Here is a 70,661-nt window from a genome sequence, read left to right as displayed (position 1 = left end):
AGGCTCATTTACCAGGTTTATTTGCGCGCATGGTGCGCTATATTTTGTTTTGTATTGTTTTCCTTCATTGCCAGGTTAGATTCTGCTTCTGTATAGTAAGTAGGAGTATTGGAAGCAAGGTTTCAATTAGGGTTTTTGTAATTCTTTTTGGAATGGCCAGTTTCAAAAGCTATGGTGAATATGCCTCTGCTAATTAAATCAATCAATCAGCTTTGAGAGATTTGGTTCTTTCCCTCTCTTTTAGTACTAATGGAGCAATTTATTTATTTGATAATTGGGTCAAATAAGTAAATTAAATTAATACAGTATTAATGAAAAAATATTGAACATATGGTTTAAACTTAAAACCTCTTTCACATGTATGAGATTTTGTTTGATAGTGCAAAGGCAGGGGGGAGGGACCAGTTTGCCTTTGTGTTTTGACAGTTCATGGTAAAATGACAGTAGTTTTACTTTTTCTCATCACTTGATATATTTTTGTTAAAAGACTGAAGCTGGCAAAGCCGACAAAAAATATGGACTGTAATTTTGTCTTTTGCATTAAGAAACCAACAGAAGTCAGGGCTAAAAAAGGGGAAAAAATCATGGGATTTTAAAGTTATCCAAGCAGATGGTGAAACATCCTTATCATGTTACCAGTAAAAAAGATTTTTGTTTTGCTTCAATTTCAATTTCAATTTCAATTTCAAACTTCTGAAAGAAAGTGTCCTTTCTTTTTTGGTTTCTTCAATGAAACATAAAAATCAACCCTGGCATTGCATGTTTCTCTCATTATGACAAGTCTGAAAGTTGCAGAGGACGTATTATCGGGAAAGTAAATGTTTTTATGGGTGCTTCGACACAAGTGAAGGTAATGGAGATGGTTGGGTTTGATGTTACCTCTGTAACATAACTTCGATGATGATCAAAGGTACATTTGTTTTTTTGTTTTCTACTGGCCTGGTTTTAAACATCTATGTTTTGTTTTTGTGAAAAACTTGGCCTTCTCATAAATTTCAGTGTAGGGTTAACTACCCCCTATTACCTGATGAATGGATCAAAGCCACTTACCAACAGTCGCCTGTTTGTTTTCATCTCAATGCCATATCCGTATGTTCCCAACGCTATGGACGGCACGGTGAATTGTGGAGTCTAGGGTTCACATGTAATATATGTTGAAACTTCATTTTTATTAAATTGGTGAATTGTGGAGTCTAGGGTTCACATGTAATATATGTTGAAACTTCATTTTTATTAAATTATCTCAGTTTGCAGTATATATGAAGATTCCTAATCCTCCTGTATTTTGATCTCGTGCTGATGAAGGGTAAACTAGTCCTTATACTTCAAATGAAACGGGTTAAGTAGTCATTTCATTAAAATTTCCTTCCATTTTTGTCACTAAGGTGTGATATGCCATTTTCATTTTCTTTTTGGTGTAAATGAGGTGGAAATGACTGATGATTAGGATAAAAACAAATATTTTATACCCAATTGGGTAAATGGATAATGAGTAAGTGGGTAACGAATTTAATAAATAATTTATAAACAATTTTTTGTGCTAATCATAATTTATCATAATTACACCAAAAATGTATATATCAAAATGCCACATCAACACTTAAGGGGTAAAGATTGATTAAATTTTTAACGGATCATTTAGTCCATTTTTTCAGTAGAGGACCAAAATGCAAACATAAGCTAAAGTCCAGAATAACAGAACGAAACTGATCACTCTGAAAAAAAAGTGAACAGGTTTTACCTGTCCACGAATGCACTGAATTCTGCATTTTTTTGGCAGAGTTCATGACACAATTTAGGATTAAGATGAAACGTGAAACGACCTGAGACATCAGAAATGAGGGTAATAGTAAGTTAGGATTATATTACTATTATTTTCTGTGGCCTTTACACTGTCGGAAAATTACTCGTCCTCCAAATAGGGACACGAGACTGCTTCTAAAATACAACTGGTGGGACCATTTTTTGCAGATTGCCAGCTCCATTACCTTTTTCCTAGGGCTTCCTCATCTTGGACCTTGCATACCTATAAAATCAGTAAGATGTGTAAATCCGATGTAAAGAACTGAATTTGCGGGGACTAATTGTATTTAAAACTAGTAAGGGCAGTTATATGTACTCTATGTGCATGCCGCCTCGGTCTGATGAAGGCAAAAGGCTGCTCTGAAGATCCGTCATCACTTTCGTGGCTTGTTCTACTTGCTGTCCGGGAGAAAGTGAGCTTAATGAGACCATGTACTAAAAAAACATTACATCTAATAAAATGTTCAAATGGTGACGATAGAACTTAAATATTGCATTCAATGAAAACAGCCAATTATCAATAAGTGATCAAACCACTAAACTCGCATGGAAAGAATTCAGGATGCTTAGAATGCAGTTAGCAAAGCCAGTTGTATGACAATGAATAACCCATCTTGAAATTCAAGAGGAAAATATTCGATACAAATGGTTTAAATGGTGAGAGATACTAACCGTTTGTTGGTTGCTTGCTTAAATACGTTTCAGTATCAAATTATACAAGCATGCCTACTTATCACCTATTTCGATTTCTTCTTTTCTACTTAAAATCTCAAAACACTCCTGGTGTATAACTTTGCAAAAAAAAAAAGAGGTGTATCCTGCATTCGATGTTTTATAATCCTTCCAAATTTCTATTTTGGTCCAAAATTTAAGTTCTAGAAAAACATCTTTGATTGATTTAATTAAGGTATATCATCCGGAACTTCAAATTGTGTGACTACAAGAGATGAGGATTACATATTCCCCAATCAGCACAGGTTAAGAAAGAATCTTATAGGAGAAAATACACACAATAAGAAAAAAACAATGATTTTAATTCTCCTAAAGTTAAATATGATTCATCAGAGTCAACGACATATGGTATTATAATGAAAGGGTTAGCTAAGAATCAGGATTATTGGTTATTTAAAAATTTTAACAGACTGTAAATTGCAGCATTAAGTTTGGATACCTCAAAATCAGCAAATGCAACTGGCATTCCTCCTTTAGCCCGAATCTTGAGCATATTGAATCCAGGATACCTGGGGCCAAAAAGAAAAAGAAAATTTGAAGTCAATTACTCTTATCTCCGCATAGTAAAGAAACATCAGACACAATGGTACGGTTATATTTAGAAGGAAAAAAAATTATAAAATCCGGAATTTGGTTCTAACAGAAAACATTTTCAACAAAATATATTAGTAGTATCTAATGATTAAAACTGCAGCTTACTTGGATAGAACTTGCTTCAGTTCATATTCAGTGCAATTTGGACCTAGATTTGCTATGAATAAAGTAGAGCAAGCTTGAGCACCTTCATCAATAGTCCTTTCCAACTGTTCCTGCAATAGCAATCAAATTAAGTTCGAATTTTTTCTTAAAAACCATATGATCTCTTGGTGAACTTCATCCTATGTGATAAAATTCTTAATCCAGACTCTCACTCATTCTTTCTTGGATAAGCCTTGTATGTCTTTTAGAAAAGAGCTTCAAATGCTTATATGACAATGAAACCAGATTTAAGTGGTTATGATCTCTAGGTGAACTTCATCCTATGTGATAAAATTCTTAATCCAGACTCTCACTATTCTTTCTTGGATAAGCCTTGTATGTCTTTTAGAAAAGAGCTTCAAATGCTTATATGACAATGAAACCAGATTTAAGTGGTTACGATCTCTTGGTGAACTTCATCCTATGTGATAAAATTCTTAATCCAGACTCTCACTCATTCTTTCTAGGATAAGCCTTGTATGTCTTTTAGAAAAGAGCTTCAAATGATTATATGATAATGAAACCAGATTTAAGTGGTTTTTATGTTTTACTTACATTTGCAGCTGGTACAGAGTTTTCTGGATCCTGTACTGTATCACTGCACATGACCACACGATAAGCTAAACTTAGAAATGCAATAAAAAATCCACATGATTAATTAAAAAGGAGCTTCTTCATTATCACTAGTGATATGAAGCTTTTCACACTGCTCATGCTAGACATGGTTCTCCATAAAGCTTTCAACCTCTTTACGGTTTTCAGTTCATCCTTGTTTGAAGCATCAGCATCCTCAGCTCCAGATGGTTCTTCAGTGTCACTGTCTCCTGAAGGTGGAAAATCATGCTAACATGAGTAGGTGATGAAGATCACGGTGAGGGTACAGAGGCCCCCACATGTAGAGTTAAATATATGCACTTCTTTTCCCCCTTTTCAAACCAAAATGAAAAAGGGCAAAGGTCGGGAGGAATTGTATGAGTTTACCATCATCACTTGATGTTTCCTGGGTATTAGCTGAGCCCTTGGTTCTATTATCAATAACAACATATGGACCACTACCTGAGCAAGGAAGTCAAGCATCCTTAACAGTTTTGGAGATGAATACCATTAAAGTTTCAACCACATGAACAACTTAAGACGTTATCTACCTGGTTTACGTTTTCTCCTTGAGTTTGATCTGGCTAGTTCAATATGCAAAACAGATCCCGCTTGAGGATCAAACTTTACCCCCTTAACATGGACAACCAAAATAAACATAATAAAAGGTCATAGAAACCTCCAGAAGCTTAAATAATTCTTGTAAATACTCACATTTAATGCATGCATTGCTGCGATTGCAGATTGATGATTGAGAAAGGTAGCAAATGCAACAACCTGTACCACAAGATGCAGCTCTCTATTATACTACTTTTCTGAATATTATTCGTCTTAAAAAATGCCAACAACAAACTTCTTAACAATGCACAAGTGTCGATGTATATATAAGAGAGGAACCTGGATTTAGTCCAGTTAGTTCATGAGGTGGCATCCAATGGGGCTAGGTTTGAACCTCAGCTCCCGACATAGGCAACCTTTCCCCTATATCCCCAATTCCCCATGTTGGGGCCTCCTTAGAACAAGAAAACAAACGAGCATATAAAGGGGGCAAGCGGGAAGCAACACAAAATTTCCCCCTTCTTTTTTATTTTTGTTTTCAAGCAGTGTTCATGCACATATCAAAACTGGCCGATAGTATCATTCGATAGCAATAATTTTCTTTCCTCAAAAATAGCTAAAAATAAAGAGCAAATAGTTTAAATGAAACATAAATTCAAACATAACAGTTCCACAAAGAGTAAAATTTCAGGAAAAAAAGAAAGTAGAAAATTAGCTAGAAATGGTAGGCTTAATCTTCATATTGCTTATCAAATTTCTACAAAAATAACTCTAAAATTTCAACTGTTTCAAAATTCAAACCATCTTCATAATTGCTTGAAATGATAAATAAAAAGAGTACAATATGCTCCGGGCCTTCATTGCAATGTGTTGTTACGAAGGAATAAATTTCTCGGAAAACAAAAAGAAAGTAAAAGGATTCGCGAAAAAAGGATAAATGTTTTATGACCTGGTTGCCACGGCCAGTATACTTGAGCTGGCAATAGTCGAAACCTGCGCGTCGTCGAAACAGGTTGTGAATCTCACGCGCCTTGACGTCGTCGGGGAGTCCAGAAACGAAGAGCGTGTTGATCAAGTTACGGTCTTGGTCAGGTTGAAGGTAATAGGGGTCGTATTCGTACGGTGGCCGTGCCATCAGATTCTTATTGTGGAGACCTCTTACGATGGATTGTGAACGTCAGTGATTAACTAATAGCGCGGTGGCGGACGGTGGAGACGGTTAGGTTAGAAGTGTTTCAGGGGTTTAGAGTTTAAACATTAGAGAGGAGAGTGGCGAACGGAAAGCCTAATTTCTATTTTCTTCACATTTTCTTAAATTTTGATTTGAATTTCCTAAAATATAAAGGTTTGTTTTTATAAAGGTTAGCATGGATTTTGGATTTTAGTTTAATGCATAATAAAAATTAATTTTATTTTTTTATAATTTTATACATAAAAAATTTATTTGATTTAATTTCCATGAATTATGGATTAAAGTTTTTCTTTTGTGTACTTTTGAGATTATGCTTTTTTAAGCTAAATATTTTTTTGTTATTTTTAAGGCAAATTAAACCTAATGTTACTCTAAAATAAGGTTTGTCCTATTTTGGTCACTCTAAATTTTTTTCTCAATTTAATTACTTTAGTTAAGATAATCGTTCAAATTAATCACTAACATAAAAAAATTCATTAATCCATTAACGGATTGTTGATGTGACACATTATCCAATTGAATGACGAAACGTATTTTAACTAAAGCTTAAAAACCTCTATGTCATTATTCCAAAACCTTTTTATTCTTTCTCTTCTCTCTGTTGTCTTCAAGCCTCTCCTTCACGGTATCCACAATTAGGGAAACCAATTGGTGGCAGCGATGATAGCGCTAGTGAGGATCATCCACAAAATGCTAATACTTGCCTGTGAGTAAGCGTCGTCACCGAGTGACAACGAGAGGACATCGACGCTATCTTTGATGGCGCATTCCATACCGATATGGAACACATTTGAGGAGAAATTTTTAGTATATCGAAGAAATAGGTAACTTATGAAGTCATTTACCTTATCAAAACCATCAATATCAGAGGCTTCTAGTGTTATTCTGTTTGCGCTTTGCAGAGAATCCTCATTGACGCCATCATTGCTATCACCAGCTGGTTTTCCTTATGGTGGATCATGAAGGAGAAGTTTGATGACAACAGCGAGAAGACAAAAAATTGAAATAATTACAGAGATGTCCCTAGGATTTAGTTAAAAGTCAAGGAAAAATGCTACGTGTTGTCAGTTAATTGGCTAATGTGTCACATCAACAATATGTTAATGGATTATCAATTTTTTAACTGCAATGACTCGTTCGAATAATTATTTTAATTAGAGTGATTAAATTGAGAAAAAAAATTAAAGTGACCAAAATAGGACAAACCCTATTTTAGAGTGACTTTAGGTGTAGTTTACCTCATTTTTTAATAGGGATGTTTTAGGATTATTTATCAAAATTATGTTTTTTTTAAGATCGTACTTTTTTTTAGAAAAAAAATCTTATTTTCATTTTTCTTAATTGATACATGACATTACTATGGCCTTGAGATCCATTAATCTCAAGATCTTTTTTCTTTATCAGAGATAGCTAAAGGAATCTCGTACAAATTGATCTTGACCTTACACTCATAAGTATTGATGTAACACCCCTTACCTGTGTTCCTTGCCGGAACAAAGTATGAGGTATTACTAGAATTCAAACACTTGTAATTGTTCTAATTGTGATACATTGTCACTAAATATTTTTTCTTTTTCTTTTCTTTTTTTTTTTATAAATTTCAGCAGCATTTCTGCTTATTTTTACATAAAACCCCTGCAAATTTTCAAAACACAATTTCAAACGATTTCAATATTTCAACCAAATACAGTTATATGTTCAGACATAATTTATCCAATAATAAACACCAACATTTTAAATCGAACAATATTTTATATACATATTTATACTACATTACATTAAGTCATCTATACATGCCATGTTTCAAAAGTGTTTGTTGCAAAACACCCAAAAGATGATGATAGTGTGGATGATGTTATTATTTCGTCCAATTTCCGAGCTGATTGATGTCACTATAATTAAGGGAAAATAAAGAAGAGTAAGCATATAGCTTAGTAAGTAAACATATGACAAATAAATAAATTTCTCACATGATTACATAGTAACATAATTTTAATCACACATAAATTTCATTGTTTGTTCAATTTCTAGCAAGCTGTTTTTCTGCGTCATGGTCACTAATTTATTTTTATCTGGAGCTAAAGGGCTCCAAATTAAGTTCCGTAAATTTTCCCTAAAACTAGACTCATATACATTCCTACCATAAAATTTCAGAATTTTTAGTTCAGCAAATTAGTATATTTTATTCTCTAAATATTCCCTTGTTTCACTGCCCGACAGTTCTGACCTCTCCTTACTAAAATTTACTTAACTCTCTGTACAAAATTAAAAAAATGTTCTTGTTTGCTTCTCTTGAAAATAGACTCATTAAGAAATTCAAGCATGTAAATTTCAAGCCATAATTATTTTTTACAATTTTTGGTGATTTTATAAAGTTGGAACAGGAGATTTCGAAATCAATTCAACCCTGTCTTATTAAAATTCAAATATCCCAAAATATATAACTATTTTGCTTGACCTATTTATTTCATGTGAAAATAGACTAATTCAGCTTCAATTTCATATATTATTCAACCTATAATTCAATTTCCACCATTTATGGTGATTTTTCGAAGTTGCCTAACTGTTGTTGTTCAAAACTGTATTATATCTAAATTTACTCTTTTGTAGTTTTTATATTTCCTTCCATCTTACACTTGGGTTGATTAAGTACCAAACCCAATATTTCTCACATAATCTTGTCCATTTTATATATATATACACCTTTCCAATTTCCCTGTTGAACACTCGAAATGTTACTCGTTACTTGGTGGATTCAGCACTTAGCAACCACTAGTGATTCGGGGAATTAGCACTTAGCAACCCCTTTCACATTCAAAGATAGGGTGGAATTAGCACTTAGCAACCACCAATGATTCGGGGAATCAGCACTTAGCAACCGCCAATGATTCGGAGAATCAGCACTTAGCAACCCATTTCACATTCAAGTTACGGTGGAATCAGCACTTAGCAACCACCAATGATTCGGGGAATCAGCACTTAGCAACCCCTTGAGGGAATCAGCACTAGCAACCCCCTTTATATTCAGTGTATTCCGGCTTATTCCGAGTGTTCAACTGGAAACCTTGTTTTTCAACATTTTACCACCTTTCCCAACTTAACCACAGTTTTTTAGGATCTATACCAAGTATTTATTCTATGTTCAATTAAATCTCAACATATATTAAATAATATCAAAATAATGCATTAATTCACATGTTTACTTACCTCGGTGCAAAATATTGAAATTTTGCAATTTACTCTACAATCTTCTCTTTTCCCCGATTGAGGTTGTCTCATCATCTTTCTTGATCTATAATAGCAAATTTAGCTTATTTAATATTCATATTTATTAAAACAATCCTCGACTCAAATTTTTACAAAATTACGATTTTTTCCCCAAACTTTTGCATATTTACACTTTTGTTCCCAAGCTCGAAAATTAAATTTCATTCCTTATTCTTATGTTTTGGAACATGCTGAACACTTTTCCCTTCTATGGCAACATCAAATTCTCACTCTAACACATATTTTTGAACATTAATTATTTTTACCGATTATGTCAATTTACTCGTTTTCGCTTAAAATCGCTTAGCAAAAGTTGTTTAACATAATTTCTAGCTTCATATTCTATCATAAAACAAAAAAATAAACACACTTCACCTATGGGTATTTTTCCAAATATGAACCCTAACATGAATTAATGGTAGAATAAGATAAACCGAGCTACAAGGATCTCAAAAATGCGAAGAACATTAAAAACGGGGCTAGGATGCACTTACTATGAGCTTGAAAAAGTGAAGAAACCCTAGATATGGTGTCTTCCAAAATTTGGCAGCAACTATGGAGAAGATGAGCCTATTTTGCCATCTTTTTCCCATTTAATTCTATTTATTTTCCAAATGACTAAAATGCCCTTACTTTAAAAAAAATCTATTTCACTAATTCTATGCCCATTTTGTCCATCAATTAATTAATGGTCTAATTACCACATAAGGACCTCTAATTTAAAATTTCATAACAATTAGACACTTCTAATATGTAAAACTCAACTTTTTCATTTTTTACAATTTAGTCATTTTGACTAAATTGAGTGCCCAAACGTCGAAATTTTCGAACGAAATTTTTACGAAATTTTTCCGTGAAATTTTAGACCATAAAAATATAATGATAATAATATTTTCCTTCGTCAAATTTGTGGTCTCGAAACCACTGTTTCGACTAGGCCCAGAATCGGGCTGTTACAATTGAGGTTAGATTCGAAAACCCTAACCTCCCTTTCCCCAACCCTACCCTTTTATTTAATATCATTGTACATTTCTACTTAACTCTAATTTCAATCAAACCTGACTCAATCCTTGTTGGAACTATCTTTTAGTTAATATCATTGTACATTTGTACTTGACTCTAATTTCAACTAAACCGAACACAATCCTTGTTGGAATTAGGGAATGTATAAATTGTAGATGATTAGGTTAATATTCAAACATGGTATTTATGGATAATCTAGAATTTTGTACCCAATAATGTTTAGTACTTATAGAAAACCATGCTTGTACATGAATCTAACCATCTATGATTTGTACTTCTCTAATTCTTACAATGCAAGGTCAAGTTGGTGTTGGTCAAAGTTAGAGTTAGGTAGAAATGTCATTTAATGTAATTTAAATGTTCTGTTAATTGAAAGGATAATGTATTGGTTAGTGGACTAATGTAATGTGATGTTTTAATCTATGTTAGTATACTAATTAAGATGATGTTACAATTTGTTGTTTGTAAAGTCTAATGAAACTTTTTAAACATTATTTATCAAAATGTGTTTTTTAAATATCAAAATTATCTTTCAGATATCCTTGATAGAATCTAAATCCCATAACTAATAATGATGACATGGCATTATTTTGAACTTAAGGCAATGTCAAGATCAAACTTCTTAATAAAAGATTCTTAACAAAACCTCTTACAAATCAATTCTGACCTTATATTGAGCATCTCATTGGGGTTGTATGGATCTTGAATGACAATTTGTGTAATGGTCCAAAACATTCAAGATCAACTCTCAATGAGCATTGGATCAATAATGCTTGCTCTTTCATGCAAGTTAATCCTATGAAGCTTCATCGACTCCCTTAGAATGTTTTGGACCAACTTGAACTACATTAAAACCTAATCAAGTCAACTTCACTTGATATGAAAGCATATAAGTTCCATGCACACACTCTACACATTAGCATTCTTGTGTGCTTCTAGCAATAGAATGATAATGATCACATCATTTAGGAGTGACATCCACACAACCTATAAAAATTTAAGTTCATTTACGATAAAAATTATATTAATTAAATATTACCAACAAATTCCCCATTCATATGCGTATTGGTATATTTGCAACAAATTTAAGTAAAATCCATTGTATAATTGGTATGATCCAAACGGCTATTCCATATGTTCAAATTTTAAATGCAAGTATTATCATAAAAAATTATAATGTAATATGTTTTTATAACATAATGGAAACTATGCTTATCTTTTTCTCTTTTTGTAAAAGTATGATTATAATTTTACCTTGTAATAGAATAAATGGTTATTGTCAATAAACTAGATTGCCAGACTTGTCTAACATCAACCTTCTTCTTCTGATCAGCCGGAGCACGTAAGCTTTAATCTGTTGGTCAATCTCAACCCAATTGCATTAATAGGGAGATTTTCGAATTGCCTCTGAGATCATGTAAATTCCACTCGCATCCCATTGAAATCTCTTTCGTCCTAGGAAACACGCCTAAATGCAATGAATGCTTTTTGCATCGAGAATGAACTCTGTCGTCACTGTCTGGATAACTCGTCAATAGCATTATATCTTCCAGTGTTACTATACACTAGTTGCATGAAAAATGGAAGGCGTGATCTTAGGCCTTAATCATTCAACTATGGCGAAAATAAATTCCAATACATACAAAAACCTATCAAATTTAATATTTGTATTATATACACAAATGAACCCTTTACAATTGTGAGATGATTCAAGAGTTTAGCACACTTGAAGTCATATCTTGTTAGGTTCGAACAATTCGATCGTTAATGATTACGACAAGAATTAATATTAGTTTATTACACCTTAAAAATAATTAATAACAACAAAAATTCATAGCAACAAACTAAATTTCCCTTTGAAGTGAGATATACATTAGTCTTACTGACTTGCTGCCAAACGTGGTGGTAGTTTCAGTACATTTCGGCACTTAGGAGGCTTGTTTTCTAGTCATTTTATATTTAATTATTGTATTTTCAGTTTTTGCAGTCTAGGTTTAATTATTTGCAAAATAAGTGTTTTTATAAAATAGTTTATGTTAGTTGACCTATTACGCCAATTAGTGCCTTAGATAGTTCTAATATGTTTAATTGAGTGTGTAGGATGTGTATTTAGTAGCCTGACAGCCTTAGGGATGACACCCGACTGTGGCATAAGTTTCCCAAGACGCAACACGTGAAATCGGACATCCTAGCTAGGAAAATTGGTGTTGTGTCACAATACACCTTGGTTGTGTCACGACACAGGTCTGAACGTGGGGCATAAGACTCGACAAGAATAAAATCATTCTCACAATCAATATTTTTTGGGATTAGGGCTAATAGACCTAATTATGGTTTCTAAACATCATATAAATAGAAAGGTTATTACTAATATGTAGGCAAAGCTTTAAGAGCCGTAGTTAGTAGATTTAGGTTTTAGTTCGTTTTATTTTCCGTTTCAAAATTCTTTTTCTTCTTTCGACTAGGTTTGATTTGAACCTAAGTCTTTTCTATTGAAGTATTCAACATTTTATGTTTCTTTTGCAAACATCGAAGCTCAGTTAATTGTCAAGAGATTACGTGACTTTGAGCACATTTGATTCAACCGATTGAGCAATTTCTTACCTTTCTCTTATCTTAATTTACTTGTGTTCTTTTGCATGTTTAAATTAAACCTAATAGTTATGACATCTTGATCTATGAGAGGCTTAGTCTCTAGGAAGATTAATGAGTGGATGTGGGAGTAGTTAAGGGAGGAATGTAGGTTTCTGTAGGAATGAATTGGTTTTAAACTATGTGTGCCTAAGCCCTAGGATTGATGACCCTATGAAGTAATCAGGGTTAAATGAGGTTGAGAGATAAGTTTGCCGAGTAAATCGTAGTTTATCCTGGTGGGAAAAGTGAAGACAAAAGTAAGTGAGTATGTAACAACCCTAACTCGTATCTATTGCCGAAACAGAGTTACAAAGCATTGCCGAAGTTTACGGATCAATCAGACAGAAATTTCAAACATTTCTTTACATATCAATACTCATAATAAAATCAATCAAAATCATATATGTTGTCCCTTAAACGAGCCCTCAAGACCCGAAATACATATTAGAAACAAAATGAGACTAAATTAGAAACTTAGATAATTTTTCAGAAATATTTAAAATTTTAACATTGTAGGGGTCACACGGCCGTGTGGGCATTTGAAATAAGGACACACGGCTGTGTCCAACCCGTGTCCTAACTCGTGTAACTCTCTGACTTGGGTTACACGGCCAAGTCACATGCCCGTGTGCTAGGCCGTGTGAGCATACTGACTTGCATTCGTAAAAGATACAAGGGACACATGGCCATGTGTTACACATGGTTGAGACACACACCCGTGTCTCTACTCGTGTGGACAAAAATAGGTCATTTTCTAAGCCACATTTCTCACCCAAATTGACACCAACCTAGCCTCAACAAATTGCACATCAACAAGTCATAACAAGGCCTTCAACACATGCTTAAATTTATGACTTAAACATGTATTATCACCACATACAACCAATATACCCTTAGGCACCTCATATGACAACTTAAAACATGTCAACCAAGTATCCAAACTTACCTAATTAACCTATCTAACCAAGTTAACAAAGTTCACTTTAACTCAATTATATACATACATATATCACTTATACTAACATCACACTCATACCTTAATTTCATATCAATATGTATGTTGGTTATATAAACAAAATATTATTCATAATATTTACATAAGCTAAATTTTGACCAAAATCCAACAAAAGCCTATACATGCCATATAAATTGTATTTAATATTTCAAAAACTACCGAGATAAGCTAGATAGTATGACTTGAGTGCTAATCCGATCATCCAACCTTCTGAAAACCTACAAAGACATTAAACAATACAAATAAAATTAATAAAGCTTAGTAAGTTCGGCGGGTTAAACAAAAATCTTACCGAGCCTACTATAACAATTCAAATAAATAAAATCATTCATGTCAATTCCCTGTCATTCACAACTTCATCTAATAAATACATGTGTATTCAAATCAATACAAAAATAAATAACAGGTATTTCAAATTCATTAAATAAATCACTTTACCGAAATCTTTCCATTTGGAGAATGACTTACGGATAAGAGTACATCGTCAACAGAAGCTCATAAGAGTTGGTCCTCCCGAATATGCCAACTGAAGCTTATAAGAGTTGAACAGAAGCTCGTAAGAGCTGAACAAAAGCTCATAAGAGATGATTCACCCAATTACACCAAACAGAAAGTAAAACACGAGAGTTCGCAACAAATGTTGAACCCCGATTTACTTGAGAAAAATGTCGTTGTCTCCTTCCAATACCATCATACCCAAATTATAAATGTACTCAAATTTCAAGTTCCATTCAAACCAAATATCCAATTTAATATTATAATTCCAACAATGACTCATTTCCAACAATAGAATAAATGCATAATGTCATTCATCAAATTTATACAAATATAAAATTTTAACCGTACAAACTTACCTGGATTGAATTGTAGTAATTGTAGAAGTTCAGGGACTATTATGCTAATTTTCCTTTTTCATGAATATCTTGATCTAAAATATAAAATTATTCACTTATTAGCATATATTCCATTTCCAATTCATTTTATAACTAATACCCTTTTATTTTTTAAATTTACACAATTACCCCACACTTTTACAATTTTTACAATTTAATCCCTTAATTAGTTAATCTATCAAATTAACTAATTTTATCAATATTTTAGGCCTTCATACAGCCCCTAATAAACCCAAAGTTCACTATCAAACCCTAATATTTTAATATTTTCATAATTTAACCCTAAAATCAATATTTAACAAAATCACTTTATAAAATCATCATACAAAATAATCAAAACTCTAAATCCATGTTATTCATCAAAAACATCTAATATTTATCAATGGAAACTTCCAAAATTTTTAATAAAATCAAAAGCAAAGGTATGGCTTAATTGGACCTATTTGTAACAATCTCAAAAACATAAAAATTACAAGAAACAGGTAAGAATTGAACTCACATAAAGAAAAATTATGAAAAACCAGTTTAAAGAGCTCTCTCTTATGTCGGTTTAAGCTGAATTTGGAAGATGAATTGAAAGAAAACTTTACAATTCAATTTGTATGTTTTAATTTCATGTAAATTACCATTTTGCCATCCATTCACTTTATTTTATTCTTCATATGCCACCCCACTATTTTAGTTTAGGTATAATTGTTTCTTAAGTCCTCTTTCACTTATAATTCAAGCCATTTAATCACTTAAATATTATAATTAAAAGTTTTGTACTTTTTTCAATTTAGTCCCTTTTAATTAATTAACTATCGAAACATTAAAATTTTCAACGAAACTTTACTACTACCTTAATGACACTCCATAAATATTTATAAAAATATTTACTGCTCGGTTTATAGAAACGAGCTCCTGATACCTTACTTTCTAAAACCACTTGACCTGATAAACCATTATAAAACACAAATTATCAATTGAAAAACCTTTTTAAAACCATATTTGACTTGTAAATATTAAATAATAATATTTATAAACTTATTCATCAGATTTGGTGGCCTCGAACCACTGTTTCTAACACCACTAAAAAATCAGGTTGCTATAGAGTACCTGTCGGTTAGTTAATTAGTAGAGGACAGAAGGTACTAGTTAATTCCATTTAAACCCAAATTCTAATGTTAACTACGACCACTGAAACGAGTTAATCTTCTATCTGTTAACCTGATTTAGTTGTCTGCCTATTTTTTGTTTATTTACTTTAATTTATGCTTGTAATCTATTTTATTGCTTGTGGTAATATAGATTTTAATTATTACTATCTAGACTTATTATTGTAAAAATAGATTTCGAATTTAATTTGTCCTCCCTTGGGTACGATCCTCAAAATACTTCTCTGTATTGTGTTGTAACACTTTACTATATTATAATTTGACCCGTATACTTGCAGACACCGTTGTTTTATTTCTATATCTTTTGCTGTAATATTTTCTTTCCAAACGTTTGCACGTTTGGCAGTGTTCACTTACCATATCAATAAAACCATTTTAAGATTTGGAAACTCAGGTTAAATTAGGGTTTACAATTTGGTAAGAGAATTTATGGATAAAATGTTGAAAAAAATCTAATTCGAAAATAGTTTTCTTGCACAGCGGAAAATAAAATTTTAAAAATTGAACTGATTTGTGATATTTATAGTAATAAACTTTACCAAAAATCGCACCTGTATTTTCGGCTAGACGGATCCTTTTCATTCTCAGCTTTCAACCGAACAACCTTCTCTTTTATTCTCATACAGCGAACTGCTTCAAGTGTGGGCTCAAATGAATTCAAATCAAACACAAGCAAAAATTATTTACTTTACTTTCAACGGGAAAACAAAAATCTCTTCAATAGAAACCGATAGAATTGTTATTTCGGAAAATAGATTTTATACTTAGAAAATAAATTCTAACTGTTTTCGGGTAGAATAACAATATCTCAAAGTTGTATATTTAGCCCTACCGACGTTATCTATTTATAGGGAGAAGAAATGAAAACATTCTTGAATTAGTAGAAGTTTATTTCAATAGAAAAACAAAATCCTAGTCCAACTAGGAGAGAGAGGGGCAACAATCCTAGTTAAATATACTAGGGTTTGTTGTCCCATATATTAACATGAGGTGCTTTTGGGCCTCTCCCGTATCGGGTCTAATTATAAATGCTTTATGGATTTTTAACCCAACACTTTATAATTCAATATAATCTAGTGCATGTTTTTCTTTTTCTCAAAATAGACATTCAATCTAACCCAGTGCATGTTTCTCTATTTATCAAAATAGACATTATTTATTAAATTAATTTTTCAATTAAATAATTTTCTCAATCCGATTTTGATTCCGATAAAATCATGACAATTTTACCGTAAAAGAATCTATGAGAAAATATATTCAAGTTTTCTACATTTAATGGATTCACTATAACCAATTAATTTAATCTCATTTTTGAACTCCAATCAATCAATTAATTAATAATTTGAAAAATCATAAATTAATTCTTAGGTCATTTCTATACTTAGTGAGAAAACCACATTCATTTCCGAATGTTTCTCATTTCTCTAACTTTACCATTTCCATCCTTTTTTGTTCATTTGATTCAGCATGCAATTCATTTACAGTTTCAATGAGCTAACGGAGGGACCGATTGAACATATGTGATTAGAGCTCAAATAATTTATCTTTCCATATATAATAATAACAACCATAATTGGAAAGTAGATTATTTACTAAATTATTTCTCCATAACGACTTTTTGTCTAGAATTTCAGTACAACAATCAAACTTACTGTAGAATTGATTTGCAAATATTATTTTAACACTGTATGACAACTTTTCACCTATAACAATAAATGAAATAAAAATCATAAATTTTAATTAAAATATTCTTTCAAATTTCAAATAAAAATTATGTTAGCCATATTTTGTTAAATGAAATTATCTTTAATAAGTAAAATTACATTTGTAAATTTTATTGTAGATATCAATTTAATAAACAATTTAAGTTTGTACATTTAGCATCCTACTAAAAATAAAAACATAAAGAAACTCATAAATTGTAACTAAAAATTGATTAATTGAACTAGGTGAATTTTTTAACTTGAAATATGAGAAATATGGATGTGAAATTGCAAACTTTTTGTATGTATTTATACGTTCGTGTACCACTCTATCCTTCCACAGATTTCACCTTACATTTTTATTTTCCATTTCTTCATCATTATTCATGTCATATGCGATCTAAACGTTAAAAATATTTAATTAGAAACAAGAAAAAAACACTTACAACCAAATGATATCTAATATCAAATATCATTATAAATATATAACAACTATCGCTTTATAACAATCAAAATACTAACAAATAAATAATGAAGAGTCCTAAATTTAATTTAAATGATACATATAATCACTTTTAATAAATTTAAGTTCTGTTAAGTAAGATACCTTTGCTTGTATATATGTGTAACTAAATTTACATGTTGATGAATAGTTGATGGTGAAGAACATCGATAAGCATTAGCAAAATCAACAGCCAAATGTATGGAAACATTGAGATCATCCCAAACATTTAATGACAAACTATTTGTTGACATAACAAGATTTGGCTCTGTATGTATGTATGAGTTCAAAGCTCAAATCACATGCCAATTGCCAAAAGCCTTCAATCTTTCATTACAACAAGTTGTCCCCTTGTTTTGTTTTTGTTGATTACTCACCATTAGAATTGTTTATGGGTTAGAATATCACCTGACTCAACCTGAAAATTCATTCGAAAAGTGAGAGGATTTTGACAAAAATATAGACCTAAAAAATGAACTTGGATCTTGAGTAAACTTTTTTTTAGCTCGGGCCCGGCCAAATTTATAAAAAAAAACTACTACTATTTTTTTTATTGTTTTGCTATTATTTCCCTATTATATTACTACTATTTTATTATTATTATTTACATATTGTATGACTTTTATTTTATTATTTATTTTGCTACTATTTTAGAGGTATTTACTTGCAAAGTTATACTTATCTTAGTGTTAGTTAAGTATACATATTTTTAATTTTTTTCCATCTGTTGGGAAATATTTATTTTAATATTTTAATGTATTTGATGTATTACATTTTTAAAGTTATTTTTATTTAAAAAATTTAATACGGGTAGGCCGAACCAAACTCGAATTTTAGTATTTTTATCCGAACTGGATTTAAACAAAAATTTAAACTAATTTTTCAGGCGGACTTAAAAACAACTGAAGATTACCAAAATCCAACTGAAGATCTGTTAGTGTTGGTTATACATATACCCGAAACGAAGATCTTCAAATGTAACAAAACTAGCCAAGTTCATTTCCTTAAAATAACCTCCAAAGAGAAAAGCCAAGCGAGCCAAAGAAGTAATAAGACTGAAACTTAAGAGTGAAGCTGAAAGTGAAAGACCATATTGTAACCAAGTTAGAAAAGGAAAATTCCGATTCAACCATCCAAAACCATAATCAGACTGTTTCAATAAACAGTTTGCTGAGCCAAAGATCATCAAGTGCTCACTCAAACAATGGTTAGCCTTGTATTTTCGGTTCTTTGAATGAATGAAATTATCCAGAAAAAAAAAATGAAAACAACGTTGGATCAACCTCTTGCAGAAATCCCATTCAATGCATGATTCAGAGGATAAAACCACATCATCTTTGATTTGGCACTTAACAATGTTAAACTAAACAACACTTGGAAACAGACAACTAAAGGAAAAAAAAGGTCAATACCACACTGAAAGCAATATATGACTCACTTTAAACCCCACACGAATGATAAGTGAAAAAGAAACCCAGAATTATGAGGACGAAGAAGGTCCAGACACCAAGCCAGTAGATTCTTCATCATACAAATCGTCAGTCCTCCTCAACGAAGCGTGCACCAAAACAACCACTGCACCAATCATAACTGACACTAAGATATTGCTGGTGGCATCAGTCAACAGCAAGAACACAAAGGTCGAAACGCCCAACACGACCAGCACTACACGGTCATCGATCGTGCGGTTGAAAATAGCCAATGGCTCATCCCGTAGGAAGTACAAGAACAACCAAAGGGCCATCATGATAATGAGGACTACGAGGGAGATGGGGTGCCATAATAGGCTGAGGAAAAGGATTAGAAGCACGATTATGGCATAATTCATGCGGAAGTAAGCTAAGTTAGCTCTAAACCTGGAAATGGCTTCAGAGAAGGTTCGAGGGCAGTTGAGGGAGTGGATGTTGAACATGAGTTTCCATGGATGTCGAGCTCCGAGGCCATCTTTGATACGTTCTTTGGCTCGAGATAGGTATTCAAGGTTGGCCGAAGGGAGTGTGGAAGCTGGGATCGTGCCGTAGGTTGTCATGGCCAAGAAAAAAGTTGCGGAGGTTTGAACTTTCAAAGGATTTGGTTTCGGGGAAGAAGAAAGGGTAGCAACAATTTGAAGAATGTTGGGAGCTTTAAATCATTTATGATGGGGCGGGACAAGTGAAGTTTTGATCTTTTAAATATATGTTTTAGAGATGCTTATAATTGCATGATAATAAAACATTATCACACCCACAAATTATATAATAGATTTATTAAACATTCTGATGAAAATCAAAAGTTAGAAAGCAAATGCATTTATTTTTTAGATTTTATATAAAAATATAAAAGGATAAAATTGTCTGTCACTGTTCCACAAAATAGTTAGTGAAACAATGTTTTTAAAGAAATTTAATTATAAAAATTTATAATTTTTTGAGTAGTTATTTTTGGGAACACGAATATAAAAATAGGCAGTTCTTTTTAATTTCTAAAATTATGTATGAATTTTGATTTTACTTTAGCACAATTATACAAATAGAAACTTTGAATTTGATTAAATTGTAAAAGTAAAGTTAGAAGAAAAATACTTTAAACATTTTTCTTTTAAAAGGTAAGAAGTACAAATCCAAGTTCAAATAACCACAAGTATCAAATTATTATAAACGAGGAGTTTGAGTAATAGAATCAAACCATTATACATTACAAACAAACTAAAAATTAATACAATCTAAACTAAAGCCAACAAATTAACTAAACTAACTGGATTAAAAACCACTCATGACAACTACACGAGAGGATTCGGAAACCATGCATAAAATTGCACATAGTAAATCTCGAATACCCAGGGCTTTGGCGGAGCCAATGATTAAAGAAGGTTTAGGTCTCATTTCTTTTAACTAAAATTTTCATACTTCATACCTAAAAACTAGACTTTAATTTCCTAAACTTTAAGTAACAGTAATATTTTATTTTTATTACATCATTAAAATCTGATGGCGTTCAGAGTCCAAACTACCCTTCCCCTCAAAGAAGGATAAGTTTAGAGATAAGACCACACTAAAACGTTGTAGGGACGGCTACATTGATGAGATTCAAAACAGAAAGACGTGGGCATGGCAAAGGGGCAATGGCATGTGAAGCAAAGATTTTGAATATCAAAATCATGCAATGCAAGAGGCTGTAATAATAACTTTTGTGTATGTCAGTTTGTTTTTGACAATGTTATTTTTCTATGTTTTGTAATTTAGAGGCTTGGCTTTTCATAGAATAATCAGAATTATTTAGGCCTACTTTTCTATCATGCATGCAAGCTAATAATGTAGGTGAACTGAACTCCAATGATTTAAGGCCAAAAAAGAAGAAAAATAAAAGAAACTGTTTTTTGTCTGTTGAGGATATCCCTATAAACCCTTTTGTTATTGACTCAAGATTAATAAGGCTAAAAAACATTTTAAGGCAATGTTGGCTTTAACTGAAACAAGTTTATATTGGTTGATCAATGATCATACCAGGGTTTTGCAATCAAATCCTGCCATTACTAGAGAGCAGGAGACCTGAAAATGAGAAGGTCATAGAAAGAGATGGATGATATTGTTTAGCCTATGACTTACAATCCCTGATTTTGTGTCGGTGGCTTGGAACTTCAGCCTGGCAAACCTAACATACTTAGGGTGGCTTCCTAGCAGGTCTAAGTCAGCCTATAAACACTTGTCACGAGACCAAGAGAATATGGTCTTGTGACACGTGCACGGCCCCCGGAAAATGCAACAATGTTCCATGCATCACCTTTAAGATTGAAATGCTTATATACCAATGAATTCACACACATTCAGAAAGAAGGATTTCTTTTTTCACCTTCTTCCTCGTTTGTCTAGAGCATATGTAACTTTACCTCATTCATCATATTTCCTCAACATCATGTATATGCATACATGATCTTTCTTCACCATTTCGTGTGATGCATACCAGGTACCAATCTGCAACATTAAAATTACAAAATTAGGAAGAATCTAGAGATTGAAATATATATTTTCATCCTAAGGAAAGTTGTTCAAAAAAAAAATGCAAGAATCTTTTTTAGGAGTGCGGTAAACAAGTAACAAATTTTATTTAACCACCAAAATTATCTAAAGGAAGCTACAATCATTTATTAACTGGTATAAAAGAAGTTGCAAGCAATGCAGCAGAAGAATTACATCCACTCTGGCCTCCACTTCTACAATCACATAGGAATCATATTAACATGAGATCATAATTAACAATTTCAGGCAAGCCACAAGTCCACTCTTTTCTTCAGAACTGCTGGTATCGTCTTCATATACCTTCAATTACATGAAGGAAAGCCTTAAGAAGCAACTAGGCAACTCTAGTAATGTTCATCCAACTGCCTATGTTCAAGTACTAATTTACGTAGGACAAATAGCACTATTTTTCTTCAAATTGTTAGCATGATACAGGAAACGATAATCCTGAAAATGAGGAAACTATTTTCCAATGAGTCTGCATATAGTCAGAAATTTCATTTCAAATCAGCTTCATCCAGCCAATTCTGCCTTTCACAACTTTGCACATAGAAAACAGTTACTTTCTCCTATAAATACAGTGCTCTAACTATAGAAGAAAATGACTTGGACCTTGATCTCATTAAGAACAAAGAAATTGTAATATGTAGTCAGAAATACAAAATTTTCACTTCCTAACAGCCTAGCATCAAAATAATATCATATAGCCAAACCAAGCTTTAGCTTCTCTGAGTGATTCATTATTCTAACATACTTTCTCTAATTAAAGAAACGATTCAGATTGTTCTTACATATCCTCGTTTCGGTAGTTGCTGGGCAAGCTTCTTTCCACTTGAATAGGGAAAAGAAACAACCATCCTCAGCAATGACACCAGTTGTAGTTCCCTCGAACAATAGATAAGTATGTGTATTCACGTGAATCATATAAAACTAGAAGTATCCAACCAAATGTTCCAACTAAACCCAACACCTATCATCCTTGAGCACTTGGAATAAAATGTTTCCATTTCCAATCTGAGAATACTAGTTCCAGGCACATCCAATTGAATATTTCAGTATTTCACTACTGGTACAATCATGTGCCAGTAACTCTTCGAATTTTGTTTACAGGACCTTATCTTCAGACAAACCGTTGGTAAATGACAAATGCATATCCGCTAATTTAACTATAAATTGATTAACCTGAAACCTAATTAAACCAATGCCAGGTACAAATCCTAAGAAACTTGGCAAGGATACAAGTATGAAAATAGGATCAAGACAACTTCACAGCAACAATTGTATTAGATTTAACCACCTAACTTCAGATAGGTCTGTCTATATAAAGCAGGAAATGCTAAATTAAGAGAATAAAATCAAAGGTAGTGTATCAGGAAAGTTCAACTTAGAAAGAAACATCATATTGAAGATCCATGGAACACATAAAAAAGGACAGAAAACTTGCCTATGTAAGTACAGATCAGTAGTCAGCCTCTTCCACATGGCTTCCCATCATCTTTCAGATATTGAAATATAATGTCAATGAATAACGAAACCACTTGTAATTATGTAGGTGGCTGGAATATGTTGACAGCTGAGTAACTTTGCAGAAAAAAAAAAGACAGCAGAGCTGTAGACTTGCACCAAAACAAACTGCAGAACTGCAGATGGTAGCTATGAGATTTATTCATAGGATGAATTGTAAACAATCCTTCATTCAATCAAGGAGCCATGATTTTTGTATTCAAACAGCACGCGTGTTTTGAGAGGATATACCCAAGGAACTGGACTATTTAAGCAAGCAGATTCAATAACTAACTAAATATTCCAAAATATATATCCTTTTTCTATGTACATAACAAGTAGTCCATCATGTATGCCATCTCTGCATCAGCTTAATACTAGAATTCCCTCAATCATAGAAAATGCAATTAACCCTATTGCAAAACTTTCTTGTAATTCTAGTAAACTTGGCAGAAAATGTTAACTAATTCAAGATTAGCAGTGATAATGCGCAAACACGTGTACATTGGCTCATACTCCATAGCTGGGAAAATCTATTTATACAGCTTTTACCATCAGAGGAAATTATAAGTAGTTCTACAAACTTATACAAACAAGATCAAGATAAATACTTTCTCCATCCAGGATACCTCAAGTCAAGATGCACTGAAGTCGACACTGATTAAGGTCTAGCTCTGCAGCATATTCTCAACAGACCATATAAGGAAATATATACTCTTGCACCAATTTTCCATGTCATTTATTCCAAAATGGAAAAAAAATATAAAAACTAATCCAAGATATCTAAACAAGTCCCTGGTCACAGACACCATGCCATTGTATATATTTCCCATAACATTTGACTTCCAAGCTTCGAACACTTGCAGCACCATATGGCTATGGATGCCAAACGCACTCTGAAGTAATTTGAGACAAATGATTCTCCTCTAAGAGTTGCTGGCAAGGAGAGCACCAAATACCTAATAGCACATCCACCAATTTTTGCAGCAACCATACTTGGTATGCCACAATAGCAGAAAGCAAGAAGAGCTAATAAAAGCATGCAAAAGAGCAGCTCCTGAATGCTCTAAACAATATACTTGTAGAGCAAGTCAACCATTCTCACCATCCAACTGATTTGTCTATATCGCTCGAGAGAAGAATCCGTTCTCACAGATTTCTTTTCCTGACAAAAGATGAGACTTATAACACCAAGTTACATACCAAAACTGCACAACTTCAAAGGAATACAAGCATTCAAAATTTAATTCAACTCCTAACAATGTCCATGAAGTGACCATTAGAAGCTAATTGAACCATATCCAGGCACGGAATTCAGCTTCTGTATAAAATACTCAAAATGGATACATTCAGAACCAAAATATACCACAATAAATGATGCCCCATTTGTCTCTCACAGAAAATAATACACTCACAGAAAATAATACACTCAAGATTAAATATCCCCCATCGATGATATCCTTTAAGTGACACCTTCCAATTTTCAAGAGAAATAGCCCTCCACCAAAAAAACTAGCATTCAAGTGTTGCATGAACTGATCTAGTAAATAAAATCATCTGCTAAGACCAAGACATGGAATTTGTGTCCAGGTGGACATTACATTATCTTTCTGCAACAAGACAAACCTTCATTGCAGCCTTCGATGATCTACCACCACACACAAATGGTTCCAGGAATTTTGCCAATTCGGTCAAAATGGTGCATGTAACTTGTAGGTTGTAACCAAAAGCTTCATTTATAGGCCATAGATTTCAAATGGACCTAAGTTAACTACCTTATTCAGGGGGCAGCAATTCTACCTAAAGTAATATTAGCTATATTCAAGCAAAACAGTTAAAATAAAACAAACAACAATAAAAATGGCAATGAAGAATTGGACCGAGTAGAAGTTCAAATTATCATATTACAATCTTGTGCATACATGAGGGATACCATTTCCTCTACCAATGAAAAGAAAGCAACACAGAATCTTAAATAAGAAGTTTAAGATGACTAACAATGTATTAAGATAAAAATTACTGCTGTTGCATGAAACATAGATGATTATAACCCCATGCTGGTCAATATTTTGCACTTCCAAAATAGAGCAACAATTTCACCTTTCTTGCATCAAGCAATAACTTTCCTAGCGATGAGTATTGCGGGACTTCTCCCAAGTCCCAGGACAAGGACCATGAAAAGGACCCTTATTAGCACCAGCCTGTTAAGTGAAAACAAGTTTTAATTGCAAAAATAACAATCCTGACGTGATAGCTTTATGGTCAAACAAATAACTCAAACAAGAAGATGAGCATCACTACCAGACGAGCTCCGTATCCTTCATATGAAGCTGGAAAAGCCCCCTCTGGACTGTGGAGTTTCATCCCATATGGTCCACCTTGAGCTATCATTTATGAAGACAGTGAGATTAGAAGCAACATAGAACACTACTGCCTGGTTGAATGGAATCCAGAAGAGACATCGAGCATTTTGAACTTAGACTCTCCACTTCAAGGTCCCAAGTTTAAACCGTCATAATTTTAAAAACCGGAAGGGTGAATAAAAACCATTATATACAACTAGTCTCAGTAGGAAAACGTTAGAAAATCGTATCAGATGGTGACAGAAATGTTGGAAAAACACAGGTCCTGAATGTAGCCAGCTAGCACAATTAAAAACATTCCCAGTACTCAAGTTTGACAGAGAAACTCCAACCAAACAGATACAAGTGAGATCATACCAGCAGCCCAAGGTCTACCATCAACAATGGCAAGTTCTGCACGTAGCTTTTCAACCTCACGTGCCATGGAGACCATGTTCTTCTCTATTGCTTGTCTCTGTTCCATCATCTCAATATTTGCCTTCTTTTCATAATCAATAGCGTTCCTATGAAATAAGTTTTAAATTTAGCATTTAAATATATGATTGGATATATTAATGATTAGCACTACAAATTAAATGCTCAACAAAATGGAAATACTTTTATTTGTTTGAAATTTTTTAAAAAAAGGAGAGAAAGGATTCAGGTATGTACCTTGCATGCATCAATTCCTGGTGCAGGCCATCAATTTCTGCTCTCAGAACAGGTATCTGTTGATTATCAGCTTGCAGCCTGCCAACATCTTGTTTGAGAGCCTGAACTTGACCAGTTAGTTCCTGCTTATTATTATTCAGTTTCTGAACTTCTTCACGAAGTTGCACAACCTCTTTTTTAATTGGCTCAGTTGCACGCAGATCTGCTTCCAGCTTCAAGCCTTTGTCAATAAGTCCCCTTGAGTACAGCTCTTGCTCAGCACGAACGTCACCAATGAAAAGATTTAAACGATGAATTTCCTCTTTCGCAGCACCAAGCTCTTGTCGTATAGCTATTCGATCTTCTACCAGCCTGCTGTTATCAGTCAAAAGCCTCCGAATTTCTGCATGCTGCATTTCAAGTTCTTCCTCCAACAACACAGGATGAGGACGTTGTTGTGGCAGAGGAGGACCACGGAGGAAAGATCTTTCAGGAGGAAATCCATGCCGGTCATTGAAGGCTTCGCGAGGAATGCGGTTTCTTCCAGCCATTTTAAATTATTCTGGGAAAAAGTAACACAATAAAATAATCTTTAGTCAGCTTTTACAAATGTTTGAATTATTCTGAAATCAGCTTTTTTATGAATATGATTCCAACCACAGATTTAGTATGTACTCACAGCATTTTCACAGAAAATGTGTTAATCAAAACCTTGATAAAATTTATGTGGTCTACTTCCAAGAGGAAACAACGCATTAACCACACAGAAAGTGGCAACTGGATTCGAAGATGATCTATAGTTAATAACCAGAATAAAAAAAGCTCAACTGAGTCTGGCATACAACTATTGAAGAGAATTCAAAATGAATCTTATGTAGGATGCCAAAAATCAGAAGTGACAAAGTCCAGATTTTTCTAACTTTTCCTAATGTTTGAATCAATAATCTGGATTGACAGACATTTTTTGAACCATCAAATCCCCTACTCCATACACTTAAGGTGCCAACATTAATTCAACCTTAAAATTCCCCCAAATTCATCATGTTCAAAACTCCTATGGCAGAAATATAACAAGAAAGCTACCATTCTCTCGATTGGACCCCCACCAATTCCATGAAAAAATCCCCTTAAGTTCTCATCAAATACCCATCTCCAGAACACTAGAAACCTCATTTCACTTAAACCACCTTGAAATTTCTAATCATCTATTTCAGATTGCAATATTAAGTTTATCTTCTAGCAATTTCTGGCAGACAAATATATATATACACGCATAGCAAAAATAGACAAACAGATGCAAGGAAGAAGGGGGTTTTTTGCCAGTAAATATGCAAGGAAAGAGTTAGAATATCAAAACCATTCATTTAAATAGATGAACTAGAAACATGAATTCCCAATAACATTGAAAAAAAAAAAGAGCATCTTTTCTTGGTACTTGGGCACAATTGAGGGGGAAAATCCCGCTTCTTCTCTCTGCTTCAACACCGTTTTGCCTGCACAACCAAACAGAGAATTAAGCAACAAGATGAAGAAAAATAAAAAGAAACCTTATCTTGGATACGAGTCCCAAGCTTCTGCTAATGTTAATCAAAGCATAATAAAAAAGAAAAAGGAAAGAAGATGAACCGAAACCTGCGAAAATGATACGAATGATTAGGGTTAGTGAAAAGGGAGTTGATTCAAATATTGGAAAGAAAAAAAAAAACTTGTTTTGGGCGCAAAATTTGAGAAGAACAAGATAGCTTAGAGGCTTAGATGAATAAAGCGAAGGTGTTAGGTGACAGTCGGCCAGACCTGTGATTCATCAAGGCAAATACTCTTTATATATTTTAATTATAAAAATTAGATTAATATATATACTAACGTTATATAAGCAGGATAATAATCCTATGTGTCACACACTTATAATTGACATGAATTTTATGTTAAGTTCAATTAATTAATATAATTTTATTTTATTCAATAATATTAACATTAATTACTAATTACAATCTATTTGTATAAATATAAAATTAAGATACCAAGTTAATTTGTATTTTCTATTAATCATTTAATGTTTTATTTTTTGGTTATTAAATTTTTTAATTCCAAATTTGTGTAATTGACTAAAATTCCCCCTAAAGGCTACAATTACTCCAACACTGCAACTCTCCAAATTTATTTTTCTGAAATTTTATCATATCATTGAGGTTGTTATTCATCTGTTAATTTACAGGTAAGTTTTCTTTGGCATATATAATATTTATCCTTAAATAATTTATTTTATTTTATTTTTTATAATATCTTTATATGCCATATATATAATATATAATGTTTCGAAATTCCTCAACTATTAAAAAAGTTTACTAAAATTATTATATCTTAAATATCAACTAACATATTTTATATTCCATAATAACCACCTTGCTGTAAAATAAACAATTTAGTCGTTTTATTAATATTAATATTTGTATTTATATAATATTTTTCACATTCATATTAGTAAATTTCGGTAAGTATGCATAAAATAAAAATTGTCATTTTAGTCCCCTCATAATAATAAAATAATAAATTAATATAGACTTAAATAGAAAAATAGACTATGACATTATTATGATATCATTGTCCTAAATTTAACGGCGTTACAAAAAGTACCATTTAGTTAACAGAACAAAATTCGGGTATCAATCTAGAATAAAAAAAATTATATATATAATATATTTAAATTATTATAAATATATTATATTCAAGTAATTTTATACACATACGTCGCACAAGAAAAAAATCTAATTTAGGTCTAAATCTCATTATGTACCTTTTATTAGATTTTGCATAAAATATTTAATGGCAACATAAATTATAAAATAAAACTATAAAAATATATTTGTTGTTTTTATAAAAAGAATTGTTTTTCAATAAATTTTTAATTGAATTAAAATCTGGTTAACGAGTGACATCAATAATTCAATCAACCCTTTAAATAATAGTATAGATATATATAAATAAACACCAATATAGTACTTTATGAGGAAGAATCCGTTTATACCAATGTAAAGCTAAAATAATTTTACACTTTTTTATATTATTAATATTTTAACGATCCAACTATCATATTTCATGTTCTATTTATATAGATTATGCATGTCAAATTTGATATATATTTAAAACTTTTAACTATTTGTTTTATGTAAAAAAGAAACTTTCAACCGTTTAATAAATATTAATACACATATTTTAGATCGATATGATATGACTCTCAGATTGCTTTAAAAATTTTACATGCATGACACATACAAATATACTGATAAATTCAACAGGTAGATCATTAGAACATTAATGATAAATTTATATATACTTAAAAGATAAATTTATTTTTAAAAAATAAATAAGAAAAATTATTTACATACACCGATGTAACAGATTACGTTAAATGTAACCTAGAGGTGTTCATGGGTCGGGCCCGACCCGACGGTCCGCCCAAAATATGGGAGGGTTCAGGTAAAAATATAGGCCCAAAATATGGGTTTGGACAAAAAAACAAGGCCCGTTTAGAAAACAGACTGGGCCTAGGGCACCACTTTTTTGGCCCGGGCTCGGCCCGAATATAATAAGTATTTTTTAATTTTTTAATTTTAAAATAATTTTTATTTTTTATTTTTAAAATAAATTTTTGGTATTTATTAAAAAAATTGGTGAGTCCGGGCTAGGCTCGGGCTTAAAAATTTTTTCTCGGGCCAGGCTTAGACAAAATTTCAAGCTCATATTTCTGGCCGGACCGGGCCCGGGCCTAGGATGGGGCCAAAATTTTTTTCTGGGAACACCTCTAATGTAACCAATATTCATAACAATACTCTTTAGAATTAATTTGATTTTATTTTGGAAATATTTTGAAAATTATTCTCTTTTGTAAAAATGAAATGAAATTAATAGAAAGGGAAGTTATGGTTTCCACGTCCTGTTGCAAAATTGTACATGATTTGCAATGGCATACTTGCTTCTGTATTAAGAGTACTTCCTCAAGAAAATTGTACATTTTCAACCAGAAAACAGAATGCATGAAATCCAGGAAACCAAACTTCCAAATTTCTTAAACAAACAAACAAACAAACAAAGGTAATATATCCAAGTTTCAACAATGGATTATCAAGTCATAACTGTGGTATGGATTTAGCTCGGATAAATTGTTTGAGTATAGCTTTCTCTTCGTCCAGCCGCTTCTTCTCCTCGGGATCTTTTGGTTTCACTTTCCTCTTCTCTTCCAATATATACTTAAAAAGTTCACGCTGTTGGCTCTCCGGAATCGGTTCAGGCAACTTCAAAGGCTGTGTGATGGATGATACAGGTGATGGGGTTTCAGTAACCGGAGGTGCAGTGACAGGTGTAGTTGATACAGGAGGACTCAAATCAACATCTTCTTCTGCTAAGTTCGTGTCCTTTTTCTTCGTTCTCATGAAAAGATAAGCTGCATTAATCATACACATCTTTATCAGACAAGAAGCAATTCATGTTTCTGAAACATTGAATTGTCAAGACCCAACTGACAAATTCCAAACTTTACAAATTTGACAATAAAAAGCAAACTTATGTTACAAAATTGAGTTCGGACCAGAGAAAGCAGCATAAGTTGGTGAGGGTGAACAACAATTCCGTTTCAGTATATGATTTTTGTCAGACAAGATAAACACCACGATCAAAGAAGTGATAAGGTTAATGCTAGTTACTACAGCCTAAAAATGAAAGTCAATCAAGATGTGCTCCTCATGCAAACATACGAAGAGAAACCAGTTTATCACTTATGAACAATAGCTAGTTCACTCTCCTTATCTAAAACCAATTATCATATCACAAAATTCTTAAAATCCATACATCTTTTTACAGATGAGAAACCACTCATCTCACTCTCATTTAAACGTTATTCATTCTCTCTCAGAGTAAAAAACTAGAAAGAAAACTAAAAAGAACATTAAAGAAAAACTTTCAGTAATTGAAGACTATGAATCCAACTTCATCTGAAAGTAATTTCCATGTGAATGCCATAGCTATTAGTTACTCCTCTGTAATCTCGCATTAGTTAACCTACGGCTTATAATTTTTGCAATTTATCATTGAAATGTTTTTTCAAGTAATTCGGATATGAAATTATGAAAGAATGGAAGTACCACATAAATTCTCTCTATAATGGAAAGTCAAAATGTAGGATTTAACATTTTAACCTCTCATTGCTTTAGGGCTATGTTACCTGGGTTCTTTTTTCCTTTACAACACTCATATCTGACACTTGGAATACATTGAGCATACCCTAATCCAACTTTTACCCACTAATCCAACCCCACTCTTTTGCATTTCTGTTATCTATTCACTAAAACTTCATGTATTTTATGAAGATCATACAAATGGGGAAATACTCTTTTGCATTTCCCCAAAATTAGAACTTGTATGGTGTTATCCTTCCCCCAAGTTTTGGACAATCCAGGTATTTTGGGGGTGGCAGGCAAGAGAAAAATGGGGAATCATATCACTCGGTCATTATCATTATACGCTCAGATGAATACGGAGATAATCACTCCACAAAACTCGTTGCTTAATTATTTTAACTACGGATTTAAGAGGCTACCTCAGGCCGCAGCATGGTGTTAAGATGTAAATATTTACTAACCCTCATAATAAGTCTTAATTCCGGTCAATTTAATAAAAATATTTAACCCTGTCAGTTCGATACACATTTAGACTGTGAATGTACCAAAAGTTAAGAATTACACACTTATAATGCCTATATATAACCAGAACTACTCTTTCGAATGAATACCAGAGAAATTAAGTAAAATTTTCATAGCTTTATTAAACATTTAGAGGGTTCGAAAAACAATCTACTCAGGTGAAATCATAGTTAGAAAAAGTGCCAACTTATCATTTCTACTAGTTTTCAACCCAGACTTGGATGGGATGACATTACTAGCAGCAGATCAGAAAACTTTTCCTCCCATCAATATATTATTATTGGAAAATGTTTCATGCCTCAAAGTAGTTCAACACAAACAGAAAATTAATATCAGAATGAATGCAGAATATGCAGATATTAAAAATAAGTGATGCTAAATATTGGTCAAACAATGAATGGGAATTGGTTCCCATTAGTAAGCAGCAAGAAGAGATGTGAAGTTGTAAATTACTCAATTTAGCTATGTGCACTAAAACAAAACAAAATAATATCAATGCCCCAATCCAAAGCAAAGGGGCATCAAGGGGATTAAGGCTGGTTAAGCAGAGCTGTGATGGGAAATGAACTAACAAGAAGAGTGAAATCAAAGTTTCATCATCATATAAATCCCTTTAACTTAAGCCCTAAACTTCTTTGAAACAACAAAGAGAGCCAAGAAGTAGAATTAAAAAGCATGAAAACAAGAATTGGAGCCGAATTAGAAAAAGAAAGAAGCCATTTAAAACTACTAATGATCCAACAAGTGAAAAAGGAAAGGAAATGACCTCCGACAGTAAAGTTGACAGCCAAGAGAAGGGGCCAAAGAAACTTGTAACGCCTTGCAAACGATTCCTTCGGAGGCTGAGGTGGTGGCGGCGGCGGCTGACCCATTGTATATGATGCTGCACCTGATGATGTTGAAGGAAATTCCTTTCCTTTTTGATGGTGTTGAAATTGTTTCAATTGAGCTGCAATCAGAAAAGAGAAACAAATTTTGAAAGAAACTCTATTATTTGAGAAGGAAAAACAGAGAGGCAAAAGTTGAAAAGATGATAATTTGAGGGTGTTGAAATTAGATTGAGAATAGTGAGACCTTTTTTAGGTTTGTTGTCGTAGAGCTTTGGACCTTGGCTCATTGTTGAGATTCCTTTTCCAGCAAAGCTTTCGCTACTCTCTCCCTCACGTTTCTCTCTTATGCCTACGCCTTTTGATTCTTTGGTTACTCGCCAAATTTTGGTTTAGCAAGGGTTTTAACTTTTAACTTTGGAAACTTATCTTTACCATTTTTAAGTGCATATTTCACTCGAAAAAAAAATTCATTAGAGTTCTTTTTTTAACTTAAGACACTTCTTAATTGATTTTAAAAAAAAATTAAATTAAATAAATAAGATCTATGCAAGATTTATATTTAACACTTAGAACCAAGTTTAGATAGACTCAGTATTCTTAGTTATTTGTTTTAGTTTGAACTTTGAAGTAAGATTATTTTATGAATACATCAACTTCAAAAATTTCAAGACATCCCATCAAATGGTTCTTACTTTTATCTTTTATAAGGGTTGATACAACCTTAATTCTGATTGTTTTAGATCATACTACAAGAGCTATGGCAAGTTTTAAATTTCCTTTTTATTTAAGAAAAAATAGATTATAATTAAGAATTAAATATGTAAAATAGGTCTCTTTTTTTACCCAAAAAGATGGGTAGTCTAATATGATTCATTCATACATATATATATATATAAAGCAACATTCGATTTGATTTGAGTGGAAAAATCAAAGCAACTCAAGATTACTCGGGGAAAAAATGATTTATCAGAAAATAAAGACAATTAATTTACAAGTTTCCACCTATGCTTGTTCTTCCTGCTAGTCTTTACAGGTGAAGACAATTGAACCCAGAAAAAACAGTGGTGGTAGTCAAACAAATTAACAAAAGTATGTCTACACTACACTGTACCCTCATAGTCTTACAATTTAGACCCCTTTGTGTCTTTTCATTGATCAATTCCAAGGGCGGGTGCCCCCATAACCTTTACCTCGGTCTCGGAAACCACCATGTCCTGCTTCATCAGATGAACAAAATGAGTATGCTTATAAAGCTTTCATAACTTGTTTACAACATGTTATAGACATTGCTATTTATGCATGAAAGCCCAGTAACATATTGGGCAATTCAATCGGTTCAATTAGCTACAAAAGCTCCATTGAATTTTATTTTATAATCACCACCAATAATAGCAAAACGTAGTTCAATTAACAATTACTTCTATCAAAGTGAAGAAACACTAGTGTTGTCTAATAACACCTTCATGCAACTAACTAAAATTATTAAATTCCATTTAATTTGCTGCTGTCATATGTTGATGATTATGCATAAACCTGCATGTTCCAAGAGAACCACAGTAAACTAACCTGATGGGGGAGGAGGTGCACCACGTCCCATTGCTGCCAATTCAGGACTGACCTTTTGTCCAGCTTCCTTAAGTATGGCAATAAGTTCTTTTGCAAATCTGGCATTTGCAGCTGTGAAGAAAGTGTAGGCAGTTCCTTTTGCCCCCGCCCTTCCAGTTCGACCAATGCGATGAACATAATCCTCAAGAGAACCCGGGAAGTCATAATTGATTACATATTTGACATCTTTCACATCTGCCACCAACTAAATCTAATAAATAATCCAGATGACAACGCTAGTTGCAAATTGGAAATGTATGGTCCCATGTTATTCTAAACATGCAAATGGTTCTTTAGAGAAAGTCCATAGGCAGCCATATCATACCACGTGGTCTTATATTTTGCTAAGGAATCAAAGCAATTATACTAGCCAGGCAAAATTGCAATAATAATAATAATAACAATAATAATAAAGAATGTCAGGTACCACTTTGAATAGGAACCCAAGGATTATTCGCAAATTCAAGTTGGAGCGTAATTGTGATCACAATTGAACAAACTAAAAACAATGGCCCTGGCTCACTTAAGCTATAGCTAACCATAAAATTGACAAAACAGAAGAGACATAGGTCATGGGAATAAAGAACACTAACAGATAACCAGTTTCTGGTAGATTAAATTATAACTAAAAAAATTTTGAAAGCTGCAGGGAAAATGGCCATAACAACAATAAGTCATTTACAGTGTACTAGTTAGGAAGAACAAAGAAGGCCCGAAGTACAGATTTGAGGAATATACATACCTAAGCCACGAGCTGCAACATCTGTTGCAGTCATTATAGGGCTCTTGCCAGCTTTAAACTCTGAAAGGACCCAATCCCTTTCTGCTTGACTTTTATCTCCATGAATTGAGAGAGCCGGCCAACCATCCATGCGAAGTTGCCTGGTGATTTGGTCACAGCCTTTCTTGGTATCCATGAAAATCAAAATTCTGCTGCCATCCATGATATCCTCCAGCAGCTTCACCAATCTGAAACACCAACACAGATCAATAAATAGCCTCAAGAATATTATATGCTAATGGTAAAAAGAATTAAAACCCATAAGAACAAGAGAAACTGTTCTCTACTTGTTATATTTCTGACTCTCCGAAACAATGTCAACATGTTGGCAAATTGCATGGTTAGCTTTTAAATCCGCAGATCCAATTATCACCTGCATAAAGACCAACGAGACAATAAATTTAAGCAGATAACAGAGCATCAGAAACAACTAAGTAAATTGCAGAAATCCTACTTTTACCTTAACATCAGATTACCACATTAGAGAAACCAAGAATTATATTTGGAAAGACTAAAAATCTTCCAAGTTTTAAAAATAACATAGAGAAAGTAAAGAATAAGATACATGGAGCACACATTAGCATTAGATAGAAAGTCAAATGTGGAAATAGAAGATATAGATAACATTTCCTCACAGGATAAGGTAATTAATGAAAATTGCCAAAAATGAGAAGCATCTTACTTTGTACGGATTGTAAAGAAACTGCCTTGCCAATTGTTCAACCTCCTTTGGCCAAGTTGCACTCCAGTATAAAGTTTGACGATCAGGACGGATCTGCATAAAAGAGCTCCTTAGTATGAGCTTTCCATCAGCTCAAATGTTACTCAAGACATTACAAAAATTGCAATACTTTGTGTAATTGGGTAATGTTTGGTGTAATTCGTGTTACACAAAATATTACGAGATTTGTAATAATTTGTGTAATATTACTAATGTTGTAATAATTAGTGTAATTGTGCAATTAAACAAAACATTACAAAAGTTGTAACATTTATGTAATTGGGTAATGTTTTGTGTAGTTGGAGTTGATGGAAACCTTATTTTAGAAAGCTCACCCAAGAACTTCTCTGAAGTAGAGGTGAGACTGCCAATTAATTTAACTGCCTACATAAAAAATAGACATTCTATACAAGCACATATTCTTAACTATATATAAAATTTGAGAGTAATAATCTAACTTCGCTATTTTAAATAATTTTTGTTCAGACAGTAGAGGGCTGCATTGTATTGTAACGATAACAAAGAATCTAATTCTTTCATGAACTCTGATAACATTAGCTTAGACTTCTGAAATCAACACTCTTATCATCCTAAAAAGTTGAGTTCCACCATATCAATTGGATAATTTAATCAACAAGTATAACTAGCAAAGTCTAACATCTCTTTTTTTTTTTTTTGAAGTGCAATACTTGAGTAACATAAAAAGGGTTAACAAGGAAGATAAAGGAGATAGGTATGAAAGGAAGCCATTATGCTCAAAATGAAATTTTCTCAGACATAAACAGTAACTAATCAGTACTTTTCCCAAATAGAGTTAAAAAATTGTAAATTTTAAGGGAAAATGGAGAGGGTTGGCCGGAAAAGAAAAAAGAAACAGAAAGGTAAGAAGAAAGACCTGAGAAACAATTTTTCGTATCTGAGGCTCAAACCCCATATCTAACATCCGATCTGCCTCATCCAAGACTAAATAAGTAACTCTTCGCAAATTTGTGTGATGTGAATCCAACATATCTATTAACCTTCCTGGTGTAGCAATAACAATCTCAACACCTGATCCAACAAACAATATTAACACTTCCCTCTCAACAAGTTTAAGCAATTACAAACTAAGAAACAACTGATTATTTAAACTAACAATAAACATGTCAGAAAGCATCTTAAATTGAAACCCATGTATAGGAGATCACAAGCAGTTCAGGAACAACGAAATACAGCGGAACAGTCAGCCCAAGCATGTTACCCCATACCTTTCTGGAGATCACGCACTTGAGGTCCCTTTGGAACCCCACCATATATGCATGTATTCTTGATCCTTGATGACGCACCAAACTTAGCAGCCTCCTGTTGTATTTGAACCGCAAGTTCACGTGTGGGAGCTAATACTAATACAATTGGACCATCTCCAGGAGCTGAAATATATACAAACAGGCAAAGAGTTATTCTGTCCCAATTATTAAAAACAAGCTGAGAAAATTAAATCGTAATCATAAGTCAATTTTTTTTACCTAAAATTGGCTGTGCGTTGACATGAACAATTGCAGGCAATAAATAGGCAAGAGTCTTCCCTGATCCTGTTTCAGCAATACCAATAAGATCACGACCCTTTAAAGCCATTGGCCAGCCTTGAGCTTGTATGGCTGTTGGTTCAACAAACCCTGCTTTCGAGACTTCTTGCAGTACATAGTCTGGAGTATGAAAATAATATCAATTCAACATGCTAATTTATATAAAGAGATAAGAAATATCCAAAATACATACAAATACAATAATTTCCAAATGCTATAGTAAAATGTCTATAACAAGAAATACTGAAAATGCTTTGAGAATAACAGTTAGCCTAACTATCAAAATGATAATCATTTTACTCTGATATGAAGTCTATAAGAAAAAACGTTTGCAAGTCATAAAAACACTCTTACAGTGGTTAACAATTCATAAAATGCAGCAGAAAATATCAATGATCTAACATCTAGAGGCAACAAAAGCTTATCAACAAAGATATAGGAAAATAAAAATTTAAGATGACACTAGTTGCTAAGTTTAAGATGAGGATACAAGCAACTATTGTCAAGAGTGCTTTCAAGTGCGGTCATGAAGCATGGCAATGTTTTTTTCTATTTCTGCAAGCATATACATATTTGAAAATCTTCAAGTAATGAAGAAATATTGGACTTGTCCTCTTTTCACCAATGCCAAGTAAAACAAAAGGTAGCTAGGTAAAAAGACAACAAACAAACAAAAAACCAGTTTAGTAAATGTCAAAAAGGTTAAAATTAAACATCAGGCATCAACTATGTTCTTTTAAATAAACTTGGCCAAATGATAAGGTTCTAAGATGGTACACCTAGTCATTCAAAAAAGCCATTTCCTTTAATGTAAATTTTTTATACATACTCAATCCTACAAGGGGAGGGGAAAAAGGACTTCTGAGAGTTCCAGTTTTTTCGAAATGCACTTTCACTTTTAAGGCTTTAAATTAACTTTTTATAAAAACAGATTTAAGCAAACAGGACTAGTTTTCTTTCAATACCGCAACTAATAAAATTATTGGCTTCTCTAATGATGAAAGAACTATTTTTAATAGCTGAAGAGAAAAACTAATTACAATACATTTTCACTAACTATGTGGTTCATGTAACTGACAATTCAAGAGAATTCTAAATGCATTTACTGCAATAATGTGAAAAAATCATCAATTTATCAATTGAATCTCACACAGAAAACAAACCCTGCCATCATATACTCTTTCTCTCAAAAAAATAAAAAGAAGAAGAAGACCACAGTCATAAAAGCAATAAGTCACAGATACAACCACTTCTATTAGACAGAAAAACAGAAAGCTTGCCCAGTAAAAGAAATGCAAACAAAATAAGATAAAATGGATAACTTAAATGAAATAAAAGCTGAACTTATTAACAGAAACAACAAAAATTACCTGGAAATCCCACATCAGCAAAACTCTTCACAGGCTTTGGAACATCACGACCTTCAACTGTAATTTCCCTCCGCTGCCGATATTCCTCCACCTCCATCTCAGACATTGCCGCCACAGAAGGAGATTCAACATAAAAATTCTTTTCAAATGGTGTCAAGCCATCCAAATCCAACTTCCTAGGTGGTTCAGCAGCATCATAGTCCTTTCTGCTTGACAAGGACCGCCCTGAACCACCATATGCTGAAGCCCCACCAAACCCTGAGTCACTATATCATCACACAATTAAACAGAGAAACTCCGAAGTACTACAATCTTCAAGTATTACAAAAGTAGGTAGAAGATTTGCCAATGACTCAAAGACATTGTGTTAAAGTCAATGAAATGCCACTCTGTTTGAACTTGAATTTAGAGCATTGGGTGATTAAACAACATAAAATTCATTGAAATATTTAACAGAAACATATTCAATAACTGTCATTCAGTCTCAAGTTAATCTAAATTAAAGAAACGCAAAACCCAGATGGAAAAAATACATAAAATTCTGAAAAAAAAATCACTAATTTTGAGGAAAAGAGCATAACGAATGAACGAATAACTCTATCTATATACATAAACAATAAAACCCAGAATGAAAAATGAGCTTAAACATAAAAAAATGAAAAAAAAAGAGACAAAATTTAAAGGGTAAATACAAAAGTTTTAGTAGTTACCTTCTACGGTCACGGTAGGAGGTGGGATCGCCGGAGCGGCTATCATATCGACTCATTTTATGTGCTGCTGTCCGTAGAAATGATTAAAAGTTAATATAAATGTCAATGTAACCGAAAAAACGAATTCGTGTTATCGTTTTGGCCTTGTTCGAATTAATTAGGGTTTTTATGTCAGGGTTTTACTCGATGGAGCTTTGTCCCTCTCCTTTTTGGTTTCAGTTGGGAGGAAAAGAAGTTAAGAGAAAGGGAAAAATTTTCCACTATGGCGTTGAAGCGTGTTGTGCACCGCTCTTGCCCTGTGTGTGTTAAGCGTACGCGTCAAATGGTAAAATATGCAGTGAATAACTGACACGTGGATAAATGTTTGCCTATTGCTTGTTTGTCACCGCCCTTTACCTTTAAGCTGTTGTGCCCGGTTGGCTGGAGGTATCGGTTTAGAAAAACTGGTTGATTTGTACAAATAGATTCAATTGTTTATTTTTAATATTTATTTAATTAAATTGTATAATATATCGATGACTTGATTAATTTAATCATTAGATTGATTTTAAAAACCGTTGCTGTACTTCAAATTTTATCTTGACATATATATTGAAATATTTACAATTTTAAAATTAAGAAAATTAATTACAAATTTTCAAAATTTATTCTTAGTCGATTTTTTAGGATCCTTCCTTTCTTCAAACGGGATAAACAGAGATAGAATCAGACTGATCCCCTAAATGTCTTTCTGGATATTCCTCAATATCCCGACTATTCACGGAACGTGAGAAGTGGATGAATGATCATCTGCTTCCAGAAGAAATCGAAAAATTTCTTAAGAATTCTACAAGATCCATTCGTTTTTTTTCCTCTGATAAATAGTCAGAACTTCATCTGGATTATACATATAAAGAATGAGGGTTGAAAGCGAAAAGATTCACACAGAGAATTGAGCCGAGAGTTCCACTAATAAAAAAAAGATTACGTATCTCTTGCAAGGATTTATTTATAAAAATTTAAGAACTAAATAATGTTGGTTGGTATAGGTGATTTTATTATAAAAGGTTGTAGATGTATAACATATGTATTTGAGTCAAATTATTGAATTTGAAATGAGTTCCCTATATGCTTTACAAAATATCAATATCCTTATGAAACAGTAAAAGATAAACATAAAGTAATATTTTGTACACAAAAATATTACAAAATCTACAATAGGATACTGATAGTGCTTCGGGGGTTATTAACGGTTGCATCAACAATATTTTGTCTGCATTTAAAACCCAAATTGAAAATTAATTTAGTTGGATTTTCAATCCTATCCCTCATGTATGTTGGGTTCTAACATCCAATTTTTTCTGATTTTGTCAAACATAATTGGAATGTTCCTAGAAGCATGTCGAAGACCCACTCTGACTTTACGAATCAGGTTAGACTCTGGAATAAAAAAGTATAGGGTCACATTTTTTCCCATAAAAGATAGTTGATTGGGAAACTTAATAATATCCAAAAAGTTTTGGGTTGTGCAAATTCAGTCTACCTTAACCAAGTTAAAATGGAGGTTAGGGATAAGTTGGAAAATATATTGTATCATGAAGAACTATTATGGCGTCAAAAGGCAAGATGCGATTGGTTGTCCTTAGCAAACCGCAACACAATTTTTTTCATGTGCGTACTTTGTGAAGGAGAAAACAGAATCAAATTGGCGCTCTTAAAAATAATATTGGAGAATGGATTTTTGATGAAGAAAAATTGAAATTTGATGCGGTCAAGTTCTATATGAAGTTATACAGAGAGCACCCGGGGCCAATAAGAGACTTACTTCCGAGTGCTTTCCCGCATCTTAATGAGGAAGAAATTCAACTCTTAAGCAAACCCTGTTTCTAGTGAGGGAATTAAGGTTGCATTATTTGATATGGCCCCTTTAAAGGCTTCAGGTAGCGATAGTTATCACGCATTGTTTTACCAAAGTCAGTGGGAACATGTTGAACTCTGATTACTTCAGAGTTATTTTAGTCGTTTTAGCCTTTAGTATTGAGCCTATTTAAAGGGCTTTTGTTACCCTAATTTAGACATACCAATCAACAATGGTTTTTCTTTGAGGGTAACAAGATGTAGTTATATATGAGTTTGAGAGAGTTTTTGGTGGTAATTATGGAGAGGATTTTGCATCCTTTTTTAGAGAACTCTATGAAAGTTAGGGTTTTATTTTCGGTGCTCGAGCTTGTACGTTTAGTACATTTAAGTTTATTTTCTTCATATTGTACTCTCATTTGTTTACTCATTTAGTGAAAAATCAAAGTTTTTTTTTGCATGTGATTTTTATCCTCTCTGGAAGAGCTTTCCACATAAAATTTGTTGTTTATACGGATCGATCCCAAAAGAAAATTTTATCTAAAATTTATATACTTATTTCAATAAATAAAATTCACATTTTAATTCTGCTTTAAATAAGTGATAAGATTAAAGTTGAAAGGCAACTTTTAAGTAGGTAAATGTAAAAAATTTTGTGCTTAGTTATTAAGTAATGTTTATAATAATTGATTTGATTGAAAGGATTGTAATTTAAAATAATTCATAAAATAAGAAAATTGAAAACAAAAAAACATGATTTTTTTTAATAATCATAATTTTTATTTATTCAGCAATTACAGAGAAATGATTACAATATATTTGCATACCAACATACACTATTCATGCGCATACTTCTGTTTCGGGAATGTTTAATTAAGCATTGGCAAAAGGGTATATTTCATATCTAAAGTTACAACTCCCACCAACTATTCTTCCTCCTCCTTTCCCGTCACAACAGCTCGGAAGCTCGCCGATTATGTCGTCAAGACATTTCTTACACTCAGTGCTAGAAAGGTCCCTGGTGCACTGAGTCAACCCGTAAAGTTTCTTCGATCCGTACAGTTCCATCTCTCCAGCAGCATACATTTTGGGATTTGAATAAGCTTGGGTAGCCAACTCGCTCAGCAGTTCCTTGGTCTTCGCATTGAACGACTGGGGTTCACTCACGTTGTTCAAGTTCCACATGTACAACTTGTTTTGGTTATCAACATGGCCAAAGAACTCCATGTTTGAGTACTTGAAAAGACAGTTATCGTACCAAATGATTGCACCTTTGTCGTAAGGGCAGCGTTTCCGTATTTCACTGCCTGCTTCCACAACACAGGTTTTACAGTCCGGGGTCGACACATCGCCTCTACAAAGTGCAAGGCCATAAGCTTGGTTGGGGTTTTGACCTATGGAACCGAGGCCGAATCCTGAAGGAGGAGCTTGAATGGAGAGGTAGCCAGTGAGCACATTTAAGTTGGCTTCATAAGGATCATTGTAGGCGGAGAAATTCCCAGAGTTGGAACAAATATGGAAGAGAGGATCAGCTCCGAAAGCTGTTTGGAGAAGGAAAGCAAGGCTTAATAGATAAACAATGGAAGAAGACATTGTAATTTGCAAATTAGCTTATTTGTTTGAAGTTGAGGAGAATGGAAAGTGTTATTTATAGGGAAATGTTTCCAGGGTTTGACCGAGGAGATTGATGGGGTTGACATTTTCAGGTTTTGGTGATGAGAATTTTTCAAACACAGGCTCCGGCGGCGGCAGTAAAATAATGCTGTAAATAATGGGGTAGAAATGTGGAAAGTTGAAATTTTAGAAGAGAGGATGATATTATAAATCCTGAATATAAAAAAAATCATGAATAAAGCAACATGTAAAGAAATATATTCAAAATGGAAGAAGTAAAGCATTGCATGTTTTATAAGATTATTTAGGGTTTACTTTTACATTTTAATTCACAAGGGAATAGATCATTTTATTTATTTATTTATGTTTGTATTTTTCATAAATCTACATTTCAACCAGCTAGCCATATGGTTAATTCAGCAATTTGACATTGTATCATCAATCTCTTTTCTCTGCTTGTCTCCATCAACTCAAATCACTATTTTTTTTTTATATTTACATTGTTACTTTTATAATAAAATATATATAACTTTTTTAAATAATTAAATGGTGGGTTTACACTCTTGTCAAGACTAGATCTACACAACAACCCAACCTCTATAACATGTATAATACCAAGTATGGTGATAATGGTATTAGTATTTACCAAAAAAGAATAGCTCTAATGACTTTTTAGCCCTTCAAATTTACAAATAAAATTCATTTTAGTCATTCATTTAATTTTTCATCTCTTTTAGTTATTAAACTTTTTTTTTGTCAAATCATCTAAAATGGATAGAAAATTTAACAATTATTAAATTTCCTGATATGACATACACATGAATTACCACGTGGATGACATGTAAGCATTTAATTAAATTTAAAAAATTATATTTTTATATTTTTTAATAATTTTTAATTTCTAAAAATAATTTTTATAATTTTTTTTTAAAATTTAAAAAAATAATTAAATGTCAACATATCATCTACATAGCAATTCACGTGTATGTCATACTAGTAAAATTAACAAACATTATTTTTGCTCTACCTATTTTGAGATAATTACACAAAATTAAAAATTAAAAAGACAAAAAAATTAAAATAATCCTTTTATAAAATTAAAGGGTGAAATAAATTATTATGTCAAAGAATTTATAATAAAGCTTTAGTATGCGTCAAATAGAAAACTTGCGCGTGGACAAATGTTTGCCTTGCTCCTTGTGTGCCACCGCTTTTTTTTTTAAGGAAACAAAATTATTACATACTTAAGACATGTAGCTTCAAATAATACCAAACCTATAGTTCTATTCAAAGTCATTTTGGCTATTTTTGTTTTCCTCTCTAAGAATATATTGTAGGAACCACTATTTAATCTTCATAAGAGTTAATGAATCTGTTTTTTATTCTCTTGTTTTAAGCTGTTGTAACTTGTATTTTAGATTTTATTTTGATATACAGAGAAAAAATTTTAGGAGTCAAATAAAATTTTAATTTTTAATAGTCTATATATTTATAACTTTTAAAGGATTAAATCAAACTTTTATAAATTTAGAGGGACAAAGTGTAATTTTACCTTTATTAATTTAAATTTTTAAAAAATTTTAAAAGGCCTAGATAGTAATTTTCCATTTTAGGGAGGATGGCCCCTGGCAGCCCCCTAGATTCGCCTCTGGATATACATATTGAAATATTTACATTGTTTAAAAAATTTATTTAAACCATAAAATTTATCTAAATTATATATATTTTTAATTTGGTACTTAAATTTTTGTCATAAGTGATGTTTAAACTATACTTCATTAATTGAAGTGATATTTAAATTATACTATGTTATCTAAATTATCCCATCCATTTAATAAAAAAATTTGTTAACCAATTATTTGTGACATGTGATGATTTTTAATTAAAAAATAAAAAATATTGAATATTATTTCCTTAGGTCATTTAAAAAAAATTATAAATATATTCAAGCAAAATTAATAATTTAAATATTACCAAATCTTGGTTCGCAAACAAAATCACAATAAAATTTATTACTATGCAAAAATAATACTTTTATGACTCCAAAAATATATCTCTCATGCTAAATCTTAATTTTTAAATCAGAGTAAGAATTTTGAGAGTATGAAAGAATGAGGGAATACTAAAAAAGAAAATACCAAAATTTTTGAAGAAATACCAACAAATATTAGGGATTACCAAAAATTATGAGAAAAGTATAAAAAAAACATGAGGGAGGGATTATCAAAAAAATACGAGATCATGAGGGAATATAGAAAAACATGAGGGAGTACTAAAAATTTTGGGAAAGTTTAAAAAAAATATGAGAAATTACCAAAACTTTTGAAGAAGTACAAAAAATAATGAGTGAATATAAAAAAAAAAACCAAAAATTCTCACTAATATTTTTTTTTCCGGAAATGTCTTGCAAGTGTTTATTCATTAGAGCTTAAAAATTGAATCATATTCCTCCACATGTGTTACGATATGGTTCTCAAATCAGATTTCTTTAATCTATAAATAAAATTATTGTAAAATGTTAGATGGGTTACAAAATATAAATCCAAGGTAAAACATAAGTAAAAAAAAGTGGTAATTAAGTTATACCGATTATAATTGTTGCCATTGCATGGAAAAAGTAACATTATTTATAAATTTAAGAAATTATAATTTAAAAAACATACATTTTTATTTATTCAGCAATGACAGAATACAATATATTTCCTGACCAACATACAAGTAACATTATTTATAGATGGGCATAGTTTCGTTTCAGGAAGGTTTAATTAAGCATTAAGGAAAGGGTAAATTTCATATCTAAAGTTACAACTCCCACCAACCACTCTTCCTCCTTCTTTGCCATCGCAGCAGCTCGGGAGCTCCCCGATTATGCCATCAAGGCACTTCTTACACTCAGTGCTGGAAAGGTCCCTGGTGCACTGAGTCAACCCGTAAAGTTTCTTCGATCCGTACAGTTCCATCTCTCCAGCAGCATACATTTTGGGATTTGAATAAGCTTGGGTAGCCAACTCGCTCAGCAGTTCCTTGGTCTTCGCATTGAACGACTGGGGTTCACTCACGTTGTTCAAGTTCCACATGTACAACTTGTTTTGGTTATCAACATGGCCAAAGAACTCCATGTTTGAGTACTTGAAAAGACAGTTATCGTACCAAATGATTGCACCTTTGTCGTAAGGGCAGCGTTTCCGTATTTCACTGCCTGCTTCCACAACACAGGTTTTACAGTCCGGGGTCGACACATCGCCCCTACAAAGTGCGAGGCCATAAGCTTGGTTGGGGTTTTGACCTATGGAACCGAGGCCGAATCCTGAAGGAGGAGCTTGAATGGAGAGGTAGCCAGTGAGCACATTTAAGTTGGCTTCATAAGGATCATTGTAGGCGGAGAAATTCCCAGAATTGGAACAAACATGGAAGAGAGGGTCAGCTCCGAAAGCTGTTTGGAGAAGGAAAGCAAGGCTTAATAGATAAACAATGGAAGAAGACATTGTAATTTGCACGAGTTAGCTTATTTGTTTGAAGTTGAGGAGAATGGATTGGGAGCTGTTATTTATAGGGAAATGTTTCCAGGTTTGACCGAGGAGATTGATGGGGTTGACATTTTCAGTTTTTGCCGATGAAATTTTGGTGATGAGAATGTTTCAAACGCGGGCTCCGGCGGCGGCTGTAAATAATGGGGAATGCTAAAACCGCAGTCATTCTTAAACTATCACGCAGAATTAGTAGTAGAATTGCGGGAAGGGTGTACCGAGTAAGGGATAGGTCGTTTTTAAAAAGAGAACGAAGATGCAATTTTAAACAGTAAAAAAACTTAAAATATATTAGTTGATAAATAGGTAAATATATATTATTAAACTGAATAAAGTTTTTGCTGAAAGGAACTCAAAGCTTAGATGAGTAACCCCAATATGAAAAAGTAAATTTTAAGCATAATAAGATAAATAGGAAAGAAAATAACAAAAATATTTACTTTTTTGAGTTAACTCATATGAAAAAATAATAATTTTTATATCAATCATGAGATATATTTTATCCATTAATCATTAGGTTATGAAGTTGATTCTATCCATGAGAATAAAATACATTTTATGACTAGATTAGAAAAATGATTCACACTTAAACCAAAAGAAAATATTCTCAGATCTTTCTACCTCAAATTTATTAATGAAAAATGATTGATTACAGATTCTGGTTCTTGAATTTCATCGCATGCTTGTTTGTATTTTTCATAAATCTAGATTTCAGGCAGCAATATATGATTAATTCAGCTTTAACAATCAACGGTTTGATGAATATAACAAGTGTAAGAATCCTACAAAGAGTTGACTTAGTATCTCATTTGTGAGCTTCATAGATGTTTCTCCACACACTAGTAAACCTTTTTTTCCCTTTTATTTATAAACTCAAATCACTATTTATTTCCCAATTTAAAAAATATTTTTATATTAACATTATACTTATTATAATTGAATTTAAATATAAAAATATATACTTTTTAAATTGATACAAACAACTGATAGATACAACCTGCCATAACAGGAAACGGAGCTGAACCGGGCATTTGGCTCCAACCTGCCATAGTACTCGAAAAAGAATACATATAAAGGCTAGGAAACGCACCTGGCATCATTTGAAAAGGCGGTTGCGTGGGTATCATCGACTGAACTGCTGCGTCGGGTGACTGTGTCGGTGCTTTCGTTGGGCTTGGTGATTGCATGGCCGCTGATGATGAGTCGGGTGAATGTCTGGGCCTTGTTGAGGGGTTGCCTTTGTCGTGTTGTCGTCTTGGATTTAGAGGCCCACGCCTTTCCCTTCCGACACGTAATTGCCGCTGCCTCTCATCTGGCGTCAGTAAATACGGCTTGCCATGGATCCTAAACCACGGCATGTATTCTGGAACGCACGCTAACTTCGGAACGATGATTGGTTCCGGAGTAGGTATATTTTCATACGCGATCTTCCCACATTTCTATGTACCCGGACCAGTATCTCGGCCAATCCATATTCAATTGCCGAAGGTCGACTTTGTGTTGATCGTCGAACACCTCAGGATCTATGGAAATCGGTTGTCTAAATCCAAACTGTCTTAGCACTCTGTCTGACTGGTGCGGCTCCACGGTTGCATAGTTGATCAACACGACTTTCACGTGCCAAGCGTGAGGATTTTGTAAGAACTCTTTCAAAATTACTGCCCGAATTGCCAAATCCTCGTATGGTGTCTATTGAAACTATATGAACATGATAGAAATATTAGTTATATACATAATACTAAATACTAAATTCCAATCGACTAGCGAATGTATGGAAATATCTATTTTATTTAATACTTACTTGTGCTTCCGACCGTTAGTCCAATAGAAGCTGTATATCTTCAAGTTCGGTAGGTAATCGAGCATGACTTGCCGGATGGTTCCACCTAATTAAATAAATTTTTAGCATACTTTTATTTTTAAAAATCTACATAATAATTGTAAAATCTAATATAAAATTTACCTCGTTATGAGTGGGAATGTATATGGGTGGTTCACTCGAGGACGTAGAAATGGAAAGCGAAACCGCGCCCATGACTGCAATAGTAACAGGCAACTCCGATGTTTGCTCTCCTCGGTCGCGTCGCCCCGCACATCTCCCAATATAACGTTGCCAAGACGGCAGACCCCCAACTCAATTCACCGGCTGCTCTAAAATCAACGAGTTTCAGTAGCCATCTTAGATGTACGCGGCTCCGTGACGTGTCGGGCATCAGATAACCTCCAATTAATTGAAGAATGTATGCCCGAGCATATTGGATTCTTTCAATTTCGGTTGAATCTTCATCCGGATCAGGGAATGTGTCACGTAAACAGCCCATCTCGATCTTACCTCCCTCCATTTTCTCCGAAATAGCGCCCAAAAGCTCGTAGCACACCGCCCCCCAATTGCTAGATTGGGCAGACCCGGTGACTGTAAAATAATGCTGTAAATAATGGGGAATGCTAAAACCGCACTCATTCTTAAACTATCACGCGGAATTAGTAGTAGAATTACGGGAAGGGTGTACCAAGTAAGGGATATGTCGTTTTTAAAAAGAGAACAAAGATGCAATTTTAAACCATAAAACAAACTCAAAATATATTAGTTGATAAATAGGTAAATATATATTATCAAACTGAATAAAGTTTTTGCTGAAAGGAACTCAAAGCTTAGATGAGCAACCCCAATATGAAAAAATAAATTTTAAGCTTAGATGAGTTAACTCATATGAAAAAATAATAATTTTTATATATATAGTGTAATGGTTACTCATTTTATTTGTTAATGATTAGGTTGTGAGGTTGATTCTATCCATAAGAATGAAATACATTTTATGACTAAACTACAAAAATGGTTCACCCTTAAACCAAAAGAAAATATTTTCATATCTTTCTACCTCAAATTTATTAATGAAAAATGATTGATTACAGATGCAAGGCGTTTTTCTGGTTCTTGAATTTCATCGCATGCTTGTTTGCATTTTTCATAAATCTAGGTTTCAAGCAGCTATATATGATTAATTCAGCTTTAACAATCAACCGTTTGATGAATATAACAAGTGTAAGAATCCTACAAAGAGTTGACTTAGGATCTCACTTGTCAGCTTCATAGATGCTTCTCCACACACTAGTCAACCTTTTTTTCCCTTTTATTTATAAACTCAAATCACTATTTATTTACCAATTTCAAAAATATTTTTATATTAACATTATACTTATTATAATTGAATTTAAATATAAAAACATATACTTTTTAAATTGATACAAACAACTGATAGATACAAAAGCAAATGTCAATACTAAAACCTACAAATATGCTTTGTCTAAAGATTATACAAGAACCCTCAACTTTAACCTAAGGGGCTAAAACCCAGAAGGAAACAAATGATACACTACCCATTCTCTTGTCTCTCTCTCTATGTATATATGTCAGTTGAGCCAGCTGGTGCTGAACAAAAGTGTTGAGCACCATCTTTATCTACTGCACTGGTTTTGCACCTGTTTAAAGGAAAAAGTAGTATGTGATTAGTGAAAAGATAAACGAATACTGGGCTGAAACTTGGAAGAAAAATACTTGGTCAAATTGCAGGAGTTTCTTATTCATTTTTTTTTTCCTTTTATAATAAAAGGGTCATTTTGTTACAAGAGGCCGGATATAAAAAGTGGCAAGCAAGCAATCATGAATTAGATCAGAAAATGACTACCGTTTTAACTTCCCAATAATTCTACACCACATTTGCAAGTTGCATCATTATCTAGAGATAGAAACCTAGTGTCTGTGATTCATGCAAGCTTGTTGCATGAGCCTTCCTCCCAAAACTAAAACATAAGGATAAGCATTTGGGGAAAAAAGTCAACTACCTAGAGAAGAATGCATATTTGAGACATAACAAGCAGCTATGGATTAACTTTTAACTTACCATTTATTTCCTTCAGTATCATCTCTGCAGATGCACCAGTGGAAAATCCAAGCCTTACCATGAGTTTTTCCAAACGGTTTACATTTGTAAGGTAGAGATATCCAATCTGAAAAATTGCATGATTAACAACTTAAATCAAGAGAAAAGGTTCTTGAATTTTCGACTTATGACTTCTTTTAAACATGTTAAATCCAAATATTAAACAGCAAGAAACTGGTTACGTATCAAGTAGATACCATATCATACATGATCTTGGAAGGCTTACAATGGCAAAACTCAATGCATATACAACATGGTAAATCCTAAGATGAATTTTAGAGAATCAAACACTCTATGGTACTAAATGAAATATCATAGCTACATGCCAATGATGCCTTGGCCGTGTTGGCAAGGTTGAGACCTTGGGTCTATGAACACCAAGGTTCAAGTCCCACCGTGGTAATTACCATGTGTGGGTTCTCCCCTAAATTTACTCTGTAAGCAATCCCCCCACCCCCACCCCCCCAAAAAAAAAACATCTCATAGATGCATACATTTAAGTGAAAAACTATTTTAATAAAGATCATATAAACTGACTGGTGGAATTATGTCAAATCTCTAGATCTACCCATGATGCATGGCATTATCCTGTTTTAGCATGCAGATACCTTGACAAGACTAAGATTAACGTGCAAATACAATTAAAATTCCAAAAAACCTTTATAAGAAGAAAACAGAATGGCCTCCCCATTTTTTTTTTTTTTTTTTGTATTAGCAAGTCATAAATAGATTTCAAAGCTGACAAATTTCTTGTTTACAATAAATGAAATACTTCAGACCAAGCCATAGGTCCATAGCCTATTGGTCCACAATTTCCTCCAAAAGAAGAATTTAAGTGCAAATCCCCTTGCCAAAATCAAGGATAACTAAATCAATCAAATACTTTTCCAAGGAAACACAATAACTTAGGATACTGACCAGTGTTTCGAGTGAAGATGCTCTATTATAAACTGCCACACCAGCACGCTTTTTTGTCCGTGTTTTAGCAGAATTAATGTTCTTTCCCCATCGAAGAACATCCCTGCAGTAAAATGATCAAATACAATAATATTTTTTTAATTATATTCAAGAGAGGTTTAGGTTTTGCATGCTCATGTTAAAACGCAGTGGAAAGTGCAAACATAAGATTTTGAATCTCTATATCTGTGCTGACAAGAATCCATGGCTGTTTCTTGATGCCTCTACTTATGCAACATAACAACTGGTTATTGCCCCCACTATTAATTGTTATTTTTTTGAAAGATACTAATTATTATTATTATTATTATTATTATTATTATTATTATTTCTAGACTTCTCCTGCCATTACAATACATTAGAAATTTATATGTATCATGGAATATTTAAGTGCCTTAAATGTCACACCTTCTGGTCTTATCACCATTTAAAACACATAGGGAAAAAATTCATCTTTCTTATGTCCTAATGGAGCACCATAGACTTGAGTAGAAAACTTATCAAGCTTTTCTCTTTTTAAGCCAACGACATCTGATGTCTACACCAATCAATCCATCTATTCTAACCAATATTCGAATAACTAGAGCAGTTCTCTTGTCTTCAGTTGTTCTAAATTTATTAGTTATTTAACAGCTTGACTGCAACTCAAATGTTGAAGTCAGAAATTCCAAATTTTTAAGTATTGTAATGGGGCATCCATATACATAGAAACAAAGACTATGTCGCTTTAGTTCTTCATTTTTCTCAATATACCACGTCCAACACATTCAAATTTGGATACAAGAATAAGACTCCAAGGATCCTTCATATAAATGGCAAAAAACATTTAAAAAAAATTAAACATACCCATGTCTCACTCATACTACTAACCTTTCAGTGTTCGATAAGAAACTAACATTAAGAAGTTCCTGTAGCAATGCATCCTAAAAGAATCAAAGGAACTTAAGGTTATTAACATGCACAAATAATCAAAGTAGTCTTCACAACATTACTAAATATTCATTAAAAAAGACTCATACTTGCGCCTCACAGCGTACTACCGATGTCACACGATCGTTATACTCTTCAATATTTAGAGGAGGGTACAGAAAATGTCTACGCGCATATAGCTGCAGATTACAAGAAAAAACATTACATGTAAGAAACCCACAAAGACATAATCAAACTTCAAAATTAAAGTTACTGTCATCTTATACTCTGACAAAGGATATGACAAACATGTTCATGGGTTTTTGCCCAGTGACTAACAAGTTGAAAAGGTTACAATAAAACAACCTCGTAAATGCAATCACCAATATAGGCTAATGTGGCAGCATTGAAAACCGATCGAGGCTTCTCCACTTTAGGTGGGGTGGGTAACCATCTCTCATAACCCAAATAAGTGTCATCCAAATCTACCTTTACGGGCGTTACTTCTACAATTTATAATTAGGGATATGAGATAAAAACTCAATATTTAGCTACAAAATGGTAATAGATTGGCAAGGAAGGGATTACCTTGAGTGGGACGCTTGAGGATATCGAAAACCGAAGGGTCGGTGCGGGTGGGGAGGGTGATTGGCGGTGACGGTTTAAGGTTGGGGGTGGGTTTTAGCTTGCGTGGAGCGTTGGGGTTGTAAGATGGCCTTTGCTGGGTGTCCCATGAAGCGGTAACCGCCACTGGAGATGGTGGTGTCCAGGTCAGAATTGCCATTTCGCCCCCGTTATCTGAAAGAGCGAAGATTTTGAGACGGGGGTTTTAAGGGAGGGTTTAAAAGGGGTTGATGGGTTCTGAGCCCAAAATAAGTACAGTCATAAGCAAATAAGATAAATTCAAATACTAGTTTGTTAAGGTTATGGTGCAAAACTGCAAATTTGGCAAAAAAAATTTCCCTATTTAAACTCAAATCTCACTAAATTATTATTTTTGCTCTATTTTCGTCATTTATTTTTTCACTTATTCACTAAATTTTTTGAAATAAAATATTTAGCCACTTCCTGTTGGAGAAATGAAGGAAAATTGATGTGGACTTTTTGTTGGTTTAATAATAAATCTAGCCCTCTAATATTTACACATTTTATCAATTTGATCCTAAATCCTCTTCTTGTACCGCTTTCACCGCTGGTGGTCTTGGGTTGTATGTGAGCATGTATGTTGGCCACATATATGAGTTCATAACCATGTCCTCAATAACCTGATAGAATTCTTCATAGGTTTTATTCATAAAGGCCTCTCTTGACGCACCATCTAGTCTAGACCTTAAGTTTCCATTATTGTGCTTATGTGCGAGGGAATTGAGGCTGTTGGACTGGTTTGGAGAGATACAGGAATGTTTCCATTCAACGGGATCGGCTGGTGTGTTTGGAAAGTGTTTAGCTTCATGCTACACTTTTATGGGACTGGTATGGACTTTATGAGTCATGAGGTGTATTGGGAGATCCGCTTATCCAATGCATATGTGTTTATACATGTTTCCTAGTCACAATATGTCAATATATTAACATGAATTGCTATGATACATGTTTGATATAATACCATGAGTAAATGATCTAGTATGCTTTCAATTAACCTTGACATTGTGGATTATTTGTGGCAATCTTTGAGCACTCACTGAGCTTGAAAAAAACTCACTCTTTTATGTATATTTTGCAGAAAAATAGATTGAGTAAGGAGGAGAAGTGGGCAAGCTTGTGATGAGTATGTGTTGTGTTTTCTACTTCAATAAGAAAGGCAACGTGGGACCAAAACTGAGGATGTTAGACTTTATTAATTGCTAGTTGTAATGAAAATTTTAAGGATTGTTTCAAGTATTTTATATCTGGTTTATGGTTGTTTGTTTGATTGAATTTAATGCTTGAATATGCATGACATGTTTGTTGAAGATGCATGATGAATAGTATGTATGTCTACTGGTGAAATGTTGTAATAGATGCTCAAATGTTATGTTGAACATTTGGATAAGTTTTAAATGTCATATTGGTATGAAATGAACCTATTTTGCACTTAGAAATGCATGAGCTGCAAATTTGACATGTTAAGTAATTGAATTGTGACTTTAGGATTGCATGCTAGCATAACAATTTACTTGAGATGTCAAGGTATGTTAATACATGATATAGAGTATGATTTATATGATCTATGAATGTTAGAAAGTTTTAAGTGTTGATTTATTGAAGAGTTAGGCTTGTAATTATAGATTTTAAGCTTAGAATATGAAAGAATTAGATTGTAAAGTTAATTTAGCTTATTGTTAATTGTACAAGCCCAAATTTACCCGGGCTCATACCAGTAAAACAAAAAAAGAGGCCCAATTACAATGTTGACTCAACAGGCTCAAAGTCTTTAGCCCAAACTGCTAAGGCCCATTACAAACCAGATCAGCCCAACAAGCCCATTACAAACCCAATCCTGAACAAAACCTAAACGGCCCAAATGGCCCAACACAAAGAAGAAACAGAAAACTCCAACCCGCACCTAGGGCCTTCTGCCCTTCTGCCACCGTCCCATCACCTCTTCTGCCGTGTCACGTCTCTGCTTCAACCACCTCCACTGCTTGACACCCTGCAAAGTGAAGCAAACACGCAACAGCAGCGCAAAAAAAAAAAAAAGAAAGCAGTGGACAAACAGTAATAGAGAAACAGTAATAAAATAATGTATCAGTGGCTATAAAGGCCACGAAAAACATATTGTAAGGGAGAGCCTTCTTTTTAAAAAAAAATCGAATACAAGAAGAAAAAAAATCAAAAGCAAACAGTTCAAAGGTGTCTCTTTTACTCTTTTATTTTATCCGAAATAAAAACATAAATAATAAATAAATAAAAACTCACCTTCGGTCGATCCTCCGTCACAAGTCGAGAGCCTCTGGTAACCCAAATGTCATAAAACCCATTCGGGTTCCGACGAGGGCTGGGGGCGAGGCGAAGACGGAGGTTCTTTCCCTTGCGATTTGACTCTTTCTTTCTTCATTTTTCTGTTTTATTTCGAAATATATCCTAGATCTAGATTTTTCTTTTTGAAAAATATAAAGATTAAAAAGAGAAGGGGAGAGCTTACTTTTTTGACTCACAGGAGAGAAGTGCAAATTTTCATGATTTTCGAACGCCGGCGCCGGCAACTGTCAGCTAACGGCCGGAACCCTAGGCCGAGCGGGGTGCGGGTTTGAGAGATGAGAGGCCTTGAGAGGATTTTTGAAGTTTTTTTTAAAATAAGGGAGAAAGAAATAAAAAAAATAAAAATGGGGCTTAAATAGAAGAGACGAAACGATAGCGTTTTGGGTGACTTCTCCAGGCGCAAAAACGACGCCGTTTTGCCTTAAACCCGCGCGGTGACCCGACCCTGGGGAGGATCCGCTTGTTTTCTTAAAAAGGAATATTTGCGCGCATGGTCCCTCCGCTTTTGCAACGCGTTGCAATTTGTCCCTTTTTTCTTTTTTTCTTTTATTTCAATTCAACCGCATAATTTTATTTTTTTTTCATTTTAGTCCCCATCGAAGTTGAGCGTTTTGAAGGCCTGGGATATTTTTTTTGGTCCTTCTCCTTTCGCGCGCGTCACAGTTTGGTCCTTCCTCTTTATTTTATTTTTGATTTTACCCCAAATCTTTGTTCTAGAATTCAAATTGGTCTTTCTGTTGTTTTTTTTGTTATTTTATTAATGAATATAATTTTTATTATACTTGTTTTTTATATAATTATTTATTCCTCATTATTATATTATATTAATGTTTATTATTATTATTATTATTATTATTATCATCATCATCATCAGATTTTTGTTTATACTTACTATGTAAATTTTAAATATATGTTTCTTATTATATTATTATTATTATTATTATTATTATTATTATTATTATTATATAATTGCCTCTCTCTCTCTATATATACACATATACACATATCTAATATTTACATACATATATACGTTTATATTTTTTATATATTTTATAACTTATATACATGTATGTATTTATATGCACATTTTAAATTTTTACATATATCCTTTTTCATTTTCACAAATGTATATACACATACTTATACATACTCTTTATATTTAAAATCTATATTTTTCTTATGTATTTTCCATAGTTTATAATTCATGTATACATATATTTTTATATATTTTACAATGCATATATGTGCGTTTTTTATTTTTATAAATACATATACATATACCTACCTTTATATTTTATATATATTTCATACATATATATATGTACACATACATACTTACATATATTTTTAAGTACATAGATTTTTCATGTTTTCATAATTTTATGTACACATATATATCTTTTTACTTTTTATTCATAATTTTATTCATTTATTTATTTATTTCATTTTCATTATTGATTTAAAAGAATGCTTTAATTTTATTTACTTGTATACATTGCTATGTCGTACGTTATTGATTTGTATTTTTTGTTTATCTTATTTTTGTTGCTATTACTCGTATTATTTTTACATCATCGTATTCATTTTTGTTTTGTTACGCATATTAACATTGTATCTTATTTTTACTATTTCGTGTTAAATTATTTTATTCAATGTATAAATTATGATTTTTGAATAAACAAAATCTCGTGTTTAGATTTGAGACATTTGAGAAAGTCGTACCTTAACTTTTAGGGTTTCGATTTTCTCGATAAATATAAGTACGCGAATCATTTCAAACAAAGTTTTTAAATAATCTCAGGAATTAATAAAAGATCGTGTTCTAACTCACGGGACATGATCTCTTTCCTAAACCCGAGATAATTAAATATGTTTCAAAATAAGTAAATTCTTTTTGGTATTCATTTTTGTATCGGGAATTTGAGACATTGTGTCCTAACTTACGGGATATAATTCTCTTTCTCGATCAACATAAAATATGCCTTCTCAAAATTTTTTAACATTTTAATAAATGATCGTATTTTAAATCACTTTAAAATTTCCGATCTTCGATGCTAAGACACTAATTAATCAACTAGGTGTTAATTTTGGGCGTTACGAGGGTGCTAATCTTTCCTCGTACGTAATCAACTCTCGAATCCGTTTTTCTGAATTTTGTGGACCAAAATCGTTGTTTTAATAAAATTAAATTATTTATTAAAAACAATCACAATTCGAGGTGTCCCTATCACACCTCATCAAAAAGGATTGGTGGCGACTCCCATTTTTGTTTTCGTTTTCAAAATCTCAGTCGACCCCGTTTTGTCAAAAAAATGGTGTCAACATTAATTTTGTCACATTAAGGACCAAATTGAATAAATGTAAAACTTTTCATGAAATGATGTTAGTAATAGAAAGTATCAGGTCCCTAACGAGAATATATGAAATTAGATTTTAATCCAAAGCTAGGAATTGAAAGTTATGCTTATCTCGAGTTTAAGGATTAAATTGAATAAAATATAAAACAGGAGGAAAATTGAAAAATAAAATTATATGAAATCATGCATATCATGGTATGAAAATGTTTGATATTGATTAGTAATATGAAATAATTGTATAGATAAGAATTGGATCAAAGTGGAGTTAATGAGGAAAAAAGTTAAAATTACAAATTAGTCTCTGAAGTATCCTCTCTTTTCATATTTTAAACCAGAAAGTTCATATGGAACTTGCTAGTTTAGTTTAAAAAGTACGAAAAATTAATTAATTCACATTAGCAGAGTGAATTGACAAATAATGGGGTAAATAAAATATTTTTTCAAATTAAAAAGGATTTTAAATTAGTTCCAAAAGAATTAAGAGTTGTTAACAGCTAAACTAAAATGTAGGTGACTGTTTACCCAACCTATACTGATTCAATTAAGTAAATTAACTATCTAATTAGTTGACTAAACAAACCAATAACAGTGAGATTAAAGTTTGGTCCCTAAGCATCAATAAGAGGCATTAATGTTCCCATATATACTATCTAAACCCTAACCGGAACAAAGCATTACATTAAACAAGCTAAAAAATTAATTTGAAATTTTTAAATAATTTTTAAAAAATTATTTTCTTAAAAAATTAATTTAATTTGAAAAATATCAATAACCTTCGAAGGTTCTCAACGTATGGGTGTCTACGAACCCATAATATTTTAGTATTAAGCTTTGTGCAATTTTGTGATAACTTTTACTTCTTATTACTCTAAATTCAAGGTTGGGGATATACTATAATGCCTTTCTTAATTACCCTTTATTACACATATCAAAGTGAGCAAGAATTGAAACTCATTTTGTTTTTGAAAATTTGCAAACCCATTTTGTATAGACTAAAAATATGAGTATTGCTAATATTATTATATTTTGTTAATTTTTAAAATTGATTTTATGATATTTTATAAAATTGCAACCAGATTATCATCATGTATATAAAATAATTAATTTTATAAATTATGTTTTACACATTGGACCAAAAACACAGGTATCAAATTAAAAATAATGCCAAACTCTATATTAAGACATTACGAAAATGTATAATTTTAATTATATTAAATAGGTGTAACTTAAATATATTTTATATATGTAGATATTTTAAAATTAAACTCTAATAATTATAACAAATTATACAAAATATGAGATAAATAGGCATATTAGATAAAAATACAATAGGATGGAATTAAAAATGACATGGTGTTCTAAATCAATCCATTTAATATTAAAATTAAAACAATTAAGTAATACATTTGTTTTTAAATTTTAATTACTAACATAAACTTTTTAAATAATTTAATACCAAATCATTATAGATTATGAATACATAATTTTTTTTCTTAAATTGAATCACAATCAAAATTAAAGTGCAATATTAAATAATTGATACATGACATATACATAACATACCTTAATGCATTCAGAATGGAAAATTTTGCCTATAAATAACACCTTTCATGGTCCTAAGCTCCAAACGAATAATCAAAATTAGAAAATTACAATGTCTTGTTCAAGAATTGCCTCCTTTGTTTATCTTCTAACCCTTGCTTCTCTTCTCCAAACAGCTTTTGGACTCTTCCATAATTGTTCCGACACTGGAAGTTTCTCCGCTGGCGATCCTTATGAAGCCAACTTAAACCAAGTCATTGAGTACCTCTCCAGTCAAACTCCTTCATCAGGGTTCGGGCGCCATGCCATAGGTCAAAACCCAAACCGAGTATTTGGGCTGGCACTTTGCAGAGGCGATGTGAGTAGCGAAGATTGTAAAACCTGCGTTGTTAGGGCAGGCAATGAAATACGTCAACAATGCCCCTACAAGAAAGGCGCAATCACCTGGTATGATTATTGCCTTGTCAAGTATTCAAACATTAGATTCTTCGGCCAGATTGATAACCAAAACAAGTTCAACGTGTGGAACCCGAATAAGGCATCCGAGGCATTTAGTCGGCAGAGCGAGGGATTGCTGAGTTTATTGGCTAATGAAGCTTCTGCAGATCCCAGTTCATTTTACGCCAATGGAGAGATTCTGGTGCGCGGGTCAGCGAAAATTTATGGGATGACTCAGTGCACCAGGGACCTTTCAATCTCTGACTGTAAGAAGTGCCTTGACGGCTTAATCGACGAGTTTCCCAAATGCTGTAATCGGTTAGAAGGAGGTAGAGTATTTAGTGGCAGCTGTTACTTCAGATTTGAAAATTTCCCTTTCTTGAAGGCTTAAACCTTTGAGGACAAAAAATAGAAAAACTACACCATGAATAAACAAACTACACAAATAAATATTATTAGCACCGGAATACAAATAAAGTTGGTATGATTTCCACTCTTAGTATTAGATTTATTATTATTTAAAGTTTAAAATATACTTTTAATTTTATTTTTCATAAATTTATAACTTTTACTATTTGGATTTAAAAATTTAAGTTGAATTATTATTATTATTAAAATTTACTAGTGTGACATTTTAAAATTAAAAAAAAATCACTTGGTAGTTATATACAACAATAAAAAAAATTAAAAATGTTTATATAAAATTTTTCTTAAGAATATTCATTCGAATTCGTCATGATAAAATACTTTTTTTTGTTGGAATAGCCTAAGAAAAATTATAAATATTAAATATTTTAACTAACTAATTGTAAAAGTTGAAGAATAAATTTATGTCAAAAATAAGGTATAGTAAAGGGCTAAAATTGAAATTTTACCATTGTCTTATAATATAAAAAGAAATGGAGCAAGGCAAACCTAAAAGAAATAAAATGATACGTAGACCCTTAGGGCAACAAATCATGTATAATCACGTAATTTTTTACTCATGAATTAATGATATTAACTATTTGGACTAATTAATAATATTACAAAACTATAAGGACCAAATTACATTAGAAATTAAAGTGTGGTAGTTAAATTGCAAATTTAAGCATGATAGAGGGGTCAAAACTAAAATTTAACCAATTCTTTAGAACTGAAGACATAAACCTAGAAGGAATGGAAAGCCACATGTTTGTCTTTAATACTTTTAGGGTGTTCAAATTATATATAATATAAGCACGTAATGTTTTAATTGAAAAGTTATGTATTAACTATTTGAACTAATTAATCATAATTATAAAAGTATAGGGATCAAATTATGTTAAAAGTTAAAGTATATAAATTAAATCTCAATTTTAAGCATATTAGAAGGATCAAGGTGAAATTTAACCATTTGTGAAAATGAAAAAGTAAAAAGAAAGGGAGCACAGTGAGAGAGCCACGCGTCAACAAAAGAATTGCATCATACAACCAATAGCAACCAACTTGGATTCAAGGATGATCACCTACGAATGAAAATATCAATGAAACAAAACATTGCCCGAATCCTTCATAAACAATCAACCAAATAACCACTCGTTACCAACAGGGTTTTTTACCCAAATAGTATAGAAAAAAAATACTGAAATAGGATGTCAGAAATTTTTTTTATCAAAATAGGTTACTTTTTTCATTGGAGCCTATTAGATAGGCGCCAATGAATAAAAAAATAATAATTTTTTTTGAATAAAATATTTTTTATATTTTTTTAATAATTTTTTTAAAAAAATATGAGTCAAAATACGGTCAACGGGTCGGGTCGGGTCGGGTCGGGTGGCTCCTATCAGGTAGGCGCCAATGAAGGTGCCTCATAGAGAGGCGCCAATGAAGGTGCCTTATAGAGAGGCGCCAATGAAATTTATGTTATAAATTTTTGTGTTTGTAATTATTTAAAATTTAATTTATTAGTAATAAATTACAAAATTACTAATAAGTTACTAATAAATTTATAACATAATCCTAAATTACTAACAAATTAATTATAAAATAATTACAATATTCATACAAAAAATTACAATATTACAATATATCCCGACATTACAATATTCATACAAAATTATAATATTACAATATTCATACAAAAAAATTACAATATTCATACTAAATATAGATAATCTATAATTAATAATTAATAACAAAAAAATATTGCAATTTTATATGAATATTGCAATTTTGTAATTTTGTGTGAATATTGTAATGTCGGGATATATTGTAATATTGTAATTTTTTATATGAACATTGAAATTATTTTATAATTAATTTGTTAGTAATTTAGGATTATGTTATAAATTTATTAGTAACTTATTAGTAATTTTGTAATTTATTACTAATAAATTAAATTTTAAACAATTACAAACACAAAAATTTATAACATAATCCTAAATTTATAACATAATCCTAAATTTTAAATAATTTGTATGAATATTGTAATATTGAAATTTTATATGAATATTGTAATGTCAGGATATATTGTAATATTGTAATTTTTTATATGAATATTGTAATTATTTTATAATTAATTTGTAAGGATTATGTTATAAATTTATTAGTATAACTTATTAGTAATTTTGTAATTTATTACTAATAAATTGAATTTTAAATAATTACAAACACAAAAATTTATAACATAATCCTAAATTTATAGCATAACCCTAAACCTGAAAAAATCAGAGCATTGGCGCCTCCCAGATAGGCACCACCATTGGCGCCTCCCAGGTAGGCACCACCATTGGCGCCTCCCAGATAGGCGCCAATACTATGTATTATACGGGTTATATACTAACCCGGAAAAGTATAAAATTATATTTTATTAAAAAATTTTTTATTATTATTTTATTCATTGGCGCCTATCTAATAGGCTCCAATGAAAAAGTAACCTATTTTGGTAAAAAAATTTTCTGACATCCCATTTCAGTATTTTTTTTATCCTATTTGGGTAAAAAACCCTTACCAACATCTACTGTCAATCAAAATTTTAGCTTGATTGCCACGTAATGTTAAATGTTTAAAACAAATAAAGTTAAGTCTTAAACACATAAAAGTGTTTATGGAGTCTGTATACAACTAGTAATTTTTTTTATAAAAATAAATTCACTTATGTGTCGAAACCATTTTTTAAAAACAAAAATTAGTGTCGACTAAAAATATATAAATTAGGAGTCGCCAACGATCTTTTATTGAGGTGTGATCGGATCACATTGAAAACGCTTTTGGTCTGCGAGATTCAAAAAAATGAGTTCGGGAGTCAGTTACGTACGAGGAAGGGTTAGTACCCTCGTAACGCCTAAAATTGGTACCTAATTGATCATTTAATGTCCTAAGGTCGAATGTTAAAAAAATTTAAAAAGCGATTCCCTTTAAAAAAAATCTTTATTGAAATTTATTATTTTGAAAACTAAAAATTTTGGTCATCTTGCCTCAATGAAAAAATTGAAACCCCATAAGTTAGGGTGTGATTATTTGAAGTTCCGATGACAACACATGAATTTGCTTTTGTTAAAAACCTCGTCTCGAAAAAATAAAATGTTGTATCCAATAAGTTAGGACATAACATTTCAAATTCACGAGATAAGATTTGGCTTGAAATTTTTTATGCTTTAATTTTAAAAATGATTGGTTCTTTAGACTTGTCGAGAAAAATCGAAACCTAATAAGTAAGAGTACGATTTCTCGAATTTTGAGTTACAAAATTGCTTAATATAAAATATATCAGACAAAGGTTAATATAACGCGATTTTATAGTAAAATGAAAAATGAATTACAATGCTAATTTGTGCAACAAAATAATGATGATGACAATAATAAATACAAATAATAGTAATAATAAAGCTAATAATAATAATGAATAGTTGAAATTTGAAAGTATGAGTAAGAAAATATAAATACGTAAATAAATAAATAATGAAATGACGATAATAAGTGTAAATGTTGAAATAAAATAAACATGTAATAAAAAGGAATAATAAGAATAAAAACAAAATAAGAAACAAAATAAAATAAAAATAAAAATAAAAATAAAACAAACTAATTAAAAAAATGAGTAAGTAAATAAATGAAAACTAAAAAATAATTAAAAATTTAATAGTGAACCAACAGATAAATAAACGAGTGAATATTAGGTAAAACAGTTTAAAAATAAAAATAATGATAATAATAGTGGTAAAAATAAAAATAAAAATATTAGTAATAATAAAAGTAATAGTAATAGTAATAATAAAAATAGTAATATTAATATTAATTATAATAATAATGATAATGATAATAATAATAATGATAATGATAATAATAATGATAATAATAATAATAATAATGACAAAAATGACTAACTTGAACTTAAAACAGAAATTTGGGGGCAAATCCGAAAATAAAAAGAATTGGACCAAAATGAGTTCGCGAATAATAAGGAGAGACTAAAGGGGAAAATATCCCTGCTCTCTAAAACGCAGCGCTTTGTAAGAGACTCAAATGAAATCAGGACAAAATTTTAGGGCAAAATTAAAAAATAAAAAGAACTTGATTATAAAGCAATAGAAAAGAGAAAGGGCTAAAAGTGGAATTATCCCATCCATTAAGACGCGCGGATCCTAGGACCGGATCGGGTCGGCACGCGGGTATGTCCTTATACGGCGTCGTTTTGACAACCCAAAACGGCGCCGTTCTCTTTTAATATTTAAATCAAATTTTTTCTCAAAAAAAAAAGACATTTCCATTTCATTTTTTTAAGAGGAAAGCAGAGGGGAGGGGGAGTTCTCTGCTAGGATTTTATACCCTGCCCGAGCCGCTGCCATGCCCACCGTGGAGCCACCGCGAACCGTGCTCGAAGCCAGGTAAGTCGTTCCTTTCTTTATTTTATCTTTTGTAAGAAAAATGAAAATCGAGCAAAAGAAAAACGCGAAAAAAATGAAAAAGAAACCGAAAATCACCTTCTACTTCTCTGTATTCTTATTTTTTTTTGTAAAATCAGTATCCCTCCGTTTTACAGATTCGTGTTTGGCTTTATATAGCCGAAATAACAGAGAAAGGAAAAATAGAAATCCGTCCTCTAATTATGTTATTTTCCATTTTTTTGTAATCTAATTGCTTCTTTTTTGCTGTTTTCCTTGTTTTGCTTGCTGTTGCCGCTTGTTTATTCTGTTGCAGGAGCATGCTTGGAGGGGCACGCGCGTGGAGAGGCCTGGTTTCCTGTTGCGGCGCACGTGGGAAGGCTGGAGGAGCGGCGGCTAAAGGGTTTCAGAAACCTTAGGGATTTCAGGAGCGTTCTTCAAGTCAGGCTAGGGTTTATTGGGCTTGGGGTTGATTTGGGTTTTAGGTATTGGGTCGTTTGTTTGGGCTGTATCGTTTTGGGGCATTGGTCTTGCTGACATTGGGCCATACAAGCCTATTGTAATTGGACTACTTGTTATTGGACTTTCATTTTATTCGGTTTTTTATTTGTTGAATGGGCCTGGACAAAATTTGGGTTTTACAACGTGTTTATTGCTTTCATAAAAATGCAATTATCATAATTTTAAATACAAGATTCACAATAATCACTCTATCAACCACAATTTCTAAATAAAAATATTAAATTTCTAATTCATATTCAAGAAATTCAAGATTATAAATACAATCAATCCTAATTTCTTCAAGGGTTTTTATTAATCAACCTTTAAAAATTATTATCCAATCACGAGGTTAGAAATCTCGTACAAAATCAATGTCCTAAAGTCATTTAATAAATAAAACACTAAATGTGCATAAAAATCCCAATTGATCACATAAAAAAGCAATTATCACTAAATCAGGAAGACTTACTTGAAAGTGCCAAAAGATTGAACATTTATCTCGTAAAAATTCTAGAGAGAATGTGAGAAAATAGGAGAAAAGTGATGAGTGTTGAAAAAATATAAATGACTTTTGAGTTTAGTTGGGTTGAGAGAAATTCATTTATTTTTATACAAAATAATTTGTTTTATAATTTTTTTTTGAAAAAAATTAGTTGGCCTTTTCAAAATTTTATAAAATCAATTTTTATGAGATTATTTTCGAATACCTTGCGGATCAATGTACTAAATATATAATTGAAATTTTGTTTAAGTTTTTTATGTGGGTCAATTGACTCCACAGTGATATGTGTGGTTGTGCCATTGTAGTGCTCTATCAAGACTAACCATTTTTTTTTCTATTTTTTTTAATAATCACAGTTGTGTTAATCTATTTCAAATAATATTGTTAGGTTAGGATGGTATTCAAGTAAAGTTCTCTCAACAATTTCAAATTTAGGATTTGAATTTGGTCTAAATGTTTGGGAAAAAAAACCTACTCCTACTTATTTCAACAATCTCAACATCTAGATTCGAACTTGATTTCAATTTCCCAAATCCTATAACTATATATTTATCTAATGGAGATGACATTACGTGACTAAATTAACTCAAACCCATAATTTTTAATGTTTTTAACAACAATGTTGCTAGTTAAACTGGGATTTTCCTACGTGTTCTAGATGGTGAGATTTAAGGCAATTATACATATAAATTTGTAATGTATTGTAAAGGCAGGAGAAGTCTACAAATAACAATAATAATAGTGAAGGAGTAATAGGGGCAAAATCCAGTTAGGTTTGCATGAGAAGGAGAAGCACCCAGAAACAACAGCGGATCTCATGTTAGCACACATATAGAGATTCAAAATCTCATGTTAGCACTCAGAATAAACAGAAGAGAGAGAGAGAGAGAGAGAGAGAGAGAGAGAGAGAGAGAGAGAGAGAGAGAGAGAGAGAATAATTTCTCAACAATTTTCATTAACAAAAAACAATGACCTTAGCCAAAAACAAAACATCATATATAAGAGAATATAACAACAAAATTTAACAAAAAAAAAAGAAAATAAAAAGTAAAAGAAAATTGTTGGATGAAATGCCCCGTATCATCGAGTCTTTTGCGCATCGTATCACTAAAGCAAAACCATCATTTTGCTTGGTATCCATTTTGGCTCGTATCAAATGCCTCCACCTCAAAATGATCCTTATTCTCAAGGATCAAACTGAGGAAAAGTGCTTGAATTTTCAATAGGATAACCATAGATACCTATTCTTCGATCAAGTATAGGGCATCCATCAGCACAAAGTTCATGACAGAAACATCAAACTTGAATTCAATGGGACATAGATCATCAAAAAGTTCTAGCCTAATACTATCCATTGTGTCATTAGGATCAATAACCTTATGCACTTTGGTAATCAAGGTAGTGAATTTCACATCGTTATAAATTCAGTTTCCACGTGCCTTGCCTACAACTGGATAATATAAAAGGAATTGTTTTGGCCTTTGAGAGTTAACCCATATCTCATCCCTATCATCAGCAAGAGAGACAAATTCATCATTGTTAAGCAAACAAAAATATGATATAGCCATTTCTGTAGTAACTCGCATGACTTAATTAAACCTAAAGCCAAACTCCATGTCTAATGAAAATCCACACATTTTCTCCGAATTTGGATAACCATTATGAAACTCGTGAAGTGCAAGTAAAATGGGTAGAGGAAGAATAGGACCCAAAAGTGAATCATCAGGTTACATTTTATGTGATCATTTAGTGCTGAGGCATGAAGGCTCCCTTAATAGGAATGGAGGCAGTTGAGGAAGGTCTGGAACAATTGAAAATTCCAGAGGTATGGTCATGTCATCGAAGGGCACATCAAGTAGCTTAGGATGGCTAGAGAAAACTAGTAGTAAAAGCTCCGAAGGAAAGGTTGCCCACATTTGCGTAGTAGTAGCTTCACATATACTTGTTGGCAAGCTAATGTTATTGAAGAGAAAAGAAAGTGCAATAGATGACCTATCGACCAAATCCACATACTGTCAACTTCTTACACAAAATTTCATGAATGTCTAAGTTAAAAGATTCCTTCTGCTAGAAATCATTATGAGACTTCTACATCTTAAAACCTAGGCCTTCCGCAAGATTGCCATTCAAATAACCATGAAGATAGTTAAGGTTCACATACTTAAACCTTTTAAGAATTTCATATCCATCGTCACTCAAGAAGTATTGTAAGCTATCCTAAAAATTGAACAATGGTTTTTTGTGAGTTACATCAAAATTCAACACCAAATCTTATAAAGCACAATATCGTTGAGCTTCAATCTTCCCTGAAGACATTAGCCTAATCAAAATAAATCTACAAAATTCATTTAGCTCGTACACCAACTTTGAGAGATCTCTGTTAAAACAAGGGTTTGCAAAGCATTAAAATTCCCATAGCAACATATCCTTCATTAGCTGAAAAAGGCTCATAACAGAACAACTTAAACTCATAATTCCAATATGATCCTAAAATGATGTAAAAATCTAATTTAGTTGCCTACTAATATGTATCATTCCTAGATTATGACCTTAATTTTAATAACCTAATCACATCAATGAAACATGTAGTATCTAGATTATGAGCCTAACACAACAATGGCACCATTGGCGTACGCACATTACAAATAGGCAAAAAACCTTTGGAACTCAAAACATACTGAAACCCATCAGCTCTTGCTTTAGAAAATGATAGGAATGGACCCTTATCAACTGCAACATAAAGCTCAGCATCTCAATCTTACCTAAACAAATTACATTGCATGCATCATGTATAAAATCAAGTAATAAAACAACATATGATTGGGCAACAACTAAAATCCTAGGATGCAAATTGAACTCAATACCCAACCATTTATAATTATTTGCACCATTTAAATCATCCCATAAAAATCTAAGTTCACTCCCTTTAACTTAGCCATTGAGTTTTTAAAAATTAACATAAGAAACTAAATCAAACAAGAACAGTGCACCATTTTCTAACAAAACCACACTTTTTTAGGTATGGGTCTACTGTAACAAGCACAGACAATTGACGAACTCTTGAATAGCTCACTACCTAAGTAATCCAAAGTAAGGTTTTGCAAGGGTTATCAAATATAGCTGAATACCAATGAACAGAATATCTAGTAGAAGCCATTAAATTCCCAACAATAGAATCACCTAAAATTTTGTCGAAATCATCAACTGGATCGTTTGCTACTAACACTCTACTGAAGAAGTATTCATTTGGAGGAACCTTACCCATCACTGCACACCTATCATTTGTCCCAGTTATGGCTTGCCTTACTCGTGTCCCTGATTTTTTTGTGTAGTTAAAATACCATTATCAGGTTCACCTTGTTCCTGTATCGGAGGAACTTTGAAGCATCAAATCCAATTGAAGTGCTTGAATTTTGACTTGCGTAGACAGACCTTCAACCTTCATAGCTAATGTATAAGAAAGAGCAACAGTCGTGCAGACTTCATAGAGTTTATTCTTAAGGATCGCGTGGTACTTATATGTGTCACTCGATATCGTCGATGTTGAATAGGATGGTGGAGAACTACGATTATTATGCTTTTTAGCTCCACCACACCACCATCTGCATCACCATCTTTAGATTTGGAAATCGGTATTTGCGGTATTATTAAAGATGTAGCAATCAAATTTTTGCTTGCACATGACCCCTGGATCAACATACCAACATCATAAAATTGTATATCAAGTTGGAAACAATCATCAGAAATGTTACGACCCTACAAAGAAATTCTAGCTAAGATTGTAACAACCTAATTTTGGGTCTAGTCGAAACAGTAGTTTTGAGACCACAAATCCGACGAGGAAAAAATTTATTTTAAAATTATGACATAAGTTGCATTATGATAGGAAGGTTGCATGAAAATACAGATATGAAAATTTTATCAATTTAGTAATTAATCGATTTACTGATATGAAAATACTGATATTAAAAACGTTTACAAGTGTATGTATTATAGTAATGCTTCGTACCCTATTCCGGTGTCGAATACGGGTAAGAGGTGTTACATTTATTGGTATCAGAGCTACGGTTTAGTCTGTTCTCAGACCGAACGTAGCATATGTGAAGTTTAAAAAAATACATACCATTATATAACCTGTGATAGTGTGATATCTCTCGACTCTAGTGAGATTTATTTTACTCATAAACAGGAATACTTTTTCAACCGAGCTAATTTCGATAATATTGAAAACGATACTCAAGTATATGAGTAAAAAAAGAGAAAAAGAAGAACTAAAAGGTCAAATTGAGTAGAACGCAGGAATGAGTACTTTCGTTCAGTGATATGTGATGAATTGACAGAAAAGACCATGGTTTGACCATGGCAACATGTGAAAATGTTATTATTGCTTCCGTGTAAGACCATAGCTGGGCTATGGCTTTGGTGTGTGATATGTGACGATGTGCAAGACCATAGTTATATTATGGCAATGTGAAAACGAAGTACTCAATTCCGTAAGACGTTTTCTAATTTGACAAATTGTGGTAAGTGTTAAGCAAATTTTATGTGATAAAACATACTGAACAGTGAAATTGAGCTCAATTATGTGATCTCATCATTCAGAGATTGTGTTTGACAGATGATGTTAATAAATTATGTGCATGTGAATTTAAGTGACAAAAATTAAACAGCTAATGATTTTGAGCTCATTTACATGAATCTGTCATTTGAAATTGTGATTGACAGGAAGAATAGTGAGTTGCATGCATATGTATGGATATATGTATTTATCTGAAATACAAGAAAATGATGGTTATTAGTATGGCTATGAAATGAACAAATGGTGATAACTATAACGCTTAGTTGAATATCTTAAATTGGTACTTGAATGTATTAAAATATTGATGAAGGTAAAAGATTAAATGAGTGAGAAATAAGGCTTGAAAAATAACCTGATTTTTGTCTACACGGGTAGACACACGGGTGTGTGACACCTATATGTGAGAAAATATATGAATGAACTAGGTGGTTATGATGGTATTACATTGATGATGAATGTTAAAGTCATATATATATGTATTTATGAGAGTGAGTTAGAAGCCTTATGACCTCACCATCACCCCTTTATTAGTATTGCTTTATGACAAAATTTTACGAAAATCATGTTGAATAA

General features: G+C 32.3%; 10 protein-coding genes and 2 long non-coding RNA genes across 17 annotated transcripts in view; 3 read left to right on the top strand and 9 right to left on the bottom strand.

The window, feature by feature from the left end:
- The window catches only part of LOC107916360 (inactive protein kinase SELMODRAFT_444075), a 6,096-nt gene extending 5,868 nt beyond the window's left edge, over positions 1 to 228 (top strand). For all 4 annotated transcript variants that reach the window (XM_041102948.1, XM_041102949.1, XM_041102947.1 and 1 more), the window contains exon 10: positions 1 to 228. This exon is cut by the window's left edge and continues 217 nt beyond it. The gene's annotated coding sequence lies outside the window, so the exon portion shown is untranslated.
- Positions 229 to 1,716: 1,488 nt separating this feature from the next.
- On the bottom strand, positions 1,717 to 5,780 carry LOC107916361 (U2 small nuclear ribonucleoprotein B''). 2 transcript variants are annotated; one of them, XM_016845624.2, is made up of 10 exons: positions 5,375 to 5,780; positions 4,582 to 4,644; positions 4,419 to 4,500; positions 4,255 to 4,329; positions 4,019 to 4,097; positions 3,829 to 3,871; positions 3,235 to 3,344; positions 2,975 to 3,044; positions 2,120 to 2,202; positions 1,717 to 2,026 (listed from the first exon to the last, which is right to left on the bottom strand). In XM_016845624.2, exons 1-10 carry the CDS (start codon positions 5,558 to 5,560, stop codon positions 1,996 to 1,998), a joined length of 822 nt encoding a protein of 273 aa, XP_016701113.1. In that variant the 5' UTR covers positions 5,561 to 5,780; the 3' UTR covers positions 1,717 to 1,995. The 2 variants fall into 2 exon arrangements, with proteins under 2 accessions (XP_016701113.1, XP_016701114.1); XM_016845625.2 differs by having other exon boundaries at positions 4,419 to 4,491; positions 5,375 to 5,751.
- A 13,304-nt stretch (positions 5,781 to 19,084) lies between these two features.
- On the bottom strand, positions 19,085 to 20,178 carry LOC107916363 (PRA1 family protein F2). The gene has a single exon (XM_016845629.2). It carries the CDS (start codon positions 19,838 to 19,840, stop codon positions 19,292 to 19,294), a length of 549 nt encoding a protein of 182 aa, XP_016701118.1. The 5' UTR covers positions 19,841 to 20,178; the 3' UTR covers positions 19,085 to 19,291.
- Positions 20,179 to 20,415: 237 nt separating this feature from the next.
- LOC107916362 (protein FLX-like 3) lies at positions 20,416 to 28,107 on the bottom strand. Of its 2 annotated transcripts, none has more exons than XR_001689473.2 (7): positions 27,935 to 28,107; positions 27,738 to 27,795; positions 26,324 to 26,864; positions 26,030 to 26,175; positions 25,611 to 25,693; positions 25,308 to 25,510; positions 20,416 to 21,761 (listed from the first exon to the last, which is right to left on the bottom strand). XR_001689473.2 is itself a non-coding variant. In XM_016845628.2 (7 exons), exons 3-6 carry the CDS (start codon positions 26,851 to 26,853, stop codon positions 25,436 to 25,438), a joined length of 834 nt encoding a protein of 277 aa, XP_016701117.1. In that variant the 5' UTR covers positions 26,854 to 26,864; positions 27,738 to 27,795; positions 27,935 to 28,107; the 3' UTR covers positions 20,416 to 21,761; positions 25,410 to 25,435. The 2 variants fall into 2 exon arrangements, 1 of the variants encoding a protein (XP_016701117.1); XM_016845628.2 differs by having other exon boundaries at positions 25,410 to 25,510.
- Positions 28,108 to 30,254: 2,147 nt separating this feature from the next.
- LOC107916364 (uncharacterized) lies at positions 30,255 to 33,233 on the bottom strand. The gene is made up of 3 exons (XM_016845630.1): positions 33,073 to 33,233; positions 32,765 to 32,947; positions 30,255 to 30,743 (listed from the first exon to the last, which is right to left on the bottom strand). Exons 1-3 carry the CDS (start codon positions 33,113 to 33,115, stop codon positions 30,430 to 30,432), a joined length of 540 nt encoding a protein of 179 aa, XP_016701119.1. The 5' UTR covers positions 33,116 to 33,233; the 3' UTR covers positions 30,255 to 30,429.
- Positions 33,234 to 33,771: 538 nt separating this feature from the next.
- LOC107916365 (DEAD-box ATP-dependent RNA helicase 20) lies at positions 33,772 to 39,877 on the bottom strand. Its single transcript, XM_016845631.2, has 10 exons — positions 39,581 to 39,877; positions 38,871 to 39,136; positions 37,441 to 37,620; positions 37,183 to 37,344; positions 36,831 to 36,985; positions 35,897 to 35,989; positions 35,502 to 35,587; positions 35,176 to 35,402; positions 34,395 to 34,628; positions 33,772 to 34,042 (listed from the first exon to the last, which is right to left on the bottom strand). The coding sequence occupies exons 1-10, from the start codon at positions 39,634 to 39,636 to the stop codon at positions 33,984 to 33,986; spliced, it is 1,518 nt and encodes a 505-aa protein (XP_016701120.2). The 5' UTR covers positions 39,637 to 39,877; the 3' UTR covers positions 33,772 to 33,983.
- A 2,326-nt stretch (positions 39,878 to 42,203) lies between these two features.
- On the bottom strand, positions 42,204 to 43,035 carry LOC107915987 (cysteine-rich repeat secretory protein 38). The gene has a single exon (XM_016845156.2). It carries the CDS (start codon positions 43,007 to 43,009, stop codon positions 42,290 to 42,292), a length of 720 nt encoding a protein of 239 aa, XP_016700645.2. The 5' UTR covers positions 43,010 to 43,035; the 3' UTR covers positions 42,204 to 42,289.
- Positions 43,036 to 45,729: 2,694 nt separating this feature from the next.
- LOC107915997 (cysteine-rich repeat secretory protein 38) lies at positions 45,730 to 46,679 on the bottom strand. The gene has a single exon (XM_016845166.2). It carries the CDS (start codon positions 46,513 to 46,515, stop codon positions 45,796 to 45,798), a length of 720 nt encoding a protein of 239 aa, XP_016700655.1. The 5' UTR covers positions 46,516 to 46,679; the 3' UTR covers positions 45,730 to 45,795.
- Positions 46,680 to 49,774: 3,095 nt separating this feature from the next.
- On the bottom strand, positions 49,775 to 53,392 carry LOC107916366 (uncharacterized). Its single transcript, XM_016845632.2, has 7 exons — positions 52,953 to 53,392; positions 52,731 to 52,870; positions 52,475 to 52,564; positions 52,326 to 52,378; positions 51,417 to 51,519; positions 50,460 to 50,565; positions 49,775 to 50,037 (listed from the first exon to the last, which is right to left on the bottom strand). The coding sequence occupies exons 1-7, from the start codon at positions 53,146 to 53,148 to the stop codon at positions 50,018 to 50,020; spliced, it is 708 nt and encodes a 235-aa protein (XP_016701121.1). The 5' UTR covers positions 53,149 to 53,392; the 3' UTR covers positions 49,775 to 50,017.
- A 1,272-nt stretch (positions 53,393 to 54,664) lies between these two features.
- Positions 54,665 to 55,652, bottom strand: LOC107916367 (uncharacterized). The gene is made up of 2 exons (XR_001689474.2): positions 55,263 to 55,652; positions 54,665 to 54,996 (listed from the first exon to the last, which is right to left on the bottom strand). It is a non-coding gene; the product is annotated as an uncharacterized lncRNA (long non-coding RNA).
- A 3,684-nt stretch (positions 55,653 to 59,336) lies between these two features.
- Positions 59,337 to 60,053, top strand: LOC107916368 (cysteine-rich repeat secretory protein 38). Its single transcript, XM_016845634.2, has one exon. It carries the CDS (start codon positions 59,337 to 59,339, stop codon positions 60,051 to 60,053), a length of 717 nt encoding a protein of 238 aa, XP_016701123.1.
- Positions 60,054 to 64,296: 4,243 nt separating this feature from the next.
- On the top strand, positions 64,297 to 65,112 carry LOC107915988 (uncharacterized). Its single transcript, XR_001689347.2, has 2 exons — positions 64,297 to 64,509; positions 64,823 to 65,112. It is a non-coding gene; the product is annotated as an uncharacterized lncRNA (long non-coding RNA).
- The last annotated feature ends 5,549 nt before the right edge of the window (positions 65,113 to 70,661 follow it).

Source organism: Gossypium hirsutum, chromosome D10 (assembly GCF_007990345.1).
Source record: "Gossypium hirsutum isolate 1008001.06 chromosome D10, Gossypium_hirsutum_v2.1, whole genome shotgun sequence".
NCBI classification, from domain to species: Eukaryota; Viridiplantae; Streptophyta; class Magnoliopsida; order Malvales; family Malvaceae; genus Gossypium; species Gossypium hirsutum.
The sequence above is the reverse complement of the archived record's forward strand: the minus strand, read 5'-3'. Positions and strand labels throughout refer to the sequence as shown.

Bases quoted from the DNA above. Each gene is read 5' to 3' on its own strand.
- LOC107916366 (XM_016845632.2), bottom strand. From the start codon at position 53,148: ATGGCAATTCTGACCTGGACACCACCATCTCCAGTGGCGGTTACCGCT. The intron at 52,871-52,952 runs GTAATCCCTTCC...TATAAATTGTAG, and splicing joins CCTCAAGCGTCCCACTCAAG to AAGTAACGCCCGTAAAGGTA. The intron at 52,565-52,730 runs GTTGTTTTATTG...TGTAATCTGCAG, and splicing joins TTGGTGATTGCATTTACGAG to CTATATGCGCGTAGACATTT.
- LOC107916362 (XM_016845628.2), bottom strand. From the start codon at position 26,853: ATGGCTGGAAGAAACCGCATTCCTCGCGAAGCCTTCAATGACCGGCAT. The intron at 26,176-26,323 runs GTACATACCTGA...CTTATTTCATAG, and splicing joins CAGGAATTGATGCATGCAAG to GAACGCTATTGATTATGAAA. The intron at 25,511-25,610 runs GTAGTGATGCTC...TTCACTTAACAG, and splicing joins AAGGATACGGAGCTCGTCTG to GCTGGTGCTAATAAGGGTCC.
- LOC107915987 (XM_016845156.2), bottom strand. From the start codon at position 43,009: ATGTCTTCTTCCATTGTTTATCTATTAAGCCTTGCTTTCCTTCTCCAA.
- LOC107915997 (XM_016845166.2), bottom strand. From the start codon at position 46,515: ATGTCTTCTTCCATTGTTTATCTATTAAGCCTTGCTTTCCTTCTCCAA.
- LOC107916363 (XM_016845629.2), bottom strand. From the start codon at position 19,840: ATGACAACCTACGGCACGATCCCAGCTTCCACACTCCCTTCGGCCAAC.
- LOC107916361 (XM_016845624.2), bottom strand. From the start codon at position 5,560: ATGGCACGGCCACCGTACGAATACGACCCCTATTACCTTCAACCTGAC. The intron at 4,501-4,581 runs GTGAGTATTTAC...GTCCATGTTAAG, and splicing joins CAGCAATGCATGCATTAAAT to GGGGTAAAGTTTGATCCTCA. The intron at 4,330-4,418 runs GTAGATAACGTC...TTCCTTGCTCAG, and splicing joins AAGGAGAAAACGTAAACCAG to GTAGTGGTCCATATGTTGTT.
- LOC107916364 (XM_016845630.1), bottom strand. From the start codon at position 33,115: ATGAGCCAAGGTCCAAAGCTCTACGACAACAAACCTAAAAAAG. The intron at 32,948-33,072 runs GTCTCACTATTC...TTCTGATTGCAG, and splicing joins CGACAACAAACCTAAAAAAG to CTCAATTGAAACAATTTCAA. The intron at 30,744-32,764 runs GTCATTTCCTTT...TGATTAATGCAG, and splicing joins TGTCAACTTTACTGTCGGAG to CTTATCTTTTCATGAGAACG.
- LOC107916368 (XM_016845634.2), top strand. From the start codon at position 59,337: ATGTCTTGTTCAAGAATTGCCTCCTTTGTTTATCTTCTAACCCTTGCT.
- LOC107916365 (XM_016845631.2), bottom strand. From the start codon at position 39,636: ATGAGTCGATATGATAGCCGCTCCGGCGATCCCACCTCCTACCGTGAC. The intron at 37,345-37,440 runs GTAAAAAAAATT...TATATATTTCAG, and splicing joins CAACGCACAGCCAATTTTAG to CTCCTGGAGATGGTCCAATT. The intron at 35,588-35,896 runs GTAAGATGCTTC...GTCTTTATGCAG, and splicing joins TTCTTTACAATCCGTACAAA to GTGATAATTGGATCTGCGGA.